Below are 72089 nucleotides of genomic sequence, written 5' to 3'. Positions count from 1 at the left end.
AAAAGAACTAGAAAAGCAAGAGAAAACACATTCAAAAGCTAGCAGAAGGCAAGAAATAACTAAAATCACAGCAAAACTAAAGGAAATAGAGACACAAAAAACCCTTCAAAAAATCGATGAATCCAGGAGCTGGTTTTTTGAAAACATCAACAAAATAGATAGACCACTAGCAAGACTAGTAAAGAAGAAAAGAGAAGAATCAAATAGACGCAATAAAAAATGATAAAGGGGATATCACCACCGATCCCACAGAAATACAAACTACCATCAGAGAATACTATAAACACCTCTATGCAAATAAACCAGAAAATCTAGAAGAAATGGATAAATTCCTGGACACATACACCCTCCCAAGACTAAACCAGGAAGAAGTTGAATCTCTGAACAGACCAATAACAGGCTCTGAAATTGTGGCAATAATTAATAGCTTACCAACCAAAAAAAAGTCCAGGACCAGATGGATTCATAGCCAAATACTACTAGAGGTACAAGGAGGAACTGGTACCATTCCTTCTGAAACTATTCTGATCAAGAGAAAAAGAGGGAATCCTCCCTAACTCATTTTATGAGGTCAGCATCATTCTGATACCAAAGCCTGGCAGAGACACAACCAAAAAAGAGAATTTTAGACCAGTATCCTTGACGAACATTGATGCAAAAATGCTCAATAAAATACCAGCAAACTGAATCCAGCAGCACATCAAAAAGCTTATCCACCATAATCAAGTGGGCTTCATCCCTGGGATGCAAGGCTGGTTCAACATACGCAAATGAATACACGTAATCCAGCATATAAACAGAACCAAAGACAAAAACCACATGATTATCTCAATAGATGCAGAAAAGGCCTTTGACAAAATTCAACAACCCTTCATGCTAAAAACTCTCAATACATTACGTATTAATGGGACATATCTCAAAATAATAAGAGCTATATATGACAAACCCACAGCCAATATCATACTGAATGGGCAAAAACTGGAAGCATTCTCTTTGAAAACTGGCACAAGACAGGGATGCCCTCTCTCACCACTCCTATTTAACATAGTGTTGGAAGTGCTGGCCAGGGCAATCAGGCAGGAGAAGGAAATAAAGGGTATTCAATTAGGAAAAGAGGAAGTCAAATTGTCCCTGTTTGCAGACGACATGATTGTATATCTAGAAAACCCCATCGTTTCAGCCCAAAATCCCCTTTAAGCTGATAAGCAACTTCAGCATAGTCTCAGGATACAAAATCAATGTACAAAAATCACAAGCATTCTTATACACCAATAACAGACAAACAGAGAGCCAAATCATGAGTGAACTCCCATTCACAATTGCTTCAAAGACAATAAAATACCTAGGAATCCAACTTACAAGGCATGTGAAGGACCTCTTCAAGGAGAACTACAAACCACTGCTCAGTGAAATAAAAGAGGATACAAACAAATGGAAGAACATTCCATGCTCATGGGTAGGAAGAATCAATATTGTGAAAATGGCCATACTGCCCAAGGGAATTTATAGATTCAATGCCATCCCCATCAAGCTACTGACTTTCTTCACAGAATTGGAAAAAACTACTTTAAAGTTCATATGGAACCAAAAAAGAGCCAGCATCGCCAAGTCAATCCTAAGCCAAAGAACAAAGCTGGAGGCATCACGCTACCTGACTTCAAACTATACTACAAGGCTACAGTAACCAAAACAGCATGGTACTGGTACCAAAACAGAGATAGAGATCAACGGAACAGAACAGAGCCCTCAGAAATAATGCCGCATATCCACAACCATCTGATCTTTGACAAATCTGACAAAAACAAGCAATGGGGAAAGGATTCCCTATTTAATAAATGGTGCTGGGAAAACTGGCTAGCCATATGTAGAAAGCTGAAACTGGATCCCTTTCTTACACCTTATACAGAAATTAATTCAAGATGGATTAAAGGCTTACATGTTAGACCTAAAACCATAAAAACCCTTGAAGAAAACCTACGCAATACCATTCAAGACATAGGCTTGGGCAAGGACTTGATGTCTAAAACACCAAAAGCAATGGCAACAAAAGCCAACATTGACAAATGGGATCCAATTAAACTAAAGAGCTTCTGCACAGCAAAAGAAACTACCATCAGAGTGAACAGGCAACCTACAGAATGGGAGAAAATTTTTGCAACCTACTCATCTGACAAAGGGCTAATATCCAGAATCTATAATGAACTCAAACAAATTTACAAGAAAAAAACAGACAACCCCATCAAAAAGTGGGCGAAGGATATGAACAGACACTTCTCAAAAGAAGACATTTATGCAGCCAAAAAACACATGAAAAAATGCTCATCATCACTGGCCATCAGAGAAATGCAAACCAAAACCACAATGAGATACCATCTCACACCAGTTAGAATGGCCATCATTAAAAAGTCAGGAAACAACAGGTGCTGGAGAGGATGTGGAGAAATAGGAACACTTTTACACTGTTGGTGGGACTGTAAACTAGTTCAACCATTGTGGAAGTCAGTGTGGCCATTCCTCAGGGATCTAGAACTAGACATACCATTTGACCCACCCATCCATTACTGGGTATATACCCAAAGGATTATAAATCATGCTGCTATAAAGACACATGCACAGGTATATTTATTGTGACACTATTCACAATAGCAAGGACTTGGAACCAACCCAAATGTCCAACAACGATAGACTGGATTAAGAAAATGTGGCACATATACACCATAGAATACTATGCAGCCATAAAAAATGATGAGTTCATGTCCTTTGTAGGGACATAGATGAAACTGGAAAACATCATTCTCAGCAAACTACCGCAAGGACAAAAAACCAAACACCACATGTTCTCACTCATAGGTGGGAATTGAACAATGAGAACTCATGGACACAGGAAGGGGAACATCACACATCGGGGACTGTTGTGGGGTGGGGCGAGGGGGAAGGGATAGCATTAGGAGATATACTAATGCTAAATGACGAGTTAATGGGTGCAGCACACCAACATGGCACATGTATACATATGTAACAAACCTGCACATTGTGCACATGTACCCTAAAACTTAAAGTATAATAATAAAATAAAATAAAATATATTGAAAAAATCCTGAAAAAGATGCAAGAGGAATCCACATTCTATTTGTGTACAAAAATATTCTTTTAAGTGTGTTTTATAGTCTGCCTGAGGAAAAATAAATAGCCCACACATTTCTCTTTGGATATATAAAGTATGCTTGTAGGACAGATCAGGTTTAAATGGCACCAGGATCCTGCAGTGCTATTATTTTTTTTAAATGTGCAATTACTCAGGAAAGAGTATCAAAGCAGAAAGTTATCTCTGAAGAAAGATAGCTTAATGGGATTTTGTGCAAGGATAACAAAGATTGTGCAGTATTTAAGGTGCTATGTAGTGCCATGTTGACACAAACTAAGATATGTTGCAGTCTTGTTTCTGCTGATTGAAAACTGTGCATGAATTGCCTATTTCTGATTATAATGGATTAGCTTATATCAGACCAAACTTCTTCCAAAAACGTCTATAGACTGTGAATAAAAGATGTAAAATCACTGTTTGAAGGAACTGATAAGACAGGGAGATGACAAACGCAGAGAGGTGAAACTAACATTTGAGGCAACTTTAACCAAAGGCCTTTACAGATTCTAAAATGGCTCTTGAGGAGTTTAGAAGTTGAGCAGAGAGCATTTAACAATCACAGAGGAGCAGGCGAACGAAAATTGGGGATCTAGGTATACCAAGAAGGAAACATTCTGATAAACAGAAGTCTTTCAGTAGGGATTCCCAAAGGGTTGCATGGTATTAATAGAAAGAAAAGCATATTGATATAAAATATTAGTACTCCAATATTAATTAAATAAATTTAATCCCTAATTCAAACCCTTCAAAAAGAAAACTTTTGGCCCAGACTGCTTTAGCAGTCATTTGTTCAAAACAGTTAATTCTCTGTCTTCATAGAATAGAAGGAAAAGCAACACTTTGTAATTGTTCACAATGCCAATGAAACCATAACACAAAAACTTTAAAAGAACAGAACAAGAAAGGAAAATTATAGGTCAATCTTTAACATAAACATAAGTGAAAAGAAATTCTACACACAATATCAGCCAACCAAATCTGGTGATAAAAATGATAAAACACATTCTGAATTGAGTTTTAAAAACAGAAAATATCATATGTTGGCAAGGCTGTAACACAACTAGAGATCCCATACACTGAAAGTGGGGGAGTAAATCAGCACAACTATGCTGGAAAGCTATTAGTATCAACTATGAAACCTTTATGACAATAGCAATTCCACTCCTGGGTATATAGTTAACACAAGTAAGAGCATATGTGCACTACAAGTGTTGTGTAAGATTGTTTTAACTGTCTACAACAGCTAAAAACTAGGAATAACTCGAATCCTTATCAACAGAAGACAGGACAATGTATCTTCATATAATAGGATATTATACATAAAAGAATGAATGAAATACATGGAAATACATGTGCAATACATGTGCATCTCACAGGCAACATATTGTGGCATGAGAAGCCAGGAAAATAAATTCAAATACTTTATAATTCCACTTATAAAAGATTCAAAAACAGGCAAAATTAATTTTTGATGTAAGAAGTCTGGAGTGTACACACTTGAGAAGGAGGCTGAATAGAAAATTGGGAGAGAAATAGAAGGACTGTGCAGTATTTAATAATTTGTTATGTTTTCTTTTATGATGATGATTTTTACCTAAATGGTGCTTATATAGTATATTAACTTTGGGGTAAGATAACAAGCTGTACCCAGACGATTTAAAATTTTTCTGTATTTTATGCTTCAATAAAAACATGTATTTAAAAAACTGTTGTTAAAAAAGGAAGAAAACTAATTTGTCATACTTCACAGAACTATAAAATCCATAGATGGAAGAGAATTTGAGGATTACTTAAACCCACCCTACAAGTTTATTTTACAAATGAAGACATAAGTTTCAAGTTAGGTAGTGAACATATGGGTATTTTCACTTTGAGAGAATTCATTAAGCTATCTATTATTACCATGTGCATTTTTTGTGTACACACCTTAATTTCAGAATTTATTTTTAAATTGAGGCACTAGAGAAGAGAGAAAAGTCCTATGATTTCAAAAAATATCTTTATTTTGTAGAGAGTACTTGAAATTAGCTAAATTTTGGCACAGATAAAACTCCTCCAATAGTGATAGGGTAATTAAGGTTGGCAGCAATGGAAAAGAACTACAAACAGCAAACTGATGGAAAATGTTATGTGTGAATTACGTACTAGATTTTTCATATTTGAACCACCAGAAGCATGAGAAATACATGTTTAAAATGTAAAGAAGGTATTAACAGTTAAATAATATTAGCTAAACATTATGCTTACTTAGCATTCATTGAAACTAATATTCATTAAATATTTTTAACTATTTTGATAAAGACATGTCTTAGAAAAGTATATTTTATTGAGTTATCTGTTAATTTTTAAAAAAGTTTTTGATAATCATGGCTGGTAAAATCTACTTCACCACCTTCACCACTCATAATTCTAGCACAATGCCTGAAGAAAAGTTAATTAACAGAAATAAGCAGGACATTATCAAATTAATAGTTTTAAAAGTAATTAAATGTCTTGTTTTGAGAAGTGTCTGTTCATGTCCTTTGCCCCCTTTTTGATGGGGTGCTTTGTTTTTTCTTGTAAATTTGTTTGAGTTCATTGTAGATTCTGGATATAGACATTTATGCAGCCAAAAAACACATGAAGAAATGCTCATCATCACTGGCCATCAGAGAAATGCAAATCAAAACCACAATGAGATACCATCTCACACCAGTTAGAATGGCCATCATTAAAAAATCAGGGAACAACAGGTGCTGGAGAGGATGTGGAGAAATAGGAACACTTTTACACTGTTGGTGGGACTGTAAACTAGTTCAACCATTGTGGAAGTCAGTGTGGCGATTCCTCAAGGATCTAGAACTAGAAATACCATTTGACCCAGCCATCCCATTACTGGGTATATACCCAAAGGACTATAAATCATGCTGCTATAAAGACACATGCACACATATGTTGATTGCGGCACTATTCACAATAGCAAAGAGTTGGAACCAACCCAAATGTCCAACAACGATAGACTGGATTAAGAAAATGTGGCACATATACACCATGGAATACTATGCAGCCATAAAAAATGATGGGTTCATGTCCTTTGTAGGGACATGGATGAAACTGGAAAACATCATTCTCAGTAAACTATCGCAAGGACAAAAAACCAAAGACTGCATGTTCTCACTCATAGCTGGGAATTGAACAATGAGAACTCATGGACACAGGAAGGGGAACATCACACTCCGGGGACTGTTGTGGGGTTGGGGGAGGGGGGAGGGACAGCATTAGGAGATATACCTAATGCTAAATGACAAGTTAATGGGTGCAGGAAATCAACATGGCACATGGATACATATGTAACAAACCTGCACATTGTGCACATGTACCCTAAAACCTAAAGTATAATAACAAAAAAAAGGTAATTAAAAATAATAGAACAACACATTTCCCACTGAAAAGATACAAACTACTGGATGCACAATGAATGCCTTCAAATTTAATGTCAAAGGCTTTTGACTAATGTTGTTATGACTTTGTAACACATTCCATAATTTTCTTCTATAGATTTCTAAAAAAGAACTATAATGCAGATCAATATTCAAGAGAAAATAGAAGCTAGATGGAAATCCTTTAATCAATGCTATTACATCTGAAAAGGTTATGTTGATATATAGGGAGATAAGCAAGTTGCTCAAGAATTGTTAAGTAAGATACATTATTGTTGAAGCAGCCATTCAAGAATCACTAAAGAAATGATTTATGAAATCTTAGATATTCCCAAATATGTGACCTTGGGCAAGATTTATTTTGGTTATTTACATATCTTTATTAGTGAGCAATTATCGTAAGAACTCTATGATATTTATATGAAGATTTTGAGAATTTTGCATAGATCTATTTTGTCACTTGCAGGCAATAAAATTTCTGTAATATCAAAAATTAAAAAGGAACAAAAATCAACCTCTTCATTTCATTTCACTTGTTTTTCTATGGAGATCATCACTCCTCTGGGAGGGGAGGAAGGTGGGAGGAGGGTCCTGTACATAATAAATATTTACACCATTATTGTTCCCACATTTCTGAATATAGGAAAGAAAAATATCCACACAGTCCAATATCCACACAGTCTAGCATCTTTCAAGAGAGAATTTTTCTAAGTTCCTAAAAATTAAGTCAAAGATAATTTATTCTTATCTAGTAAATATTAGATAAAATTATATTTGTTTTTTATCTACATGTTTCTCTCAAAGAGAGATAAAACTCAAAAATGAATTTCTTTCTAACTCAGATCTCATAGTGGCAACTCTAGAGAGCAGTATTACAAAATAGGTTTAAAAATTTACTGGTTTCAAATGTGACTGTTTCTCAAGTGTCCAGCAAAAATAAAGGAAATCTCCAAATTTAATGTAACAGTATGGATGTACTAACTAAACATTCCCTAAAATAAAAACTTGAACTCTCCAATAAACATATTATGCCTTTAAATATCTGAGGGCAAATTAAAATTTACTTTTGTAATATGAAAAGTATTAGTTTATTACAACCTTTATTCTTTCTATATGCAAAATATTCCCAGAATCATCCTCCAGACTAATATCTCCTCTTTATTGTTTTCCTAACTCTTGTTTGATATATCATTTTTAGGAAACCTGACCCATTTTGTATATATTTAATCAGAAATTCAAAAAAGTACATTCAAGACAGCTAGAGCAAAAGTCCAAATCTCTTTAAATTCTCTATTTCCCTTAGATAATTCCATAAGTAAATATTTTGAATTGTGATGGGTCATGGAGAATTCTGTTGGTCATGAAAATGGTTCAATATCAGATAATAATCTGCATTGTTGTAGAATAAAATCTTAGGGCTTAATGGATAAATGCCCGTGAGATAGACCCTGACGCTGAAGTTCAGGTTCCCATTTTAGATAAGTATCAGATCCACATCTTGTTCTAAAACGTACCAGTAGCAAGCTGAGAAAGATATTCAGAAAACAGGGCACTTCTATAAGCAGTCACTGAAAGAAAGTTGACCAGTATTGCTCTCTTATGCAGCACTTTATTCTTAATGAAGCAGAGTAAATAGTGGAGAAGGAGACACATTTTCCTCATTGGGCATCGCTACCTTGGTAGCTTTCTAGTCTATTCAACAAATATTAACAGGTCTAGTAATTACCCTTTAGCACTTTACCCTTGCCTTATTGGGGATGCCACATTTGAGAAGTGGCAGGACAGTGAGTAATCCAATCCATCAAGAATTTTCAGCCATTTCACTTCAAAAATTTCTTGAATCCACTCCTTTTACCCATTTTCACTAGCAATACCTTTTATATCAAGTTCCCATTATAGTCTTTCTAAGGCACCTGAAATAATCTGCTAATAAATTTTCTTAAATCTACTCTGGTTCCCCCAAACTGTTCCCTCTATTGCATCTAAAATCATGTATTAAAAATGAGATCTATACATATCATTGATGTTCTTAAAACCCTGAATTCGAATTCCATTGCTAGTATAATTATTCCAAAGCACTTAGCATGGCCTGACCTAGTGTTCCACCTGGTCTATCACCTGGGAAAGTCTCTAGGCTTTTCTTGTAATTAAAAATTCATGATGGCTCCTCAAGTGGGTCCCTGATCCCTGAGTAGCCTAACTGGGAGACACCCCCAGTAGGGGTGGACTGACACCTCACACGGCCGGGTACTCCTCTGAGACAAAACTTCCAGAGGAACAATCAGGCAGCAGCATTTGCGGGTCACCAACATCCACTGTTCTGCAGCCACTGCTGCTGATACCCAGGCAAACAGGGTCTGGAGTGGTCCTCTAGCAAACTCCAACAGACCTGCAGCTGAGGGTCCTGTCTGTTAGAAGGAAAACTAACAAACAGAAAGGACATCTACACCAAAAACCCATCGGTACGTCACCATCATCAAAGACCAAAGGTAGATAAAACCACAAAGATAGGAAAAAAACACAGCAGACAAACTGGAAACTCTAAAAATCAGAGCGCCTCTCCCCCTCCAAAGGAATGCAGCTCCTCACCATCAATGGAACAAAGCTGGACGGAGAATGACTTTGACAAGTTGAGAGAAGGCTTCAGACGATCGAACTACTCTGAGCTACAGAAGGAAATTCGAACCAATGGCAAAGAAGTTAAAACCTTTGAAAAAAAATTAGACAAACGGATAACTAGAATAACCAATGCAGAGAAGTCCTTAAAGGACCTGATAGAGCTGAAAACCAGGGCACAAGAGCTACGTGATGAATGCAGACGCCTCAGTAGACGATGTGATGACTGGAAGAAAGGGTAACAGTGATGGAAAATGAAATGAATGAAATGAAGCAAGAAGGGAAGTTTAGAGAAAAAAGAATAAAAAGAAATGAACAAAGCCTCCAAGAAATATGGGACTATGTGAAAAGACCAAATCTATGTCTGATTGGTGTACCTGAAAGTGACAGGGAGAATGGAACCAAGTTGGAAAACACTCTGCAGGATATTATCCAGGAGAACTTCCCCAATCTAGCAAGGCAGGCCAACATTCAAATTCAGGAAATACAGAGAATGCCACAAAGATACTCCTCGAGAAGAGCAATTCCAAGACACATAATTGTCAGATTCAACCAAAGTTGAAATGAAGGAAAAAATGTTAAGGGCAACTAGAGAGAAAGGTTGGGTTACCCACAAAGGGAAGTCCATCAGACTAACAGCTGATCTCTCAGCAGAAACTCTACAAGCCAGAAGAGAGTGGGGACCGATATTCAACATTCTTAAAGAAAAGAATTTTCAACCCAGAATTTCATATCCAGCCAAACTAAGTTTCATAAGTGAAGGAGAAATAAAATACTTTACAGACAAGCAAATGCTGAGAGATTATGTCACCACCAGGACTGCCCTAAAAGAGCTCCTGAAGGAAGCACTAAATATGGAAAGGAACAACTGGCACCAGCCACTGCAAAACATGCCAAATTGTAAAGACAATCAAGGCTAGGAAGAAACTGCATCAACTAACGAGCAAAATAACCAGCTAACATCATAAGGACAGGATCAAATTCACACATAACAAAATTAACTTTAAATGTAAATGGGCTAAATGCTCCAATTAAAAGACACAGACTGGAAAATTGGATAAAGAGTCAAGACCCATCAGTGTGCTGTATTCAGGAAACCCATCTCACGTGCAGAGACACACATAGGCTCAAAATAAAGGGATGGAGGAAGATTTACCAAGCAAATGGAAAACAAAAAAAGGCAGGGGTTGCAATCCTAGTCTCTGATAAAACAGACTTTAAACCAACAAAGATCAAAAGAGACAAAGAAGGCCATTACATAATGGTAAAAGGATCAATTCAACAAGAAGAGCTAACTATCCTAAATACATATGCACCCAATACAGGAGCACCCAGATTCATAAAGCAAGTCCTTAGTGACCTACAAAGAGACTTAGACTCCCACACAATAAAAATGGGAGACTTCAACACCCCACTGTCAACATTAGACAGATCAATGAGACAGACAGTTAACAAGCATACCCAGGAATTGAACTCAGCTCTGCACCAAGCAGACCTAAAAGATATCTACAGAACTCTCCACCCCAAATCAACAGAATATACATTCTTTTCAGCACCACACCACACGTACTCCAAAATTGACCACATAGTTGGAAGTAAAGCACTCCTCAGCAAATGTAAAAGAACAGAAATTATAACAAACTGTCTCTCAGACCACAGTGCAATCAAACTAGAACTCAGGATTAAGAAACTCACTCAAAACTGCACAACTACATGGAAACTGAACAACCTGCTCCTGAATGACTAGTGGGTAAATAATGAAATGAAGGCAGAAATAAAGATGTTCTTTGAAACCAATGAGAACAAAGACACAACATACCAGAATCTCTGGGACACATTCAAACCAGTGTGTAGAGGGAAATTTATAGCACTAAATGCTCATGAGAGAGCCGGAAAGATCTAAAATTGACATCCTAACATCACAATTAAAAGAACTAGAAAAGCAAGAGCAAACACATTCAAAAGCTAGCAGAAGGCAAGAAATAACTAAGATGAGAGCAGAACTGAAGGAGATAAAGACACAAAAAACCCTTCAAAAAATTAATGAATCCAGGAGCTGGTTTTTTGAAAAGATAAAGAAAATTGATAGACTGCTGGAAGGACTAATAAAGGAGACAAGAGAGAAGAATCAAATAGATGCAATAAAAAATGATAAAGGGGATATCACCACCAATCCCACAGAAATACAAACTACCATCAGAGAATACTACAAACACCTCTATGCAAATAAACTAGAAAGTCTAGAAGAAATGGATAAATTCCTTGGCACACACACCCTCCCAAGACTAAACCAGGAAGAAGTTGAATCTGAATAGACCAGTAACAGGCTCTGAAATTGTGGCAATAATCAATAAATAGCTTACCAACCAAAAAAAGTCCAGGACTACATGGATTCACAGCTGAATTCTACCGGAGGTACTAAGAGAAGCTGGTACCATTCCTTCTGAAACTATTCCAAACAAGAGAAAAAGAGGGAATCCTCCCTAACTCATTTTATGAGGCCAGCATCATCCTGATACCAAAGCCTGGCAGAGACTCAACCAAAAAAGAGAATTTTAGACCAATATCCTCGATGAACATCAATGCAAAAATCCTCGATAAAATACTGGTAAATCGAATCCAGCAGCACATCAAAAAGGTTCTCCACCATGATCAAGTGGGCTTCATCCCTGGGATGCAAGGCTGGTTCAACATATGAAAATCAATAAATGTAATCCAACATATAAACAGAACCAAAGACAAAAACCACGATTATCTCAATAGATGCAGAAAAGGCCTTTGACAAAATCCAAAAATGCTTCATGCTAAAAACTCTCAATAAATTACGTATTGATGGGACATATCTCAAAATAATACGAGCTATCTATGACAAACTCACAGCCAATATCATACTGAATGGGCAAAAACTAAAAGCATTCCCTTTGAAAACGGGCATAAGACAGGGATGCCCTCTCTCACCACTCCTATTCAACATAGTGTTGGAAGTGCTGGCCAGGGCAATCAGGCAGGAGAAGGAAATAAAGCATATTCAATTAGGAAAAGAGGAAGTCAAATTGTCCCTGTTTGCAGATGACATGATTGTATATCTAGAAAACCTCATTGTCTCAGCCCAAAATCTCATCAAGTTGATAGGCAACTTCAGCAAAGTCTCAGGATACAAAATCAGTGTGCAAAAATCACAAGCATTCTTATACACCAATAACAGACAAACAGAGAGCCAAATCATGAGTGAACTCCCATTCACAATTGCTTCAAAGAGAATAAAATACCTAGGAATCCAACTTACAAGGGATGTGAAAGACCTCTTCAAGGAGAACTACAAACCACTGCTCAATGAAATAAGAGAGGATACAAACAAATGGAAGAACATTCCATGCTCATGGGTAGGAAGAATCAATATCGTGAAAATGGCCATACTGCCCAAGGTAATTTATAGATTCAATGCCATCCCCATCAAGCTACCAATGACTTTCTTCACAGAATTGGAAAAAACTACTTTAAAGTTCATATGGAACCAAAAAAGAGCTCCCATCGCCAAGTCAATCCTACGCCAAAAGAAGAAAGCTAGAGGCATCACGCTACCTGACTTCAAACTATACTACAAGCCTACAGTAAACAAAGCAGTGTGGTACTGGTACCAAAACAGAGATATAGACCAATGGAACAGAACAGAGCCCTCAGAAATAATGCCACATATCTACAACTATCTGATCTTTGACAAACCTGACAAAAACAAGCAATGGGGAAAGGATTCCCTATTTAATAAATGGTGCTGGGAAAACTGGCTAGCCATATGGAGAAAGCTGAAACTGGATCCCTTCCTTACACCTTATACAAAAATTAATTCAAGATGGATTAAAGACTTACATGTTAGACATAAAAACATAAAAACCCTAGAAGAAAACCTAGCAATACCATTCGGGACATAGGCTTGGGCAAGGATTTCATGTCTAAAACACCAAAAGCAATGGCAACAAAAGCCAAAATTGACAAATGGGATCTAATTAAACTAGAGTTCTGCACAGCAAAAGAAACTACCATCAGAGTGAACAGGCAACCTACAAAATGGGAGAAAATTTTCACAACCTACTCATCTGACAAAGGGCTAATATCCAGAATCTACAATGAACTCAAACAAATTTACAAGAAAAAAACAAACAACCCCATCAACAAGTGGGCAAAGGACATGAACAGATACTTTTCAAAAGAAGACATTTATGCAGCCAAAAAACACATGAAAAAATGCTCATCATCACTGGCCATCAGAGAAATGCAAATCAAAACCATAATGAGATACCATCTCACACCAGTTAGAATGGCCATCATTAAAAAATCAGGAAACAGGTGCTGGAGAGGATGTGGAGAAATAGGAACACTTTTACACTGTTGGTGGGACTGTAAACTAGTTCAACCACTGTGTAAGTCAGTGTGGCGATTCCTCAGGGATCTAGAACTAGAAATACCATTTGACCCAGCCATCCCATTACTAGGTATATACCCAAAGGATTATAAATCATGCTGCTATAAAGACACATGCACACATATGTTTATAGCGTCACTATTCACAAAAGCAAAGACTTAGAAACAACCTAAATGTCAAACAACGATAGACTGGATTAAGAAAATGTTGCACATATACACCATGGAACACTATGCAGCCATAAAAAATGATGAGTTCATGTCCTTTGTAGGGACATGGATGAAACTGGAAACCATCATTCTCAGCAAACTATGGCAAGGACAAAAAACCAAACACCACATGTTCTCACTCATAGGTGGGAACTGAACAATGAGAACACATGGACACAGGAAGGGGAACATCACACACCGGGGACTGTTGTGGGGTGGGGGGAGGGGGGAGGGACAGGATTAGGAGATATATCTAATGCTAAATGACAAGTTAATGGGTGCAGCACACCAACATGTCACATGTATACATATGTAACAAACCTGCACGTTGTGCACATGTACCCTAAAACTTAAAGTATAATAATAATAAAATTTAAAAAATAATAAAAAATAATAAAAAATTTCCCAGATGTATTGATGTTAAGCAAGGGTCTAGGTTTGCTTCAAACTTTCAATAAGAGTACTCACTTCAAAGAAAGCCAATTCAAACGTTGCTTCTGCAAAGAATGTCTTTCTAGTAAAAATCAAAATAAATGAAAATGAGAAAAAATTCTTATCTTGATAAGAGTGTTAGTCTAGGTACTAGAAAGGAACGTCTGATAAAGTTTTTGACCTATTCACAAGATTTTAAGTTTGTAATACTCATACATGTATCAGCTTTGTAGGCTAAACTCTAACTTCACTGATTGGGATGTTAATCAGAAATATTACTAATTGATAAAGAATGATTCTTAAAGTATCAAAAAGTATTAATGTTTTGCTCAGGTTTGAGACATTTGTTTCTTTCTCACTACCTAAAATTTCTCCTATTAAACGGTGAGACATATATACTGAAATTAGAACATATATTGTCTATCATGAATACAGATAGTGACCGGAGCTTTCTGTGACTGATAAGAATTATTAGTAAAAGAGAAAAACAACAGTAAAAAAAAAATTAATGATGGCTGGGGCATAGTGGCTCATGCCTGTATGCTAGCACTTTGAAAGACCAAGGCAGGAGGACTGTTTGAGCCCAGGAATTTTAGACCAGCCTGAGCAACATAACAAGACCTCATCTCTAAAATAAGTAAATAAGCAGATTATAGTGGTGCTTGCCTGTAGTCCCCACTACTCGGGAGGCTGGGGCAGGAGGATGGCTTGAGTCCGGGAGTTCAAGACTGTAGTGAGCTATGATGGACCCACTGCTCTCCAGCCTGGGCAACATAGTGGCACTGTCTAAAAAAAAATTGATAAGCTAACTCTCTAGCTCAGGAAATTTAAAAAGAGAAAGAAAAAAAAGAATAAATTCAAATAAAATAGAGGGAGTAATGCAGGTATAAATAAAAATAAATCAAGTAGAAAAATAGAGTTTTAACAAAGGCAAACCTTGGTTATTTGATATAATTAATAAAAGCAATAAACCTTTCACAAGATTGAATAGGAAAAATAGTACAGTATATGCAAAGGTGGTTAGAACTACAAAATCAGCAGAAATGAAAAGCATAATAAAATTATAAGAAATATTTTATCTCGGTATATTTGAACACTTAGGTAAATGAGTAAGTTCTAGAAAAATAGAAAATCATAAAACTGTCTAGAAAACATTGAATCTAAATGCTTCCATATCATTATAAAAATTGAATCTGTAAGAGCACCACTCAATGCCCAAATAAAAACAAGTTCTGCCGGTTTTATTAGCATTCTTATCAAATATTCATGAAACCTGTAGTTTCCATTGAATATATTTTTTATTAGAGAAAAACAGGAAGGTAGTATAATTTTAACATCAGTGTCAAGAGAGAGAGTTTTCTGGGCAACCCCACTAATTAAAAGAGTTGCAATCCTCCAAAAGCTTTCTTTGTATTGAAGAATGAATTAAATGAATCATGACCAAGTTGTATATTTCAGGAATTCCATGTTACATCAAATTGGAACAATTAATGCATTGAGATAAAATGTGGAATCAACATAAAATCTTTTAAATTAGGGGTCCCAAGGCAGGGTGCAGTGGCTCACACCTGTAATCCCAGCACTTTGGGAGGCTGAGGCGGGCGGATCACGAGGTCAGGAGATCGAGACCACCCTGGCTAACAAGGTGAAACCCCATCTTTACTAAAAATACGAAAAAATTAGCTGGGCGTGCTGGCAGGCACCTGTAGTCCCAGCTACTCAGGAGGCTGAGGCAGGAGAATGACATGAACCTGGGAGGCAGAGCTTGCAGTGAGCCGAGATTGTGCCACTGTACGCCATCCTGGGTGACACAGTGAGACTCCATCTCACAAAAAAAAAAAAAAAAAAAAAAAAATGAAAGGATACCAATGGCCTTATATCTATTTTTAATGATTCATTGTTTTAAATATCTAAAGCAAGTATAACAAATTATCATTAAAGTTGTTTAGTATATACACAAGTGCTCATTACATTTATCTCTGAATTTATTTTTGAAAAAATATGACAAACTTATTTTAATGAATTAAGAGCTTCAAAAATTATAAAGACATATGTTTTAAAACATTTGAAAAAGATATACAGTAATAACAAAATTTATAATAATGAAAATGTATCTATTTCCTTTTTTCCAACACTCAGTTGTGCTCCCAAGAAAAGCCAATTTCAATTACATTAGCTGGATCTCCTATCTTGCTAAATAATATGCCTTCACAGTTATTTCTTGGTATATTGATTTTTAGAGTTTATCTGTTGATAATTATTTGACATCCTTCCAGATCACACACTTTAAGTCCAAGTATAATTATATCTTTATTTTAATACCCGTATTATTTATCTTTGAAGATTTTTACACACCTGTATTTTCTTGCCTCATCAACTATAGATAAAATCTTTCAACCACAGAACTTTTGTGAATGAAGATATTTGTATACCAACTCTTCCCTCAACTCCCTCCCAGCTGCTGTCTTATTCACGCCTACGTTGTCAGACTTTGTTAACTGAAACCAAATCTAACCCTTGCAGTGATACTTAAGGCCTCCATGATTTGCTTTAGGGTGCAGCCTAAACATAAAAAATCAGTCTCCAATATCTTTCTCACCATGATTAGTATACTTTGTGCTTTGCCTTAGGGTGGAGCCTAACAAGGGAAAATCAGTCTCCAATATCTTTATCATCATGAAATGCCCAAAGTGGCTCCCTGTCACCCATGTCTGGAGGCTGGGCTGGGAGAGTTTTAACAGATTGAGGAGGTCGATCATAGCTCTCTCTTCTTGTGTCCTCTCCATGTGGCTGGCTTAGGGTTCCTCACATATTGACCATCTTGGGATAGTCCTACTTATACTGCAGCTGTTGGATTCACCCCAAGTGAATGTTTCAAGAAAAGCTGAGGACTTATGATTTAGCTTCAGACGTCATGAAGCATCACTTCTGCCACAATCTATTAATAACACAGGGCCAGCTCAGATTCAAAGACTAGGAAGTGTAACTCATTTAGGGTTATCTTTGGATGAGTACACATCAGAACTCAGATAGGTTGACTCTATTTTTCTCTAGTATCCAATGATTTTATTTTTTTCCATTTTCTTTCAATAGGTTTTTAGGCAACAGGTGATGTTTAGTTACACGAATAAGTTATTTAGTGGTGATTTCTGAGATTTTGGTACACCCATCACCAAAGCAGTGTACACTATTAGTATCCAATGGTTTAAATACAATATATATTACTAGTCAGATTTCTTATTCCTTCATGAAAGACTCTTAAGGTTCAAGAATATTTTCTTTATATTTGTGTCCACACTGGCATATTAAAGGTACTCAAATATTTAATGTACAATTAAACCTGATTGCAAAACTTTGCTTTTGGTCCTCTTTATTTTAGCCTGGATTCTTAAAAAATGGACATTCTGATGTCTCAATAATAATATAACATAATTTTACTCTTTATTACATTAAGAGCCACGATATCTCAAACTCACCTGGTCTCTTGCTTGCTAATGAGGGTTAGCAATCTAGACTCGTGATAGCCTTTGGAGAGGCCCTGGTTTCCTTTTGTTCTTCCTTGGAGACAATTTCCTTTCTTGAAGTCAAATTTCTCTCTGGAAAAGACAAATAAGCAAACCAACAAATAACTCTCTTTTCTCTGTTGACATTTATACCGAGGCCTGGCATTACCACTGCATCAGCTGCTTTCAATTAAGTTTCTCAGGCTGTTGCTGGATAAATGAGTAAACATCTTGCTTTCCAAAATGGCCCCAAATGTTTTAAACATCAACCAACATTATGTAAACAATTTAATGCAACAATTATAGTTTAAACAGTTTTTTTCACTATATACACCTAGTAGCTTAACCTTCTTCTTACCCAGAACTCTCCCCGCCAAATTCAAGCTAATTACCCCAATTACATTTTTAATGTTTGCTTTGTTCAGCCTATTTCTGTAATAAACAAGATTTTTTGTATAATTTCAGGTGGTACTTTTCATATTAATATATTAGCAAATTTAGTTACCAACTACAGAACACTTAAGTAAGAAAAATCCCTGAAATAGATTTCTTTTTCATTTTGAAATGTATTTACTCATTGGGATGCAACATCTCATTTACAGGAGTGACCTGTGGTAACTCCCAGTGAGTGTTCGGGGGCTGATAAATTCATTCCAATAAATCTGCACTCAAATTAGCATAAAAAGGACAATTTCAGTCATTTACCAGAGAGCTTCTTTTGTGCATGAAAGCAACAGTAGTACTTATGTATTTGTGCAGCTCGATAATAACATTTGAAAATAACGGCCCTTGGTCTCTCTTTAAGGTCCAAGAGAAAAGCAGGCTGCCAAAAGAAATAAAAATTCCTTTAGGAGAGGAAATTAGACTTACAAGCTAAACAGATTTTAAAGAGATTTTGAACAATGCTGACTAAAGACAGGGGCATTAAGGAGATTAATTTTTAAAAATAAAGATAATTGGCTGGGCGCGGTGGCTCATGCCTGTAATCCCAGCACTTTGGGAGGCCCAGGCGGGCGGATCACGAAGTCAGGAGATCAAGACCATCCTGGCTAACACGGTGAAACCCCATCTCTTCTAAAAATACAAAAAAATTAGCCAGGCGTGGTGGCCAGTGCCTGTAGTCCCAGCTACCGGGGAGGCTGAGGCAAGAGAATGGCATGAACCCAGGAGGCGGAGCTTGCAGTGAGCCGAGATCGTGCCATTGCACTCCAGCCTGGGCGACAGAACGAGACTTCATCTAAAAATAAATAAATAAATAAATAAATAAATAAAATAAAATAAAAGTAAAATAAAGAGAATTAAAAATACATAGAAATATTCAAAATGAATTTCCTTATCTTTAAGATAAAGAGCTAGTCAAAGCCTTCAAGAAAGGAGAATACTGGACATTTGTTGGCTTCCATGATATTCCAAGAAGAGACAAGAGAAGACAACAGACAATAGAGAAGTATCACGAACACAGCATCTCCCCTAAGGGTGGGAAAACACCATGCCATCTATTACTGTGTCTATTTTTATATGCCAGAAGACTAAAGGCTCTGTCAAGGGTTTAGGCACAATATCTACAGTTACACAGTAAGCAAAGTATTATAACATTTACATTTTATCATTAAATAACAACAGTACACATCTAGAGGGGGAATAGAGTTTTGGTTGGGTTTTTGTTTTTTCCCTAGCTTAGAAAACAGAGTGAGCTAGGCCAATGTAGCATATATTGCCCAAAGTCACAAACCCTGTAAGCAGCAACATGAGGACATGGGTCCATGTCTTCAGATTAATTTCAGTTTTCTTAGTTTCTAGTTACATGTGATCCTCAGAAATGCATGCCTTGTCATATGCTATAACAGGTAATGGAGAAAAATCAGGTAATCTTCTCTGTTTAGTCATTGAGTCTGGGTAATGTGAAGCCTATGCCTCCTAGATGCATAGAGCATATCCATTTTTGACTAGAAGGATGAATTCTATTTCAAATCCACATTAGTTTCTCTGCATAGATTGTTAGTACTGGCAACAAGTTTCCTATTAATTGTCTGGCTTTCCTCAACAGAAAAACTGAGATCCAGGTAAAATAAATGGTCTGATACAGCAGATTAATGGCAAAGCCTGGACCATAATCCACCTCTCAGCTTTCTCTTTATTGCTCTACACTGTTTTATTGCTTTTGCTTCATTCAGAGAACTTCAGTTTAGACAGAAAAACTAAAATTTCATTTTAAAAAATAACTTTTCTCTTAAATGAGGAAGGCAAACTTTGTGACATTTTCATTTGTGTGAACAAAAATATATCAGGAAAATGTGTTCCAAATTCTATGCTTTACCCAAAGGAGTCAAACCTAGAAGCTTTATAATTCCAGAGTTATGATTATATGAGATAGATAATTACCTTCAAGAAATTAACTTTCCAGCCATCACTCAGCAACAATTAAACATATATTTTAATTGAGCTGATGTAGAAAAAAATAAAGGAAATGTTTAGAAGATAAAACTATATATTTTAAGAGCCATCTGTGACAAAACCACACCCAACACATACTGAATGAGTAAAAGCTCAAAGCATTCCCTTTGAAAACAAAAACAAGACAAAGATGCTCTCTCTCACCACAACTATTCAAAATATTACTGGAAGTCCTAGCCACACCAATCAGGCCAGATAAAAAAATCAAAGGCATCCAAATAGGAAAAGAGGAAATCAAACTATTTTTTTTGAAGATGATATGATTCTATACCTAGAAAACCCCATAGTCTCTGCCCAAATGTTCCCAGATCTGATAAATAGCTTCAGCAAAGTTTCGGGAAACAAAATCAATGTATGAAAACAAGTAGCATTTCTATACACCAACAACATACAAGTTGAAAGCCAAATCAACAATGCAGTTCCATTCACAATAGCCACAAAAAGAATAAAATACCTAGGAATACAGATAAACAGGAAGGTGAATGATCTCTACAAAGAGCATTACAAAACACTGCTAAAAGAAACCTGAGGTGACACAAACAAATGGAAAAGCATTCCATGCTCATGAATAGAAAGAATCAATATTGTTAAAATGGTCATATTACCCAAAGCAATTTACAGATTTAAGGCTGTTTCTATCAAACTAATGATGATATTCTTCACAGAATTAGAAAAAGAACTGTTTTAAAATTCATATGGAACCAAAAAAGAGCCCGAATAGCCAAGGCAATCCTAAGCAAAAAGAACAAAGCTGGAGGCATTACATTACCTGACTTCAAGCTATACTTCAAGGCTCCAGTAAACAAAATAGCATGGTACAGGTACAAAAATAGATACACAGACCAGTGGAACAGAATAGAGAACCCAGAAATAATGTTACACACCAACCACCATCTGACAAAGTTAACGAAAACAAGCAATGGGGAAAGGACTCCCTATTCAATAAGTGGTGCTGGGATACCTGGCTAACCATATGTAGAAGATTGAAACTGGTCCCCTTCCTTACACCATATACAAAAATCAACTCAAGATGGAGTAAAGACTTAAATGTAAAACCCAAAACTGTAAAAACCCTGGAGGATAACCTAGGAAATATTATTCTGGACATAGGATCTGGCAAAGATTTCATGATGAAGATGCCAAAAGCAATTGCAACATAAACAAAAATTGGGAAACGGGACCTAATTGGAGTAAAGAGCTTTTGCATAGCAAAAGAAACTATCAATAAACAGAAAACCTACAGAATGGGAGAATACATTTGCAAACTATGCATCTGACAAAGGTCTAATATCCAAAATCTATAACAAACTTAAGCAAATTAACAAGAAAAAGACAAACAACCCCATTAAAAAGTGGATATGAACAGATAATTTTCAAAATAAGATGTTCATGTAGCCAACAAATATATGAAAAAATGCTCAACATCACAAATCACTACAGAAATGCAAATCAAAACCACAGCAAGATGCCATCTCACACCAGTTAGAATGGATATGATTAAAAAATCAAAGAATAACAGATGCTGATGAGGTTGTAGAGAAAAGGGAGCAGTTGTACACTACTGGTAGGAATGTAAATTGTTTCAGCCTTTGTGGAAAGCAGCTTGGCAATTTCTCAAAGAACTTAAAACAGAATTACCAGTTGACCCAGCAATCCCGTTATTGGGTATACACCTAAAGGAATATAAATCATTCTAACATAAAGGCCCATGCACACATATGTTCATTCCAGCACTATTCACAATAACAAAGATGTGGAATCAACCTCAATGCCCATCAACAGTAGACTGGATAAAAAAGATGCAGTACATATACACCATATATGAAATACTATACAACCATAATAAAGAATGAAATCATATCCTTTGTGGCAGCATGAATGGAGCTAGAGACCATTATCCTAAGTGAACTAACACAGGAAAAGAAAAGAAAATACTGCATGTTCTCACTTATAAATGGGAGCTAAACATTGAGTACACACGGACACAAAGAAGGGAACAACAGACACTGGGGCCTACTTAAGGGTGAAGGACTGGAGGAGGGTGAGGATCAAAAAACTATCTGGTACTGTGCTTATTACCTGGGTTACAAAATAATCTGAACACCAAACAAACCCCTGTGACATGCAATTTACCTATAGAACAAACCTACACATGTACCCTTGAACATAAAAGTTTTAAAAACTATATAATTTAAACCATAGCTCTACAAATTATGTTATAACAGCATAAGTAAGACAATAAAACCTCACTTGAAAAACATTAATATGGCAGAAAATGCATGATATGATATTAATGGTGTGTACTTTCTATAGAAAAGAGATAATGGAGGGATAAAATGGAAGACAAAATGCTTGGGTTTCAAGAGGCCACATGGAAACATAGAGTATAACCTTTTGGCGGTAAATATGAATTGAAATAACTAGACAAAAATGCTCATGTTATATAAAGACAATTGAAAATCAGAATATTGATATCTGATTTAGAAGGACCACAAGTTATCATCTGGCTCAGCCCTTAGCCTTTGGATAACTCTATGTTCTAGAAAAAGCCATGGAGGTTAAACGATATTGTGAATATTAGCATATAGGAGATACTCAATATACACTTATAGATGAGTTTAAGTGAATTCTTCAAGGTATTTGTCAAAAAGAAAGACCTCTTGACTATGAAAAAGAATGAAAGATCTCTCCTATGCTTCAGGCAGAGCTCAAATTAGACCAATAGATCTATTTTTGAGTTTGACTTCTATGTGCCAACTTCACTCTCAGGCAGACCCCCTTCTGATGGCAACAGAGTGCAGTGGTCCTGTCTCACATCACCAGAGCTCCAAATCTAGAGGAAGAAAATATTTTCTTATAGCTCTGCCGGAAACCAAAGAAGTTTATGTTCACGAAAATCCCAGTAAGTTTCCTTGACTCTCATTGTATCTCACTGCATTAGGTTTTAAGCCCAGCCTTTCACAGTGGACATGGGATGGCTATATTAATTAGCTGAAACTAATGAGAATCTTTAATTGGAGACTGAGGTAGGGTCAGTTCTAAGAGATCATGTAGCCAAAAATGAAAATAGTTAAACTCATGTGGGAAGATGCGAATATTATTGGCAGTAAAAAGGGGAGAAAGAATGATGGGAATATGTTTTAGGTTAATACTAGTGGCTCTAACAAAGAAATACAAAAGTGCAAAATGATTCAAACTCCCTACGGTGAACAGAGAAAATGAAAAGCTCTCAGACACTAGGTCTGTGCAGCCTCTGCCATCTTCAACATATGCTTCCCGAGGTGTCCTTGAATATCTTCTTTATCACAGCCTTCCAAAGGGGAACGGATCATGGGGGAAAGGCTATGAAAGGATACTTTTCAACTTTCTCAACTGAAGTACATTATTAAAACAGAAAAGTTTATAAAGTGTAAGTATACTGCTTGCTGAATCATCACCCATATGACCCCCATTCAGGCCAAGAAATAGAAGACGCTCAGCATCAAGACGCTCCTTCACATCTTTGCCCAATCACCCCAACTGGTGACTTCTAACACAATAGATTACTTTTGTCTCTTTATGCACTTTAGATCAGTGGGCATGAGAGGATTTGATGGCCAGGTTTAAAGTGGCGTTTGTTACTTCTGCTAAAATTCCACTGGCCAGTAGTCAGTCACATAGACATGCCTGCCTGCAAGAAGAGTTGGAAAACATAGTCCACTCAGACTGTAGTGAACAGCTAGCTATGGGAGACAGTCAGCAAACATCTATTGTAGTCCTCGTGAGTATCTTCTAATTATCCTCACCTCCCAAGATCTTAGCACAATCAGGGTCCAGGAACAAAGCTGCAAGAACATACAGTCATCCATTCCAAAGCCAAGGAAGAGATAACTGTAAATACTAATGCTTAAATATTTTGTGCCTATCAAAACGGAGCTACTTTTAAGTAACTTTTAAACAGAATGGAGATTATCTCTATAAGATCACTGTCTTACATATATATATGTATATATACGTGTATACACACACACACACACACACACACATATATATGGTACAGAACCTTTATTTGAAGCAGTATGGATTTTTTATTTATATTTTATTTTTTATGTATATTTTATTTATATGCATGTAAGAGAATACACTACAGAATAAATTAACTTCATATATTAACTTCAAAATACATATGTATATTGAAATATATGTGTGTGTGTGTGTGTGTGTGTGTGTGTGTGTATTTGAAGTTAAAAGTAGAAAAAGAAAGGAGAAAGAAAGAAGTCAGCTAATCTTCCACGAATTTTCCAGGAGAAAGAGTCACATATATGAATATCTTGGTTATAGAAGTTTAGTGAGAAAAATGTGAACAGCAAATATTGCCTTGGCAAATTCCTTGATGATTTTGCTCTAATTCATCTCTCAAATGATACATTTTACGTTGTAATAGACTGAATTATGTTCCCCCCCAGTTCAGAGGTTAAAGCCCTAATGCCCAATGTGAATATATTTGGAGATAAGGCCTTTACTGAGGGAATTAAAGCAACAAGGTCAAAAGTGTAGGGTCCTAATCCAATAGGACTGGTGTCCATCTAAGAAGAGACACCAGGAGTGGGTGTGCACAATGCAAAGGCCATGTAAGAACTCAGAAATCCAAGCCAAGTACAGAGGTATCACCAGAAACCAACCCTGCCAGCACCCTAATCTTGGACTTCTAGCCTCCAGAACTGTGAGAAAATCAATTTCTGTATTTTAAGCCATCCAGTTTGTGGGATTATATTATGGTAGCCCTGGAGGATGTATATAACAGTCCTCTGGCAAACTGGGTAAAATCCCTTTTTTCTTTGACATGTTTCTCACCCTTCTTTGTCTAATTGGTATCCCCAGCCATAAGTCCCTTCACTTTTCCCTTTTCTTATAAATGTTTCACTCTGCCTAAGGCCTATCTGTGAAACTTCCTTAAACATTTCAGTTTGCCATAAAGTCACTCAACACCCCTGCTGTTTTATGATCTACATGAAACTAGCTATAATCCTATAATTCCCAGTGTCTACCTTTCTGCATATGAGCCCTATCTCTGTAGTCAGCTTAGCTTCATGAGTTCAAGGAATAGGTGTCAGTCAACTGAAAAACATTTGTACATTGAAACAGGTAGAACATATCCTCAGAGAGATTTCAGTTTAGGTGAGGAAGCAGTTGCATCTGACTTTGAAGGGGTAGATATTTCATAAACAGAGGCGCTTAATAATAACTCTTAGCCATACTACATTGTTGTCTCAGTTAAAGCTCAGAAACTTATAAGATAAATATTTCAGATATGAGAAAACATTTAAAATGGTTTATTATCTAAAATTGCATAACTTATTAATGGCATATTTTTCATGATGTTTAAACTATGGCACACTAGCCTCTCATATACCATACCATCTCTTTTTAAATGTTTGTAAGACAAAATTCTGGGCCTATCATTGCTTTCTTCTTCCTTTAAGGTCAAACTGACCTAAGATTAACCAATGAATTTATATATTTGGGTATCAGCATTCTAAAAACCTTAGGATCAGAGGATTTTAAATGGTGATTTCCTCAAGAATACAACAAAGTTATTCTTTAGTTCACTTGTTTGTCCTCCCTTGCTGGAGGTGTGTCACCATGTCACTGAGATACCTACAAATATCTTTGTAACCAGGACTTTCAAGTTCAAAAAAATGTAGTTGTTACCTAAAAATGTTCAAGGGAGACAGTCACATAGTAGAAAGGCTTCGATTAACACAGCTAAAAGCCTTTCTAACTATATTACAATGAAGCATGTACGTTCGGTTTTCAGTTTCAAGAGCACTTTCATTTTGAAAAAAATATGTATACAATATGGAGTCATAGACACAAACCCTGGGCTTAACTGAAGTCATATTTTATGTTTGTATTCAACCCAATTGATTTAGTTTACTACAGCAGAGAACTGTCAACTGCTTTGCCCTTCAGCCTAATTTTGGTAGTGTGAGCTACATAATTCTGTTAATTCAATTTACTGAATATCAACACTAGGATAAGGGGAAGTTTGGAGAATCACATATTTCTTATCTCACAAGTCCCCTACCTACAAATGATTTTTTGCTCAAAAAGACTCAAAGGCTCTTGATTATAAAGAATAATTCCTGTCGGGCTTCGTGGCTCACACCTGTCATCCCAATACTTTGAAAGGCCGAGGCGGTGGGTCACTTGAGGTCGGGATTTCAAGACCAGCCTAGCCAACATGGCAAAACCCTGTCTCTACTAAAAATACAAAAATTAGCCAGGCATGGCGGTGCATGTCGGTAATCCCAGCTACTCAGGAGGCTGAGAGAATAGCTTGAACCCAGAAGGTGGAGGTTGCAGTGAGCCAAAAGTGTGCCACTGCACTCCAGCCTGGGTGACAGAGTGAGACTCTTGTCTCAAAAAATATATATATAATAATAGTAACAATAACTTCCAAGAAAGAATAAAATAATGTTAAAGGTCTAGTCTGTATGCTTTGTGGCTAAATATTTACTGGGTTGTATGTTCCTGCATTTTGAGGTTGATGGAAAATATGGGGACAATAGTTGTCTTTTTCTTTTAAACTATGTTACAGCTTTAACAGTCATCTTGTTAATTTTTTTTATTTTATTATTATTATGCTTTCAGTTTTAGGGTACATGTGCACAATGTGCAGGTTTGTTACATATGTACACATGTGCAGTGTTGGTGTGCTGCACCCATTAACTCATCATTTGGCATTAGGTATATCTCCTAATGCTATCCCTCCCCCATCCCCCCACCCCACAACAGGCCCCAGTGTGTGATGTTCCCCTTCCTGTGTCCATGTGTTCTCACTGTTCAATTCCCACCTATGAGTGAGAACATGCGGTGTTTGGTTTTTTGTCCTTGCGATAATTTACTGAGAATGATGATTTAGACCAATTTCCTTGATGAACATTGATGCAAAAATCCTCAATAAAATACTGGCAAACCGAATCCAGCAGCACATCAAAAAGCTTATCCACCATGATCAAGTGGGCTTCATCCCTGGGATGCAAGGCTGGTTCAACATACACAAATCAATAAATGTAATCCAGCATATAAACAGAACCAAAGACAAAAATTACATGATTATCTCAATAGATGCAGAAAAGGTCTTTGACAAAATTCAACAACACTTCATCCTGAAAACTCTCAATAAATTAGGTATTGATGGGAAGTATCTCAAAATAATAAGAGCTATCTATGACAAACTCACAGCCAATATGATACTGAATGGGCAAAAACTGGAAGCATTCCCTTTGAAAACTGGCACAAGATAGGGATGCCCTCTCTCACCACTCCTATTCAACATAGTGCTGGAAGTTCTGGCCAGAGCAATCAGGCAGGAGAAGGAAATAAAAGATATTCAATTAGGAAAAGAGGAAGTCAAATTGTCCCTGTTTGCAGATGACATGATTGCATATCTAGAAAACCCCATCATCCCAGCCCAAAATCTCCTTAAGCTGATTAGCAACTTCAGCAAAGTCTCAGGATACAAAATCAATGTACAAAAATCACAGGCATTCTTATACACCAATAACAGACAAACAGAGAGCCAAATCATGAGTGAACTCCCATTCACAATTGCTTCAAAGAGAATAAAATACCTAGGAATCCAACTTACAAGGGACGTGAAGGACCTTTTCAAGGAGAACTACAAACCACTGCTCAATGAAATAAAAGAGGATACAAATGGAAGAACATTCCATGCTCATGCGTTGGAAGAATTAATATCGTGAAAATGGCCATACTGCCCAAGGTAATTGATAGATTCAATGCCATCCCCATCAAGCTACCAATGATTTTCTTCACAGAATTGGAAAAAACTACTTTAAAGTTCATATGGAACCAAAAAAGAGCCCGCATCGCCAAGTCAATCCTAAGTCAAAAGAACAAAGCTGGAGGCACCATGCTATCTGACTTCAAACTATACTACAAGGATACAGTAACCAAAACAGCATGGTACTGGTACCAAAACAGAGATAGAGATCAATGGAACAGAACAGAGCCCTCAGAAATAATGCCGCAAATCTACAACTATCTGATCTTTGACAAACCTGACAAAAACAAGAAAAGGGGAAAGGAGTCCCTATTTAATAAATGGTGCTGGGAAAACTGGCTAGCCATATGTAGAAAGCTGAAACTGGATCCCTTCCTTACACCTTATACAAAAATTAATTCAAGATGCATTAAAGACTTACATGTTAGACCTAAAACCATAAAAACCCTAGAAGAAAACCTAGGCAATACCATTCAGGACATAGGCTTGGGAAAGGACTTCATGTCTAAAACACCAAAAGCAATGGCAACAAAAGCCAACATTGACAAATGGGATCTAATTAAACTAAAGAGCTTCTGCACAGCAAAAGAAACTACCATCAGAGTGAACAGGCAACCTACAGAATGGGAGAAAATTTTTGCAACCTACTCATCTGACAAAGGGCTAACATCCAGAATCTACAATGAACTCAAACAAATTTACAAGAAAAAAAACAAACAACCCTATCAAAAAGTGGGCAAAGGACATGAAGAGACACTTCTCAAAAGAAGACATTTATGCAGCCAAAAGACACATGAAAAAATGCTTATCATCACTGGCCATCAGAGAAATACAAATCAAAACCACAATGAGATACCATCTCACACCAGTTAGAATGGCCATCATTAAAAAGTCAGGAAACAACAGGTGCTGGAGAGAATGTGGAAAAATAGGAATACTTTTACACTGTTGGTGGGACTGTAAACTAGTTCAAACATTGTGGAAGTCAGTGTGGTGATTCCTCAGGGATCTAGAACTAGAAATACCATTTAACCCAGACATCCCATTACTGGGTACATACCCAAAGGACCATAAATAATGCTGCTATAAAGACACATGCACAGGTATGTTTATTGCGGCACTATTCACAATAGCAAAGACTTGGAACCAACCCAAATGTCCAACAATGATAGACTGGATTAGGAAAATGTGGCACATATACACCATGGAATACTATGCAGCCATAAAAAATGATGAGTTCATGTCCTTTGTAGGGACATGAATGAAACTGGAAATCATCATTCTCAGTAAACCATCTTGTTAATTTGAAATCTGCCTGTAAAAATGTTTCCCAAATCAGAAGTCCTCTTGAAAACAATTCTGAAGTAAGTTAGAGCTTTAGCGGCCCATTAGTTCATAATTGTGCTATTTCCATTATGGCTAATGCTTTGGGTTTTCAAAATGTAGTGACTCCATTCTCTTCCCACACCCGCTCCTCCAATCTATTTGAAGGTTTGCTTTCAGGTAGTTTCTGCCAACAATATCAGTTATTATCAGACAGTTGCCATTCTTCTCTCTCTGACCCTCCTGATATTTGTTTATAAAAATCCAAATTACTTCAAATTACTTCAAATAAAAAATAGGTCCTGTGCCTTACAAACAAGCCTGAGTCTAACAATAATTCCAAATAGGTTCAAAGCTTCCATTTCACTTGGTTGCAGCATTAACATGCCCATAGATTGCCCCAGGCCTTCATATATGTTAGACACACATAATTGCAATGTATCCTGCAACATTAAATAGATAAATTGTTCAATATGTACCAATTCTAGTTTGGCACTTTTATTAGTAATAATTAACTCTGCTATGTTTGTGTGGACAAATTTATTCTTTCTCAGGGAAATTAGTTCATGTATTGCGCTCCTCTGAAACATACCTTGTCTTCTTAGTTTGGCCCTTGCTTGGTTACAACTAAGCAGCCTTTTCCTTCACAGCAAATAAGAGCCCTGTGTGCCCCAGCTGTTCCTAATTAGGTTACTCAGTGTCTCTCTGGGTGACTGACTAAACATGCTTCAGCTTTTTCCAAACTGATTTTCTTTTTAAAATAAGGGAACCAGGTCATTTTGTCAGAACCCCCAAATTATGCTTAGCAATTTTAAGTATACATCTGTTTAAGATAACTAAAGCAATTTCATTAATCAGTTTGATTGAAGAGTCTCCATTTACAAAATATAAGCACAAAACATTTTCAATTTTTTTCAGGAACTGCTACCAATAGTACTATGAGGACTTTATCTTTGTGCTTTGCTAGCAATAAGTTAGAGAACCCTTTCGTCACTTTTGGGGTTCTTTCAGTTATTAAAGCAGTTCAGTATAGGTAAGATTTTAATTTCATATGAGATGAAAACTCTCCTCATCTTTCACCCTAGTTAACCTTCTTACTCATGAAACTTGAGCTGAGATGGAGGTAAACATGGTAGGAATTTTGTTAAAGTTTCTCCCATATTGAGGAACCCTATCTTACAGAAGGAGGAACTGAGGTCAAAGGATATTACAAATACTAACACAAAAGAGATACTTTATATATACTTATGGATGAATAAATACTAAAGTTTAATCAAATCCATTAAGGTGTTTGCCAACATGAAAGGCCTCTTCACCATGAAAACAGAAGATCTCTCTTGTGATTCAGGCAGAGCTTAAATTAGATCTATCTTTGAGTTTGACTTCTATATGTCAACTTCACCCTCAGGAGTACTCCCTTCTGATGGCAGGAGGTAACAGTGGTTTCCTGGGCTTGCTTCTGGGATGTTATAGTAGGGATGGAGGGATGGGCCTTGTTAAGTTGGCTGTCCTTTCTTATAGTCATACCTGCTGTTTCCTTACATGAGCATCGTATGTGCATGGTGGTGAGGTTGTTTTCCCCTTTCCATTGGTTATCAGCACTTAATCTCATTATCTATAGGAGAACCAAATCCAAAGCATCTCTCAAATAAATTTTTGGTCCCACGTGAGATTCAACTTCATCTCCAGGGATCTTCCAACATGGTGCTAAATGTTCCTATCCTCAGAAGCAACCCATTTTTGATCATATTGTTGAGGGGGGGGTGTCCAGTAGCCTCCAAACTTCCCTATTTCTAAAGCACCAACTTTGGGGCTAAGAAAAAAATGTGCAGGGTCAATCTTCCATATTCTCAGCAACTAAGGGATTATAGAGGTGGTCTTCCTACCCTCACTATGTGGCCATATCTCACATGTATTCTGTACAGTGGTTCCGATAGCTGCCTAATAACTATCTCTAAACACCCAAAACAATAGGCGTTCATTATCACACAAAACTTTGGTCTGAATGTTGTTACCACTGTAATTTCTGCCCTATTCAGCAACTTCCAGTGATAAGAAATGATCTTGAACAGTATTTCACAACACAAACCGCAACGGTGGTTTCTCTAATTAGAACTCTTCCTCTAACAAAGTGATTTTTAATCAGAGTCTAAGTTTACTAGTGAGGCAGCTAAACGATAATTTAGTAAAGTTTCTCAAAGGAAAAGACTAATTTTGCATCATGTGACACAAAAGGGACTGTAAGCAAATACTTTAGGAATAAAGTTTATAGAATATTTCTCCTATGAAGATTCATAGATCACAAATACACATTTAGATCTTTGAGAAGTATTCTAGTGAAGACATATGGTTATACATGCCCAGCTGAATTTGTAGCACTGCCATTCACTACCTAGGTAGTGTCAAATTTCTTGACTTTCTTATGCTTCAAATTGTTATTATATGAAATAGGGCAATAATTGCTTTTGTCTCATAAAGAGATTTTAAGAATTAAATGATACAATATATAAAACTCTGAATCTGAACCCCATACATACACTTAGGGAATGCTCAATAAATGTGAAGTAATAGCATTATTAATATTTCCCAAACTTATGATCATGAAAACCCATTTTTAAAACTGTTGGACTAGGGATTATAATGAGAGGCAATTTTATGATCACTTTTCTTTGGCCCATTTGATGCTGGGCCTAAAATACACCACTCAATTTCTTGCCCTGAATTTGAGGACATAGATGAGATTGCTGAGAAGTCAAACATAATTTGTTTCACTTAAAAGCAATTTGTTTACATCAATGGAAACAGAATTTTGCCATAAGGATCTTAATAAATATTCTTACCTCACACTCTCACATGACCAATTGTTATATTAAGTGAGGATGACAGAAGGAAAGAAAAGAAGAAATTAATAGTCATGAAAACTGGGAGAGAATGCTGTAATTACAGTCATGAAAAGATGGTGGTCCTAGAAGCAGCTAAGGAGTAGTACTGAAATATGTTCATGAGAACTTATTAATAAGTTTATCTACTAGTAAGCAACATGTAAATTTATGGTTCTTTTCTCCCTTCTCTCTGTTTTACTCTCTGGGGAACAAAAGGCAGAGGAGAGGTCAGAGTAAGGATGTGAGGGTTCTGTCAATTATCCCTGAATAAATGTAACAGAAGCAGTGTTGGAATGAAGCTTAAAGTAACAAATCTAAATTACCTGCCAGAGAAAGAGCCCTCTCTCCAAAATCTCTGGCAGATGGTCGTTCAGCCTCTTGGGGGCCGGGTATGGTGGCTCATGCCTGTAATCCCAGCACTTTGGGAGGCTGAGGCGGACAGATCACAAGGTCAGGAGATTGAGACCATCCTGGCTAACACGGTGAAACCCCGTCCCTACTAAAAATACAAAAAAAAAAAAAAAAGAAATATTTTCAAAAATAGAAACTTACTGCTTGTCCAGACATGATACAATTTTTTATAATTTTATTTTTTATATTAAGCTGAATTCACCATCCAGTACCTTACCATCTTTATATGTAGTTCTACCCTCTGAAGCAAAGCAAGTCTCATTCTCCTTTCAGTTGGCAAACTTCATTCATTTGAAAACAGATATTATGGCTCTTGAGGCTTCCTTTCTTTAGGTTAAATATATCCAGTTCATGCAGAGTCTGCACAAGACTGACCTCTGGGCAAATCACCAACCTGAATTTCTTCTAGTGGATGCATTATCATTTTCAAGTATCTCATTTAAACTTGCATTTCAAGGATGAATCTAGAATTATGAATGTACTAATTGTTCTTGTTCTACATCCTATATTCTAATGAATTCTAAGTTTGTCTTCAGATGTGGATAACAGAAATTTATATCTAGGATTCCCTTGCTGGACTTGAGTCAAAAAATAATCTGAATATAATCCAGGGAATTCATATCGCATGATATACCTCTGCTGAATTTCAGATATGTACTACTGGGTCAATGGGAAACTAGATTTCCTGTCTGTTTACTTACAGAGTACATGACACACAGCCCAAAGAAGTGGGGAGTGGTTTGCCTACAGCTATGATGTGGAAATTTTTCTGACTTCCATTATATTGTTGAACTTTGACTTGATTAAGAAAATTGTTGTAATCTGAAGGACAAGATTTAAAAATCACAGCAGACAAGTATAGTTATTTACAAGGCAAAGAAACATACTTTCTAGTTGGTGATTAATAGTCTTTGATTCAAGGAAATAAGGACAAAGCAGGTCGAGTTGCCTTAATTCTTCTTACACAAAACATGTTGAGGACTTGATTCCTTATGTCCCAACAAACAAATATCAAAAGAAATAAGAGCAAGAATCTTTTGGATTTCAAGAGCAAATACTCAACTCTATCGTGACCACACCTTTGAAATTTTTTGTTTCTATTAGAAAGGGGACAAAAAACCAAAATTTTATTTTTAATTCAAGAACTCTATTGAAGGTATAGTGATGTGAACATGAATATTATAGATTTCAGATTTTTTCAGGAAAATCATTTTTCTTGATTATTTAATTGGAGTTTCAAAAAGTAACAATGACATATTTACACGTTGAATACTTTTGTCCTTCAATACAAAGTAAGTAAACACAGAAAATTCACTGATTACAAGAGGATAAAATTAATAGCATTGCCATATCTACCATGGTTACATTGAATTGTTGTCCTGCAGAACAAAAATATTAAAACTATCACGAAAATCAGGCTCAGTCCAGGATTCTGTAATCTGCAACACTTGAAAAACACTGCTTTTCATCTGTACTCTAAGCCTTGGTTGCACTCAAGGTAAGCACATTTCAAAGCTCTGCAAAGCACCTCACTATAGCCAAAAGATATATAAAGTAGACTAATGAAATGATCCTGCTTAACTGTGGTATCTTACTTTTATGCTACTATCAAAAATAAAGGAAATTAAATTTTAAGAACATATTTAAAAATGACCAAAAGTCTCATTGTTGAATCCCAACTAAGGAAATTACAATGAGACCACGGTTCACACAATGTCCTATCTTAGACCCTTATTTTATTGGCAGGCTACTGTTTTTCACAAGATTACAAAATTAATGAAAACTAAAGACAACACAAGAAGCCAAGAGCTAAAATTCTAAATGAGCTCAAAGTGAATAACACAGAAGGCTATGTTTATCTTAAAATCTTAAAGAGAGATACAGAGAAGACAAAGTAAACATATTTTATGATACAAAATCAAAATATAACAATGACCATAAAAATGGGGACTGTCTACTCAAGGAGGGCTTACGGCTTGACTGTCTACTCAAAGAGAGCTGACTTAAAAATACAGCATTTCCAACAACTCCCATATTTCTCTAGAATGCTGGTCTGTAAAACACTGCTGAATTTACACTTGGTTTATATTTGTAAAGAGGAAAGCTTTTCCAGGTACTATTCTAGAAAGCTGAAAGAAGATAAATTTTTCAGAGACCCCGGGGCATCGATTTTGCTTCCTTTTTTTGAATGAGTGTATGGCTTTATTCATCCTGAATGTGGTTCAGGAACTAAAATGGACTGAAGCTTGACAACATGCTCTTAAATTAAGGTGTAGTTTTTTTTTTTTTTTTTTTTTTTTTTTTTTTTTTTTAATGTTTTAAGTTTTTCCTGAATGGCAATGTAATTCTGTGTCTGTCCAGGTTAGGAAAGGTTCTTTCCGTACCAGCAGCCGTGTGTCCCCATAAGGAAGTAAAAGGCCATGGAAAAGCCCTCCGAGCATGTTCCAGTGGCTCCTTCTCTATGTTGCTACTTGTTTGTTTTTTTTTTTTTTTGGGACAGAGTCTCGCTCTGTCGCCCATGCTGGAGTGCAGTGGTGCCATCTCGGCTCACTGCAACCTCTGCCTCTCAGGTTCAAGCAATTCTCCTGCCTCAGCCTCTGGACTAGCTGGAACTACAAGCATGCCACCACACCCAGCTAATGTTTGTATTTTTAGTAGAGACGGGGTTTCACCATGTTGGTCAGGCTGGTTTCAAACTTTGACCTCAAGTGATCCACCTGCCTCAGCCTCCCAAAGTGCTGGGATTACAGGTGTGAGCCATCACGTCCGGATGCTTCTGTAGTGTTGAGAGGTGAAGCCAGCTGGACTTCCTGGGTCCAGTGGGGACTTGGAGAACTTTTCGGTCTTACAAGAGGATTGTAAAATGCACCAATCAGTGCTCTGTAGCTAGCAAGAGGATTGTAAAATTCACCAATCAGTGCTCTGTAAAAATGCACCAATCAGTGCTCTGTAGCTAGCAAGAGGATTGTAAAATGCACCAATCAGCACTCTGTAAAAACACACTAATCAGCACTCTGTAAAACGTACCAATCAGTGCTCTGTAAAATGCACCAATCAGCAGGAGTCTAAAAGTAGCCAGTTGCAGGGAGGATTGAAAAAAGGGCAATCTGATAGGGCAGAAATGGAACATGGGCAGGGACAAATAAGGGAATAAAAGCTGGCAACCCCAGCCAGCAGCAGTAACCCACTCAGGTCCCCTTCCACACTATGGAAGCTTTGTTCTTTTGCTCGTCACAATAAATCTTGCTGCTGCTCACTCTTTGGGTCCATGCCACCTTTAAGATCTGTAACACTCACCACAAAACTTTGTGGCCTGATTCTTGAAGTCAGCAAGACCACAAACCCACTGAAAGGAAACAGCTCTGGACACAGTGTCCCATATCCTTGATGAAGAAATGTAGAACTTTGTAGCAGATGTGTATATGTCCCCTTTCCTTTATATGCCTGCAATGCTGAAGAACTTTATAAGCAATTTTCTTTTCCTGTGATGAAGAGGTTAATACAAAGCATTGTTGACCCATTTATTAATACATTATTTGGAAGAAAGTGGGGAATCTTGGATACTTCTTGAACAATGCTATGAAAAATCACATACGAGAACTATAGAAACTGGATGCCATTCGGTAGACCAAGATGATGAAAAGAACAAAGTTGTGAAACAAAAAGTGACTGGTCTGACAAGAAGCATTGGAGATGTTTGCTTACCTATCTCAATGTAAAAACTACATAGAGAACATTACAAAGAAGATTCTTAGGTGAGAATTTTTTAATTCTCAAAGATTGAGAAAGTTTTCCATTCAGTTTTCATGAACTGAAAGACGAGTTTGTAATGCCTGAAGAGTAGAATTAAAAGGATCTTAAAGGGATTGCATCTAAAAATGTGTCCACTCAAAACTCTGAGTCATGCATAGTATGTTCTCATTGTTACTTTAATTTGCATTTTCTCATGCCCCAGGATATTAAGCATGTTTTCATATCAATATTGATACATACACATGTACATTAAAGCATGCCTACTTGGGAAAGGAAATTAAAAGGGAAAGATATTAAAACCTCCATCTATAATTTTGTATCTGCTTTTCCTCTGAGTTTTGTCAATCCTTATTCTATGTATTTTGAAGCTCTGTTATTAATAAATTTCATATATTTAATAAATGGACCCATTCGTCATTATGTAATGGCACACTTTGTCTTTCATAGTATTCCTTTTTATTAAGGCTACTTTGACTGATATTAATGTAGTCATACCACCTTTCCTAAGCTTAGTGTGTGCATGGATACCTTTGCTAATTCTTTTATTTTCTACTTGTCTGTGTATTTATATTTAATGTCAATCTTCTATAAATTGTATATAGTTGTAGCTTACTTTTCTATCCAATCTGACAATATCTGATTTTATTTGGATTTTTAATTCATTTATATTTAATATAATTACTTGTATGGATGTTTTAAAACTTACCATATTGTCATTTATTTTCTATTTTACCTCCCTTGGGGTCAGGGGGTGAAGAGGGACAAGGAAGGGCTTAACTGGGTTTTAAAAATATAGAATTCTAACTTGTAGATATACCATATTATATTATGTAAGAGATTAATACTCACCCTTAATTTTTAATAATCTATATATAATAGCATATCAATACATGTACAACACAAGAATCTTATACACAGTATAATTAAATGAATCCTTTCCTTTGTATTACATCTATCCCACCTTCAATTTAGTGTGCCATTTTTAAAAAACTATATATGCTATAAATCCCATGAAACATTATTTTTTATTAAAATAGTCAATTGATTTGTAAGATAACTTCAGAAAGAAAAATAGCTTTTTTATACTTACTACATATTTACCTTAGTCCCTATTCATTCCTTGCTACAGAAATTAATTTCCACCTGATGTGACTTTCCTTCTAAGAACTTACTTTGCCATTGGTATGTTTTCCAGTATAGGTCTAATGACAGCAAATGCTTTCAGATTTCATCTGAAGTTATGTTGATTTGACCTTCATTTTTAAGGCAATTTTCACTAGATATAGAAATCTAGGTAGAGACTTTTCCTCCAAACACTTTGAATATGCAATTCCATAATTTCTGTCCTTCATTATTTCTACTGAGAAGGCAACCATCATTCTTACAGCTGTTCTGCTGTATATAATGTGTCTTTTTTTCTCTGGTTGTTTTTATGATGTTCTCTTTCCTTTTTAGAATTCAGAAATCTTACAACATGGTACCTAGGTGTAATTTTCTTTGGATTTATCTTCCTTGGGATTCACTGACTTTCCAGGGCCTAAGGGTTTGTTTTGTTTGTTTTTAAAATCAAACTTGGAAGGATGATGGTCATTATTTCTTGATATTTTTTAGTCCTATTTCCTCTCTTTTATTTTTCTAAGACTCTGAGCAATAACCAAATGCTATTGCTACTGATATTGTCTGATAGGTCATTGAGACTCTATTCATTTTCTTTCATTTTTAAAAATTTTCTCTGTGCTTCAATTTGGACAATTCCGATTGATCTGTTTTCAAGTTCTCAGATTCTTCTATTGTGTTCATTATATGGTTAATAGCATCCCACGAATTTATTGATATCAGGTATATTTCAGTTCTAGAATTTCTATTTGACTGTTTATAAGTTTTCACATCTCTTTTTAAAATTTCTGATCCCTTTACCCATATTTCTACCTATTCCTGTTGTTTATTTTTAACACATTTATCCGATTAATTCAAACATGTCAGTATTCATTGGGCCTCTTTCTGCTATTTTTCTTATGACTGTGCTGGTACAGTAAATGTTATATTACACTGGACATTATGGATGATACATTATAGTCTATATTCTATCACCTTCATCTGAAAAGCATTGAGCTATTTTCTAGTGTGCAGTTAAATAACAGATACATTCCTTTCATCTCCTAGGGCTCAGTTTTGGGTTTTATTATAGTAGGTCTATTTCAGTTTGCCTTTATACATGAGGTGTAGCCATTGCAATGGGAAACAACCTTTCCTTCAAAGATGTGTTTCTTCTGCTATTTCAATGGAAAGCATGAAATGTTCTAGAAATCTCTCTAACTTAAGGGGAATTTAATTTCAACTTCCTCTTTGAGCAACAGGCAGCTATTAATTCTGCCTTCTTTCAGCCTTCTAGCTTTGTTTTACTGTGTTCCTGGGATTCTCATCCCACACTTACAGAGTTGAGAAATCATCATTCAAACAGTTTTAATTATATTTCTAGAATTTATTATCAGCAATAATTATCAATTATTATCAACAACAAACAATTGAGTATTACAAGTTCCTCTGCCATTATTGGAAACTGGAACTATGTTTTAGAAAACACATAATAATACAGATTATCAATTTAAAAAATTGAAAATCACCTAGACATTGCATAAAAACTAAAGAAATCAGGTCAGGTGCAATGGCTCACACCTGTAATCCCAGCAATTTGGGAGGCTGAGGCAGGCATATTACTTGCGGTCAGGAGTTCAACATCGGCCATGGTCAACATGGTGGAACACTGTCTCTACTAAAACTACAAAAATTAGCCGGGTGTGGTGGTGTGTGGTTATAATCCCAGCTGCTTGGGAAGGTGAGGCAGGAGAATTGCTTGAACCCAGACACAGAGGTTGCAGTGAGCTGAGATTGCGCCACTGCACTCCAGCCAGAGTAACAGAGTGAGACTCCGCTCAAAAAATGAAAAAAGTTAAAAAATTTGAAAAAAGAAATCTAAATTATGAACTTTGTTAATAATGTCTCAATATTGGTTCATTAATATTAGTGAATGCACCATAGCAATGTAAGATGTTAATAGGGGAAACTAGATGGGTATATTATAACTATAATATTTTTAAAATTTTTCTGTAAATCTAAAATTCCTCTAAAAAGTAAAGTCTGTTAAGCCATCTGTAGGGCAGGCCTGGTGGTGACAAAATCACTCAGCATTTGCTTGTCTGTAAAGTATTTTATTTCTCCTTCGCTTATGAAGCTTAGTTTGGCTGGATATGAAATTCTGGGTTGAAAATTCTTTTCTTTAAGAATGTTGAATATTGGCCCCCACTCTCTTCTGGCTTGTAGTTTCTGCTGAGAGATCAGCTGTTAGTCCGATGGGCTTCCCTTTGTGGGTAACCCGACCTTTCTCTCTGGCCACCCTTAATATTTTTTCCTTCATTTCAACTTTGGTGAATCTGACAATTATGTGTCTTGGAGTTGCTCTTCTCGAGGAGTATCTTTGTGGCGTTCTCTGTATTTCCTGAATCTGAATGTCGGCCTGCCTTGCTAGATCAGGGAAGTTCTCCTGGATAATATCTTGCAGAGTGTTTTCCAACTTGGTTCCATTCTCCCCGTCACTTTCAGGTACACCAATCAGATGTAGGTTTGGTCTTTTCACATAGTCCCATATTTCTTGGAGGCTTTGTTCGTTTCTTTTTATCCTTTTTTCTCTAAACTTCCCTTCTCGCTTCATTTCATTCATTTCATCTTCCATCACTGACACTCTTTCTTCCAGTTGATCACAATGGCTACTGAGGCTTCTGCATTCTTCACGTAGTTCTTGAAACTTGGCTTTCAGCTCCATCAGGTCCTTTAAGGACTTCTCTGCATTGGTTATTCTAGTTATCCATTCGTCTAATTTTTTTTCAAAGTTTTTAACTTCTTTGCCATTGGTTTGAATTTCCTCCTGTAGCTCAGAGTAGTTTGATCGTCTGAAGCCTTCTTCTCTCAACTTGTCAAAGTCATTCTCCGTCCAGCTTTGTTCCATTGCTGGTGAGGAACTGCGTTCCTTTGGAGGAGGAGAGGCACTCTGCTTTTTAGAGTTTCCAGTTTTTCTGCTCTGTTTTCTCCCCATCTTTGTAGTTTTTTCTACTTTTGGTCTTTGATGATGGTGATTGTACAGATGGGTTTTTGGTGTGGGTGTCCTTTCTGTTTGTTAGTTTTCCTTCTAATAGACACAACCCTCAGCTGTAGGTCTCTTGCAGTTTGCTGGAGGTCCAATCCAGACCCTGTTTGGCTGGATGTCAGCAGTGGTGGCTGCAGAACAGCGGATTTTTGTGAACCGCAAATTCAGCTGTCTGATCGTTCCTCTGCAATACTAAGCCAAAAGAACAAAGCTGGAGGCATCAGGCTACCTGACTTCAAACTATACTACAAGGCTACAATAACCAAAACAGCATGGTAGTGGTACCAAAACAGAGACATAGATCAACAGAACAGAACAGAGCCCTCAGAAATAATGCTGCATATCTACAACTATCTGATCTTTGACAAACCTGACAAAAACAAGCAATGGGGAAAAGATTCCCTATTTAATAAACGGTGCTGGGAAAACTGGCTAGCCATATGTAGAAAGCTGAAACTGGATCCCTACCTTACACCTTATACAAAAATTAATTCAAGATGGATTAAAGACTTACATGTTAGACCTAAAACCATAAAAACCCTAGAAGAAAACCCAGGCAATGCCATTCAGGACATAGGCATGGGCAAGGACTTCATGTCTAAAACACCAAAAGCAATGGCAACAAAAGTCAAAATTGACAAATGGGACCTAATTAAACTAAAGAGCTTCTGCACAGCAAAAGAAACTACCATCAGAGTGAATAGGCAACCTACAAAATGGGAGAAAATTTTTGCAACCTACTCATCTGACAAAGGGCTAATATCCAGAATCTATAATGAACTCAAACAAATTTACAAGAAAAAAACAAACAACCCCATCAAAAATTGAGCAAAGGACATGAACAGACACTTCTCAAAAGAAGACATTTATGCAGCCAAAAGACACATGAAAAAATGCTCATCATCACTGGCCATCAGAGAAATGCAAATCAAAACCACAATGAGATACCATCTCATACCAGTTAGAATGGCCATCATTAAAAAGTCAGGAAACAACAGGTGCTGGAGAGGATGTGGAGAAATAGGAATATTTTTACATTGTTGGTGGGACTGTAAACTAGTTCAACCATTGTGGAAGTCAGTGTGGCGATTCCTCAGGGATCTAGAACTAGAAATACCATTTGACCCAGCCATCCCATTACTGGGTATATACCCAAAGGATTATAAATCATGCTGCTATAAAGACACATGCACACGTATGTTTATTGCGGCACTATTCACCATAGCAAAGACTTGGAACCAACCCAAATGTCCAACAACGATAGATTGGATTAAGAAAATGTGGCACATATATACCATGGAATACTATGCAGCCATAAAAAATGATGAGTTCATGTCCTTTGTAGGGACATGGATGAAACTGGAAACTATCATTCTCAGTAAACTATCGCAAGGACAAAAAACCAAACACCACATGTTCTCACTCATAGGTGGGAATTGAACAATGAGAACACATGGACACAGGAAGGGGAACACCACACTCCAGGGACTGTTGTGGGGTGGGCTAGGGGGGAGGGAGAGCATTAGGAGATATACCTAATGCCAAATGATGAGTTAATGGGTGCAGCACACCAACATGGCACATGGATACATATGTAACATACCTGCACATTGTGCACATGTACCCTAAAACTTAAAGTATAATAATAAATAAAAAGCCATCTGTAATCTTCAGAATATAAAACTGTAGAATGACATTATATCATATAAATAGCTTGTAATTCACCTATTTTCTTGCTAAGCATACCTTAGGCAATTTCACATGCATTGAAATATTCTTCAAATATGTGCTTGAATAAATACATGTTATTATTCATCACTTGGATATGTAATGATTTTAAAACTATTATTTAGTTAGCTTTTGAGATTATTTTCCATGTTTCATGCTTATAATACTATAGTACACATGATGGGATGAATCCCTAGAATTATAATTACTAAGTCAAGGGTAAGAACATTTTTGTACTTTGGGAAGCTGAGGCAGGTGGATCACAAGGTCAGGAGATCAAGACCATCCTGGCTAACACGGTGAAACCCCATCAGTACTGAAAATACAAAAAATCAGCCGGGCGCGGTGGCAGGCCCCTGTAGTCCCAGCTACTCAGGAGGCTGAGGGTGGAGAATGGCGTGAACCTGGAAGGCAGAGCTTGCAGTGAGCCGAGATAGCGCCACCACACTCCAGCCTGGGCGAAACAGTGAGACTCCACCTCAAAAAAAAAAAAAAAAAAAAAAGAACATTTTTATACTATTAATACATAATTGCCAAATTGCTCTCCATATCATTTTGCAGTGTGCTTGTCTTCTCACTTATCAAAAGATCATCTTATTCATTAATAAGTCTTTATCACCTGTTATGCTCAATTTATTTGTTCAAATTCAGCCAAAGTGAGTAAGAATTTCTTTTGCCCCCTAAAACCTTGATATATAGTTGGTATTTCATTTTTTACCTTGCCAATGTGATAAATAAAATGCTTATCTTTATTTTGTACAAGTGAAGTTTGCTCTTTATTACATTATTTTGCATTAGCTACTTGCATTTCCTTCTTTTGATTAACTTTTAATAATGTTCATACATCTATTGAACACTAACTATGTACCAGACACTGGCTGGTGCAGTTGATACAATGGTGAGCAAAAGATACATCTCATGGAGCTGTTAGACCACTATGAGAGAGTGATGTTAACCAAATGTCTGCATAACCTACAAAATTGCAATTGTTATATAAATTGCTGTGAAACTTTCTATAAGAAAAGCCAAGAAAAAAATCCTAGCATTGTCTATGCATGTCTTATGCCAGTAATCCTATTAGTGTTTATTTTTGAAAAAAAATCATTTACTGTTTGTTGATTATTGTTTAATATTTTGTTTTGTTTTGCTTTGATATAATTATTCATTTTTATGGGAAAAAATAAGAGTCCAGACAGAAAGCCAAACTGCACGTGTATACCATAAATTACTGAACTGCTTCAAGCACTGTGCCCCTTTCAACAGGATGGCTGTAGATTGCAGAGTAATGAGAACAAAGTGCAACAATGGCTTTTCTCCATTTCGCTGACTCTTGCTCCAACCTGTGCCACAAATACAGTCTGCATGATTATTTAGGATCACATTGAAAGCTGCCCTGATATTCTATGTGCAGGATTTAAATATCTTATTGAAGAAGTGTATGGATTTATAATAAGAATAGTTAGCCAGTTTAGTTGCAGAAAATGAATGGCAATTTTTGGCATTCTACACTACCTAATCACCAGGTGACTAACCCTCATATAATAAGCTAATCTTCACTGTCTTCTCCATTTGCTCATTCCTTAAAGAAAATAAATATCAATAACCAAACCATATGTGATTGGCAGTTTTGCCACTTGAGATCATGTCAAAATCTGGGCAAAACCTATTACTATACATGTTTTCTAAGACAAACATTAATTATATGTGTAAGATCTTGCCACAAAAGAAACATAAAAATGAAGCATAAATGAGTTAAACTCAATATTGCTTGATAGAGACAAACAATAACACAGCTATTAAGAATAATTAGAATCATAACACAGCCTAAAGGGACAGCACTTGCATGTTAGATATGGAAAGAGCTATCATTTTCCAGAAATGTGGACTCACTGCAAATTAAAGGAGGGCTAGGGTGTCAGATGTGTGATAGAAATAGCCAGGTCCAATAGATTAAGCCCTATTAAAGCCTTTTGTCCACAGTGTTAAAATTTACTATGACATTTAATAACCATTTCATGAAGAAAGATTTTTTTTAATACAAAATAGTCCAGTTTAGAAAAAATAAACCATACCATTTAGGTAATGTTTTCATAAACTTTGCTCTGTCCTTATGCTTCCTTTCTAAAATGATAAAAATGTATACTAAGGGATGGTATCCAAAGATTCTAAACTCCTTAAGAAATCCTAGGCATTACCTCTTCATTTCATTCCCATGGTAGATAAAACCCTAAGATAGCTCTCAAGATTTCCCACTCCGTGGTGTACACATCCTGTATCATTCTTGGGACTCTGGGATAAATTTTACTCCATTATGAGATCATATAACATCACAAAGTTGAATTTAAGAAAGGGAGATTATCTAGGATGAGCCTAATCTAATCACAGAAGCTCTTTAAAACAGTTTTCTTTGGTGGGTGACAGAAAAGAAAAGTGCATATATAAAGCACGAGAAGGATTTGGCACACAGTTACTAGCTTGAAGACTGGCAGAACCATGTGGCAAATAATATGGGTAGCCTCTAGCAATTGAGAGTAGCCCCTGGCTGACAACCAGTAAGGAATTGGGAACATCAGCCCTACCTACAACTGTAAGGAACTGAATTGTGGACACAACAAGAATGAGCCTGAAAGTGATTTTTTTTTTTCCTGAGCCTCCAGACAATAGCTCAGCATAAACAACATCTTGATTTTAGCCTTAGAGACTCTAAGCAGAGAACCCATTTATACAGTACCCAGACTTTTAACCTACAGAACTTTGAGCTAATACATGGTTTGTCCTTTAAAGCACTGAGCTAGTTGTAATTTACTGCACAACAATAGAAATTAATATAATTCAGAAGGAGATCTGATATGCTTGTGGGACCTTCTTAGGAAGGTTGATCATTTTTAAACATCTATTGTTTAAACTTAGAAGTTGATCATTTTAAACATCTATTGCTTAAACTTAGAAGTTGATCATTTTAAACATCTATTGTTTAAACTTAGAAGTTGATCATTTTTAAACATCTACTGAAGAAAGTACTGAAAATCCTCTAAGACTTCCTAGACTCAATTCCAATTATCTCTAATGATTAAAAAGATCTGTCAGCAATGGTCAGATTCCAGTAGAAAAACTGTATCTGTTATTTTTTTAAAGACTTTATTTTTTTAGAGAAGTTTTAGCTTCACAATAAAACTGAGAGGAAGGCACAGATATTTCCAATATAACCCCTGCCTTCATGTGCATAGCTTCCCCCATCAACATCTCCTACCAGAGAGCTACATTTGTTAAAGACTGATGAATCAATCCTGAAAGATCATAATCGCCCAAAGTCCAGAGTTTACATTAGTGTTCACACTTGGTGTTACATTATATGGGTTCCAACAAATGTATAATGACATGTATCTGCCATTATAGCAACCACCATTTTCACGTCCCTAAAAATACTCTGTGTTCTGCCTATTCATCCTCAAGGCCCCTGTAACCTACTCATTTTTTAAATTGTCTCCATAGTCTTGCCTTTTCCAGAGTGACATATAGTTAGGATAATACAGCACATAGCCTTCTCAGGTTGTTTATTTCACTTAATAATATGCATTTAAAGTTCAGCCACACCTTTTCTGACTTGATTGCTCATTTCATTTTAGCACTAAATAATATTCCATTGGATGTACTACAGTTGATTTATACACTCACCTACTGAAGGTCATTATGACTGTTTCTGAAGTAATTATGAATAAAATTGATATAAACATCCATGTACAGGTTTTTGTGTGGACATAAGTTTTCAACTCCTTTGCATAGGTGCCATGGAGTGTGATTACTGAATCATATGACAAGACTATATATAGTTTTGTAAGAAACCACCAAACTTCCTCTAAAGTGGCTATACCATTTTGCATTTCCACCAGAAATGAATGCGAGTTCCCATTGGCCCACATCCTTGTCAGCATTTGGAATTATCAGAGTACTAGACTTTGGCCCTACTAATAGATGTGTGCAGTGGTATCTCATTGTTGTTTGGATTTGCATTTCTCTAATAACATATGATTTAGAATATCTTTTTATACGCCTACTTGCCATTTATTTTTAAATGTTTGGTAAGGTGTCTGTTAAGACTTTGGCCTATTTTTTAATCAGATTGTTCTTTTGGTCGACTTTTAAGAGTTCTTTGAATATTTTAAATAATAGCCATTTATCAGATGTATCTTTGGCATTTTTTTTTATCCTAGCCTGTAGCTTGCCTTTTCATTCTCTTGACGGTATCTTTGGCATAGCAGAAGTTGTTCATCTTAATGAAGTCCAGCTTATTAATTATTTCTTTCATGAATTCTGCCTTTGGTGTTACCACTAAGAGGTTATCGCCATACTCAATGTTATCTAAGTTTTCTCCTGTATTATCTTCCAGGATACTGATAGTTGTTCACTTTACATTTAGGTCTATAATTCATTTTGAGATAACTTTTGTAATGTATCCATATTTTAAGTCTTCAGAGAATCCTTGTTTTTTCAGTTTACATGGCTTTCCAAAGCCTCGCTTCAGCTAACTCTCCTGCTTTGCAACGCTTGCTTATATCTAGCCTGAAAAAGCTGAATTGTAGCCAACAGAGCTAAATGGCTAGTGGGCTGGCTGCCCTTAGAGATCCATCAGTGGTGATGTTTCTGAAGCCTGGATAGAAGGGCATGTGTCATGAGCAAGCTACTGGGAGCAGTGCTCTGGCTGATTACCAAGAGGCCTCATTACTTGATAACTCACCACATTCAGGATCTGACCCTATGCTTTCCGTTCTCAGGAAGTCAATGTCTATGGTACTCTGAGAGTTGAGCCATTATTCAAGAACAAATTCACATTACATAAAACTAAGGAAATAGATATGTACCTTCAAAGGCAGAGTAGAGTTGCCATATGATCAAAAAGAATTAAGTTCGGCTTAATGAGTGCATGGGCGTATCTAAATGCTAAGGTAATATTAATCAGAAAAATACTGTATAAATGTGGAATCAGAACCAAAAGAGTTAAGTCTAAGAGACAATGATAAATAGCATGAAACAAGAGTGGTATAGTGCTTAAGATCCTGAACTCTGAAACAAGACTGACCCAGTTTAAATCCTGGCTCTTCTACTAATTAGTTGTATGACTTTGATTATAAGCTATATGCCTCATTTTCCTTATTTGTAAAGTAGGTATGATAATTAAAAATATCTACTTCCCAGAGGTAGATAGTTATGAATAGTAACATTATAGCTCAAAACCAGAAAAAGAAGAATAAACTGAATACAAAATTACCAGAACAAAGGAAATCATAAAAACCAGAACGTGGCAGGCACAGTGGCTCACGCCTGCAATCCCAGCACTTTGGGAGGCCAAGGCAGGCGGATCACGAGGTCAGGAGATTGAGACCATCCTGGCTAACATGGTGAAACCCCGTCTCTACTAAAAATACAAAAAATTAGCCAGGCTTAATGGTGGGCCGCTGTAGTCCCAGCTACCGGGGAGGCTGAGGCAGGAGAATGGCGTGAACCCGGGAGGCAGGGCTTGCAGTGAGCCGAGATCACACCACTGCACTCCAGCCTGGGAGACAGAGCGAGACTCCACCACAAAAAAAAAAAAAAACAAAGTAGAAGTAAATCAAATAGAGAATGGAAAAATTATTGATAGAATCAATAAAACGAGCTGTTGTTTTGAAAAAACAAAATGGATAAACACCTAGGTAGTCTAAGAAAAAAAGATGGAAGACTCAAATAAGTAAAATTTAAAATGAAAGTGAAAAAAATGCAATAGACACCTCAGAAATAAAAGTAATTATAAGGGACTATTATGAACAATTATACTCAATTGTTCAATAAAAACTGCATTAAGATTTTTACATTTAAGTTTATAAATGAAAAATGATCACTATTTTCTACTCTAAGCTGATTTTGGCTTCAAAGATCCAAGAGCCATATAAATTGAATTGGGAACACTTCTTTATTTTTTTTTTGTCTCTAGCATGTATTATGTGGATTATTGCGTTCTTGAAGATTTGGAACAAACTGCTTAGAAAAACAAACAGGCTCATGATTTTTTGTATGAGTTAAATTTTAACTTCTTTAATTTTTTAATAAGTATGTCTATTAAAGTTTTCTATTATATTTACTGAAATTTGTATTATTTTGGTAAAAATTATCTTGTTAATATGTTTCAATTTAATAGCATAAAGTTGTTTACAGTGTTCCTTTTCTAATGCGTTTAAGTCTCTAATCTACTTTTTACTATTAACATTAAATATTTTGCCCTTTCCTTTTTCTTATTCACTATTACTAGAAATTCTTCTGTTTCAGAAGAAAATATTTTGATATACATGTGTTTTCTCCATTTTGTATATTATTGATTTGTGTTTTTGTTACTTCCTTTTTTCAGTATTTTGGGGGGAATTTATTCTGCTCTTTTTCTAATTGATTCAGTAAAATGCCAGAATCATTACTTTTCCATCTTTCTTTGTTTTCATATGAGAATTTTATGGCATATATTTTCCCATAAATGTTCTTTTCGTTGTAGTACACCAATTTTGATATGAAGAACTATCTGTATCCGTTGTCAGTAAATTCTAAACTATTTTCTATTTTCCATAATAGCCGTTTGAATTGTTTTTGGTTTTAATGCTTATAATCCCTATTTCCTTATTTTCAAGTTACATATTTGCGTCATTTTTTAAACCTACAGTTTGTGGCATTATCTAATGAGTTTTTGATGTGATCAATAACAATTTAACTGGTATCAATCACCTTCACACCTCCCTACCATTCTCTGTTTATGCAGCTTCAGATTTGCCAAATGCATTGGAGGAAAATCAGCCATATATTTGAGGTTCCTGAAGCCTCTCACTTATGAATCTGAATTTGCAGCCTCTTGTCCCAAATCAGCAAATGCTCCCACAGTAAAATCAGCTGCGGAATATCAGGTTACATCTTAGCAGTTCTCCTTTCTCTGGAATTTTGACCCCTCTGGTTATCATTAATGTGGCCACTCTCCAAAATCTTTAAATAGATTTTTTTAAAAGTTATCTGGCTTTTCTAGGTATTTTCATGGAAGCAATAATCTGATGCATACTAATCTATTACCTAGAAGGAAAAATGATCATTTCTATTCTCTGAATTATTTTTATTTCCTTCCGGTCAGTCTTTCTCTTTTGTTTACTTTTGGTTTCTTTTTATATTTTAAGATTTTATCAAATATCAAGTAACCTTTCTCTGTTTTAAATCCATATTTATCAATAGCTAACAGTATTGCATATATCACCAATTGGCAACCTTAATTTTAAAATTAGCAGGTAGGTGCTGATATGCTAGGGTCTGCACTTGCCAGTTGCAGAATGCAGAGGGCTTTATCTTCCATCATCGTCACTCGTACTAGCAATCCTTTTTTTCTAGGTATTTGTTTAACCTTGCAAATTAAAAAACTCTCCCTTTACCCACACTCACTAAGCCTAGTGGACATCCATTCTAGATGTAAAATAGGGAAGAGGTGAGATATGGAGGGGGTGAGTAAAGTGGTAAATGTCTTAGGTTTTGCTAGGCATGTAATAATCTCTGCTACAATTTACCCAGTTCTGCCCTTGTCATGACTAAGCGTCCATAAACAATATGTAAATGAATGAGGCATTAGGCAGCTGAGTGGATTTGGCCTGTGGGTCATAAATTGCCAACTCATGGCTCTGAAGAAATGATACATTTATGAGGACCTCTGGATACTTTATTCTGACTTGTCATTACTATTTATTTAAAAAATGTAAGAATTGGAGATAAGTAAATTATAGACATGATTCTAACTACATATCATCCCATACATATTTATAATTTTATCAGAGTGTAGATCTCAGGCTATTAAAGAATCTATACTTTTAAAAATGTATGCTTACTACAGTAAATATGGAAAATATAATGTCAGTGTCCACATTGAAACAGATGGAATAACCACAAAGTCTTCATTCATCCATGTCTGAAATAAAACATTTTAAAACAGAAACAAATTATCTCAATCAAACCTCTTGTCTATTCCGAAGCAAATCATCTTCTTAATATAGCATCAAAGTGATTGCTTTTCTTGGCCCTAAATAAGGTCAATTTAATTATTTTTCTTATTTTAGTGAAACAAGATTAAACTACAGCCATGCTTTTTTTTCAGACACTAGGATCTTAAACATTTAGGTGTTTTTTTTTTTTTTTTAAGGAGGAAAATACATTTATCCTTAGAAGTTTCCATTTGATATCAGAAATACAGAAACTTCTAAAGGACACAGCATGTTGCCTAGAATTTAATTGTTGGGGTGGCAAAGTGGGGACTACAACCATGCCATAGAGTACCTCTGTGGAAAAAAAACTAAGAAATCACTCCAAAGATTCCTACCAAGAGCAAATTTCATTGAAGTACAGTTTTAGTTTTCTAATTACAAAAAGTCAGAAAAACTTAACCTGAGTCTTCTTGCTAATTGCTAAGTGCCCATCACCCAGTACAAATCAAAACTAGAGTGAATTTTCCCCAAACAATAGAATCATATTTGATCATATATTTTCTTCGTTTATTCTATCTTTTCTAATTAATTTTGAAAGAAAATTGTTTTCTCTATGTGGCTATCTCCACATATTTTCCTATTTTCAAGAGCAATCACAAATGATACTAAATATTTTGAGCAAGAAAATTTTGTATATATCAGATCTACAGTTACCACTGGTTAGGAATTATGTTTCAAAGAAAAAAAAAAAAGACCATATCCACTGAACATATGTCCCAAGGAAGCTATCTATATTAGTCCGTTCTTACACTACTATAAACTTACTACCCAAGACTGGGCAATTTATAAAGGAGAGAGGTTAAACTGACTCACAGTTCTTCAGGCTTAACAGGAAGCATGATTAAGAGGCTGGCCTCAGGAAACCTGCAATCATGGCAGAAGGCGAAGGGGAAGCAAGCACGTCTTACGTGGTGGCAGGTGTGAGAAGAGAGTGAAGCGGAAAGAGCCCCCTATAAAACCATCAAATCTCATGAGAACTCACTGACTATCTTGAGAATAGCATGGGGGAAACGGCCCCCATGATCTAATCACCTTCCTCCCTTGACCTGTGGGGATTGCAGGTTCCTCCCTCGACATATGGAGATTAGAATTTGAGAAGAGATTGGGTGGGGACACAGAGCCAAACTATATTACTATCCTAACAATTTTACACATATTATCTCATGCAATCTTCTCTTCTATTAAGGAATTCAATGAGAGGTAAGAGAGGTTAAGCAACTTACATCAGATCAATCAGCTATAAAGTGGCAAAATCAAGATTTGCCTCCTGAGTGCAGTCTTTTGGGCATTTAAACTACTTCCCAGAATGACCAAGTGAACATAGTCTCCTGACTGTTGAGCTTATTCTTTTCCTCTCTATTCCCTTCAGTCTCAGGGCTGTAAATCATCACATTGGTGGCTTAAACCATATTATCTCGTAATACGTAAGTTTGGCCAGGAAATGAAACAAGTCACTTAGGTCTTAAAAAGGAACTTCAAAAACAAAATTCAAAGAGGAAACACCATCCTTTAATCAGTTTGCAATGTATTCTTTTAAAAAATCTTAAATTCTTGGAAACATGCAGGTATCTCATACTCAAAGACATTAAAAAAGAATGTTCTTTTACAATTTTTTTTGTTTTTTTGTTATATACTTAGTTCCAGGAACAGCGACTTTCATATAGAAGGCATTCAATGAATCTTTTGAATCAATACATTTTTTAATAAATTACCTTAAAACATACTGGTTGGCATTCACCACCAGTGATTTCCTGTGGTATAGTTCCCATTTTTCATTTACTTTTGGTTTTATTTCTCATTTGGTTAAATATGTCTTCAAGAATGGTGCCTCCAGAATGACTATACAGGAAGCATTAGGTATAGCAATCTAAAGGGGTTGGCGATGGGTGACAGGAAGGATGTTTTGGGACTCAAAACCATGGTTACACTGCAAGAATATATTTTTATTTATATTTTGTTTTCATTTAGAGTGTCTTGAGCAACTGATTGGAGACTATTGGAGTGGGGGAGGTTAAACTCCTCTAAGCATTCCTTCAATGCTACCAATTGCTATTGTGGGTAATTGTTTTTCCTTCTGCCTAAATGCTTGTAAGATTTTTTTTTTTTAATCTTGAGAGTAAATGCTCACCAGAATGTGAGCTAAAGTTACAACACTTTAGATAAAATGTTTTGCTTTCTTCCACTTAGGAAAATTATTATCTATGTTATGTGATTATTATTTCTGTTTCTTTTGTTTTCTCCCCTTCAGTAATAAAAACCATGAAAAAGTGAGTCTTTACTTTCTCTTCCGTATCTGAGATTTTCTCTCTCATTGTTTTAATCTAAATCCTCTCAAATACTGTGAAGGTTTTCTTTCACATTAAAAAATCATTTTCCTTTAGAGACATGTCTGTTCTTCGTTATCCTAAAGGTGGATTTTAATTTATTTGGAACAATTTTTACATATATTACCCATCTGACTTTAAATTTTATCCTAATGGGATCTATTTCCCTCAGGCCTTACTAATTTTCTGTTCTTTCTTAATGCATAAAGTCATGATTGCCAAATCTCCCAGAGACCACAGATGACAGTTTTCAGAACACTCTGTCTTTAGGCCTTGAAAATGCTGCTCTTTTTCTTTTAATTTGAAGTAATTTTAAAATAATCCTTTTCCCTTTTAAAATATCTTATTTTCCTCAACAGTGTATTTATATTAATTTGAGTCATTCTATAAGCCCACACTCATATAATCTCCTTTTCTCATCTTTAGGAAGATTAGTATGTTCAAACCCCAGTCCAATTTCCTGCTTCTGAAAGGCTTCACCTATGTTACCCCTGTTATATATGGGTGGCACCTCCCTCCTAGCCTATGAGATAGTTCTCTACTGTGATAATTTCCATGATGCTCTGTTTCCAGGGTCCCCACTTATATTCATAAACATCAATTATAAGTGGAACTGTCTTAAAATATACTTCCTCACTACTAGTCTCTATCACCTACTTCCTGTTTTGTGTTTTTGAGGTTAAAATTTTGGTCTGCATTTAGAAAGGAGAGAAAAAAACAGGAACAACATTCTGTGTGCTTTGGAGCGTAGAACTCAAGTGCTGTAGAGAGAGAACCCTAACTTCTCTGCCTAATACATACCCGAGGTCTGAGGGGACTGCATCTATTTGTTACTCATTTCAACTTCTTTTTGTTTTTGTTTTCCTGCTGAAGTCTGCTACACATGAAAATATATAAAACCATAAAATAATTGATCCCATAGTTGTTTAGAAATTAAGAGTAAAAAAAGTGAGACTAGAAAGAACTGAAGGAAGGTAGGCATGCAGAGACCTCTTAGAAAGTTTGGGCAATCTGAAAGGGGTTACTAAAAGGAAACTTGAATCTGCATTTTGGGAATATACTTCTGCTAACATAGAAAGGGTTAGTGGAGCATATGAGAACAGTTTGGTTGTTATCAGAATGGGAAGAAGAATAAATTATTGAACCAAAGGATCAGCATTATTTGTTGGCAAGGTCGAGACAGATGGAAAATATTTTCAAAGATGTAGTTTTCTGGAATTGAAAACCTCTGAACATGGCAATTGAAGGAGGAAGAGGAGTTAAAGAGACTCCCAGGTGTCCGCCTTGTCAATTACCAAAGAAAGAAAGTGGAGCTTCAGGGCAGGCTGAGGAGGGAATGTCATTTTTGGACACAACCACTTTAAGTTTATTTTGCTTTTGGAATATTTCAGATAAAGATGTGTAGTCATACATAAAATTCTGAAGCCCAAGAGAGAGATCTGAATTGAAAGTAAAGATTAATATGTCATCAGCCTTAACGTTGTAGCTAAGGTCACGCATATGATTGCTCAGGGAGAATTTGCTGAGTGAAAGATGAGCAGGCCAAAGACAGATCTCAAGGAAAAATGGATCTTGGCCTATTTGTGACTTCGTTACTCCGCATAGCTTCGTAGGCCTGTTTAAGCCTTGAGATTCAGCATTCAGCTTGTCTCAGGAACACTTTGATTGGATTAAGACAGTTGTTCCAGGGAATCAACTGAAGCTCAGACATCTCCTACCCAGCTCACCAGGCCTTGAGTTGTGGTGGCAATGTTGCCAGCTGAGACAGACAGAAGCAGGATGGAAACCTTTGCATGAGAGGAGAGGGCCAGGCTTAGGATACTGAAGGTATCAATGGGAAACAGAGTAAATTACTCTGAAAAAATAAAGGAATAGATGGGAAAGCAGAGTGGAGTAACAAAAAAGAAAAGCATAAATTGTGATATCATCCGTCAATTATCAGAGGTATTAAAAAGAAAAACAATATTAGTTATCTAAACCTAGGTCTACAATTTTTAAAGTGTGGCAGTAGACCAAAAACATGGCATACTCAAAACACTGGTGAAACAAAATGATCCCAGTGGCCTGTGATGGGTAATAAAGTTAAATTAGGATAGGCTGACTGGGAGAAAAAAAAATGTTGTCTAGCATTTCATATTTCGATGTGATTGAAAATTAGGTGTCATAAAATTAGAAAGATGAGACAGTTTATGATTTAAGTCAGAAGTGAGATATCAGTGTTCAAGATATTCAGATACAGTTGTCCCTTGGTATCAGCAGGGGATTGGTTCCAGGACCCCTCGTGCATACCAAAATCCACATATGCCCAAGTCTTTTCCATAAAATAGTGTAATAGTTGCATATAACCTAGGTACATTCTCCAGTATATGTTAGATCATCTCTAGATTACTTACAATACCTGATATAATGTGATATAATGTAAATGCTATGTAAATCATTCTATATTTTTTGTATTATTTTTATTGCTATATTTATATTTTCTGAGTATTTTTGATTTGTGGTGGTTGGTTGAATCCATGGATGCAGATCCCATGGATATGGAAAGCTGACTATATTCCATGTATTGATAAGTTTAGGAAACACATATGGAAGTAGGTTGTTAGAATAGTGTTGAAGGACATTGGAACGAAAGAAATCACATTACTTAGAATGTTAATAGGGTCATCCATATGGCAGTTGAAATCACTCAGGAGGATGTCAAAGAGGAAAACTGTGAAATAAGTAATCAATGAATTTAACAGAATGATAGAATATTCAATGGGTTAGAGCAAGGCCAGACTTTAGAGATATGCATATTTTTCATGAAGATTGGAAAAATTGTATCTAAAAGTAACAGAGGACAGTGAAGAAAATGATATCACAATGTCTGACACAAACTGACAGTTAATAAAATGTCTATTAAATGAATGAATTCATCCTGATTCCCAATTCCTTGGTAAGTTAAGTATGAAATAATAAAATTCCACTGGAAAAAGTGCCAGGAGAAGTAGTGGTATGGTAGAACCACCTCATACCAAATTGGAGGAACTAATTACAATTTTTTTCAGAAAATCTGCGGACTAGTTGTTAAAATAATTATTTAAAATTAAATTATGCGAACTTACAATTAAGGCAGTAATATTAAAATCAAAGGTAATAAAAACTGAAATTCATGATTTTCTAATGATTATACTATATTTTACTATTATTCATCCTCCTAGGGTTATTTATATCTATAGTTTCTGGATGATAGAAATAATTACATAATGATGTACTGCTAGATATCTCTTCCCAACTCCTCACTCAGTAACATCATATTGGTAGCTTGAAATTGGCTATGGTGGTTTTTATGCCATGGAAATAGGCAGATACTACAGATTAGGGCTTAATTATTATTTTTTTGTAAATTGTCTAGAAAAACATCTATTGCACAACTGCTGCCTGTTTTTCTAAATAAAGTTTTACTGGAATATGGCCAGTTCAGTGGTATTGTCTATAGCTCCAACATAATGGCAAAGTTCAGCACTTGCAACAGAGACCATATGGTCCTTAAGCCTAAAATATTTGCTGTCTAGTCCTTTAAGAAAAAGTTTGCCAACTCCTGGTCTAGACTTAAGAAAATAATGGAAAAATGTTAATAATGCAGATTAAACTTAAAAGTGTGTCATGTCTGTATCCATTTCGTTGTGAATAGTACGAAGAAAAAAATAAATAAAAAATACTCTTACAATAGTTGAAAAAACTATTTGGTTCACCAGTTACTCACGTTATTGAAAAATGAGTGTGATTCTGACATATGCCTTCATTGTTTCACTTTTAATTTACTCATTAATCCAAATGAAAATGCCAACCAGCATTCTACATTCATTTGCAACTGTTGTTTGGTTATGGATACAAGAGTTCAGTAAAAATCAGTAAAAGGGTTCTGTGCATATCAATTGGCTACAATGAATTCATAATTAGTATCATACATTATTATTTATAAACTGTATGCCACATTTTATATCAGTAAAATGTATTTTTTAAAACCCTGTGTATATATACACGTTTGTTTCAGAGAGTCCATTGGTAAATATTTGCCAGAATCCCACTGACTAATATGAAGATATTACAAATGCAGAAAGTTAATTCATAATTGAACATGTTTCCTACAGGTCGTTATGATTTCATTGCTACGGAAGATCAGTAGTAAAGGATGAAGGTTGGTAAGGATCATTAAACAGTACAGAGATTAAAGTACAAAAGTAAATGTGACCAAAATCAGAATTTTGATTTCTAAATACGGATGATCATCACTGAATTAGGAGGCAAAAATGGTTATTACTAGTCCTAACCCTTCAAAGGCAATTCTGGCATAGATCGTTTTGGTGTCAGAAGAAGGTGATGTCCTTAGGATATTGAGTGGCTTTTTATACCAGTAGTTTGCCTACTGTACTCAGGCATTCCAAACTGAACATTGATGAATGTTCACCTAGTCAGGTAGAGAGACAACACAAGAGACCCTCAGTACTTGCAGGAACCAAGTCAGCCTCTGTGTCTAGTGCACAGAAGATATTCCAGTCCATTACTTTGTATTGTGTAGGAATCCTGGATTCTGTTACCTTCTCTACCAGCCTATTTCACATGGTTCCAAATTCTCTATATTTCAAGTCTTTATCTACGAAGGATTGCTGCCACTCTACTCCTTCTATCTCCTAAGGCAGTTATGAATCTAAGTGAGAAAATATGGTGAGATCAGTGTAAGACACTTAAATGAAAGGCATAAGACTAGTTCAAAGCACTTTGCCTAGAGAAAGTATTCAGTGCTTTTACCTGAAAATAAAATATAGAAAGCTTTTGAGATAAAACTTAATTTTCTGTAGTTAACAGTGGGAAGTTAGTGTATCATTTATTGGTCCAGTATTAAGATTTAGGTGAATAAAAATCTAGGCCTATATACATGACCCTTTTCATATACCAAAAAGTAATAGAGTTTTTTTTTTTTTTTTTTTTTTGGAAATTGAGAGCTCTCAAATAGACTAATTGAAATTTGTAAACAAGGGCCACGGCAGCCTATGCACTCAGGTCACCCAGAGATTATGGAATTTATTAGACATCATTGGCATCTACAACACGGTGAAAGCTTTATTGTCCCTGGCACTCTCTGTGCAATTATTTTGATTTTTCTCTGAACTTTAAGGTATGAGCTTACACAACAGGGTATAATGTTCTAATCACAATGTTTGACCTCTCCCATATCTACCAGTCACTCCACAAATATTCCAATTGTCATTTGTTATGTCTAGCTGCTATTGGAGAAAGCTTCCTAATTACATTGTCTAATTATCTTAACAAAACGCAAGGAATGCCTTTTTCAAAGGAAGGGGAAAACCAGCAAAAATGAGAAAAGGACACTGATAGACATTTGTTAAAATGTTAACTCAGATGATAATTACAGAGACGTCTAGAAAGAGCTTTAAGAAGATAATCAAGACACAAGAGACAAAAATTATCAACCTCACTGACAACTGTTTGACTGTTAATATCATTTGCTAACAGGGAACAAGTAAAAATTTAGAAAATTCACCAACGTTCTATAACATGGAGGCCTTTAAATTCCCAACCTCACATAGCTGCATTTCTAGTAAAGCATTTTAAAAGTTAACTGAGGTCCTGGGTCACCAGATTGAAATCTTTCCTCTAAGATATGAGGTATTCCTTTTAAACTTCAGATTTAGCTGTGTCAGCGTGCAGGTGTGTGTATTAGGAAAGGATTAAACTAAATAATAAAGGCTTTGACCTGTGAGGCAAAGCCCTGATACTCTTGTATCAAGCTGTCTCTCTCTAGACAGTAGAGTTAATAACATTTGTTTCTCTTGTGACAAAGACTGGATTCCTTGATTAATCTGACAAGGTCAGAATAAATCACTGTACTAAGAAGATGGAGCAGGAAAAAGAAGGTGTGTTTTCCAGAGTCTGAAAGATAGTAGCTTTGGCAAAAAGCAAAAGTTATCTTTTTTTCTTCAAGTTTTAAACAAAGTCAATATATTGACGATCATTGTTTTAAAAATATATAAATAGGCATTGTAGCCCATGTATCTTCTATTTACCTAAAGGTCAGTTTTCCACAGGAGAAAAGTTGGGGGCAGAAATAAGAGTTCAGATTTCCATCTGCCTACTATGTATTTAGACAACTTTTCTGCCGAAGCTAGCTGAAGCAGCTGTCTTCTCTCTGAGTTTCTCAAGAAGACAAATCAAACAAGGAAGTAGAAATCCAGCCTAATTAAAGTCATGGCTGGAACTCGAAGAAGTACACTTGTGTACAGAATATAGGTTGGAACAAAGCTTTTATTTCATTCTCCGTACTACTAAATTTGAACCTCTCTTCTCAGAGCCTGACCTACTCCCCTTCAATATGACATAGTAAGGGTATTACAGACAGTGTTCACAAAAAGCAGTTTTTCAAGCAGCCTCTGGAGCCATTATCACTGCACTGCTCCGGACGAGTGAGAAGGTAGGCAGCAGCCTTTATGGTCTCAAGCCGTAGCAGTGTGGCTCTGCAAGCACAAGACCTTGATGTCCCTGTAGTAGCTTGTCATCTTTAACAAGGTTTGGCTGCACCTCTGTGGGTGAATCTCACACTGGACCCTTGGTACAAGTATCATAGTCAACAGCCAGTCTATAAAGCTCTCCAGTGTGGCCATCTGTTAGTCCTCAACAGAATAGGAAGAATGAATTTGAAGATGAAGTGCTTACCCAATTATCAATGGCATCATTTCCTTAAAGGTCTTTGCAGAGAAATAGCCCATATGGGCAGATAAATGTCCACATACCAGTGTCTATACTCTATTTCTTAACCTGCAGTTATAGGTTTCGATTTTGGAAAGGTTTTAAAAAGCAACACAGGCCCCTGGTTTCCTAGAGTAACTCGCCTGTTGTTTTCTTCTTACTGCAAGAAAATAACAATACTGTATACACTGGTGCCAAATCAACCCATAATACTGCAGATTACCTCCTTTCTTGAGAATAGCATTTGAAAGGCTGATAGCCAGCAATACATCCTCTCAAATCTCTGAGAACATTTCTCTGTGAGGTTTGGAGAGCAGGTACTTATTTATTCTCTTTCAAAGATACATACCCCCAAAGAGATGGCCTTAAGCCCGCTGAGCATGAATACTCACAATAGTTAACATATGGCACTCCATTAGGCTCTCATTTCAAAAATGCAATAATGGAATTATCTTCTTTGGAGGTGTGTCTTAAGTCGCTATATAAGAAATAGAGAGTGGATAGCTTCCATATTCCTCTCCAAAGCAATAGCTGCATCTCAGATGTGGCTGAAATAAGCAACTGATAATCTGCCACTTGCACTGCAACCAACATTTCCTGGGATATGAGACACCCACAGCAGTTGCTAAGGGGGAAATAACTCCACCATTCTGGCATAATAGTGGAGTTCAGGGTGCTAATCTGAGGCATATGTTTTCACCTGACAACAATAAGTACACCTTTGTGGGAAGAGTGTTCTGACCCCTAACGGGGATCTAGTTTGAGCTGAGGTAAAGTTGAGAAGACTCAAGAACACCTCTGAAGGAATCAAGGTACACTTTGTCACCTTCATTCCTGTGTCACCCTATGTGTTACCAAAGCCGCAGCAATTCTGCTTGAAGTTTACAACATGAAAATTCTCCCTGAGTTCCTAGGCTGCCGACCCACCTGTAGATTTCAGACTCAAACTGTTGCAACAGTGACTATTCCTGTACTTCCAGACTATACATTTCACACTCACTGACCCCACAATCACATGAGCCAAGTCCTTAAAATCTTTCTCTCTCTCTGGTTAGATAATAGATAGATAGATATTCCATTGGTTCTTTTTCTCTGGAGAACTCTAATACACATGAGACTATATCAATTCCTGTTTTGTTACATAGAGCTCTCATAATAAGCAAATGTAAACACGGAATGCAAATAAAAAAGAATGGCTTTTATTGGAGCATTAAAAAGTGCCTGATGCAGTACTTATATTTGACATAAGTTTTCTCACTGAAGTTAAAACGGCAGGTTTTCTCACTGAAGTTAAAACAGCCCCTGCTTTTATAAATAAGGAAAGAGATTAGAGAGTTTAAGTAACTTTCTAAAGGATATTCAATCTGGAACCTGGATCTAAGGTTTCTAAAGCTTGTGCTGTCTAAAACATTACATTTCTGTTAAACTTTAAAACATCTATATTCTCAATAAACCAACTTTCTTGTTTAAAAAGTGATGGAAATATTAAGAAAGCTTACAGAGAAAATAATAATCAAGAGAAAATAATTGGTAATTGTAAACCATTTTAACATGCAGGACATGATGAAAAGAATCAATACGAATAACTAATCATTCATCTCATTGCAATCTGAATCTACTCAAGGATCTGTACTGTATTATCTGTACCATATTAAACTTAGAAACACAGACCATCAGTGCTTTATATTCTGATTCTGTGCAATTATAATTGAGTCAGATTCACAACTTTAAAAAAGTCATCTAGAAGTTAATATTCTGAAATTAATGGTATCCTGCAGGATAAGATAACATGAATATTATCAGCTATTTATATTCAAGACAAAGTTTACAGTATACAATTATCCTTTGGTATACTCTGGGGATTGGTTCCAGGACCACCCTCACATACCAAAATCTTTACACACTCAAGTCCCAAAAATCAGCCCTGCAGAACTATATATAGGAAAAGGTGGCTCTCCTTATATGCAGGTTTTGCATCCAGCAAATATGCAAATACTGTATTTTGTTTCTTTTTTTAGACATGGGGTCTAAGAGATGGGGTCTCTTAGAGACAGGGTCTCATTCTGCTGCCCACGTTGGAGTGTAGTGGCCTGATCATAGCTCACTACAGCCTCAAATTTCTGGGCTTAAGGGATCTTCCTGCTTCAGCCTCCCAAGTAGCTGGGACTACAGTCATGCCATATGCAATGATCACCCCATACATTGCTAATTTTTACATTTTTTTGTGGCAGGGTCTTGCTATTTTGCCCAAGTTGGTCTTGAACTCCTGGGTTCAAGGGCTCCTCCCACTTTGGCTTCCCAAAGCACTGAGATTACAGGTATGAGCTACCAAGCCTGGCCCCAATACTGTATTTTCAATCGACTTTTGGTTATAGAAAATTCTGCTTTTATGTGGACCCACACAGTTCAGACCCATGCTGTTCAAGGGTCAACTGTAGAAGTTACTTTTGTCAGCTTAAATGCCAAGAGTGTTCCAGAATAGGGCTTCCTACTTCTACCTTCTCTATTTTTAAACTATTTCTAGTAGAAATGACCATTTCTAGCTTAGAAGTTGAAGGCATAATTGTAAGAGATGTCTTGCCAATTGTCTGTGTGATTTGGGGGACAGTTACTTAATTTTTCTATAGTTTTATCCTCTGTAAAGTTGGAATAAAAATAGCCCCTTAAGGGATTGTCATGAAAATTAAATGTAATAAACTATTGAAATCATGGAATTCAACAATTAACATAGAAAATAGTCAACCAATATTAGCTATTACTATTTAAAAAATAGCAGACACTTATGTGTAAGGAGTGTGCATATATTTATTAACTAATCTTCACAATAACTTGCTGAGGTTGGTAAGTGATGACAACCCCATTTCACTGACAACAAAACTGAGACATACAGAGGTTAAGTTTCCAAGGTCTTATAGCTAGTATCAAATAGAATGCTAAACCTATCAATCTGGCAGAAGTCCACCCTCTTCTCACTATAAGGTATAAGTAATATTTAACTTGTTCATTTATTTCTAAACACCCAGCACACATCTATGATCTTTGTGGAAACTCAATTTAGCTTCACTAATAAGTTACTTCAGCTTCAGGCTAGGCATACTTCTTCGATACATCAAGTCACACTATTTATTTTGACAATAACTTCTAAGGAATAATTCAGAATATGTAGTGTCATAAACAAGGTGTATTTGTAGCAATAGGAGACAATATCAGAAAGCCTTCCTGTAGCAGAAAATCCAGGACCCAGAGTTACTGAATCTGGAGGCTAGCAACTTGACTTTCCCCAGAGAAAGAGCCTTGGCTATCACCATTTACCCCCAAGTCCTGCTTTCCGTCATGAGCAGAGAAGGCAAATGATTTAACCACAGACAAGTCAAATTGTCATCGGGAGTTAGGATGACTCAAATTATGTTTTCTTATTTATTTAGAAGCCACGGAAATAAGGGTCACTGATCATGTTCAAGGGGATAACTTTTTGAGAGAACAATTAGCCTCAGATTCTACGCACTTTGAACCAAATACTTTTTTCTTCTTCTAATGAGAATATTCTGTTCTCAGCTATAGCTTACATGAACTAAAATGTTTAATTTTCTTGTCTGTAAATTGGATATAATAATATGCACCTTATTGTTTTGTGAGATAATTTTAAGGATCTAATTTGCATTTTTTGCAAACTCTTAAGTGTTCTACAATTGTCAGGAAGTATAATCAGAGTAAATGCTTATGAGATGCAATATTAAACTGAAATTAGAGACTTTCCAGATCATAATACTCTAAACCATGCTCCCCCTCATATTATTACAGATGCAAATACTAAGACTCAGTGAAGTAAACAAACAAAGTTCTTAGAGAGCCGTCACTGCCATGTAGAATTCCATAGAAGCCCATAAGCTCCACTAATTTAAATATTTAAGAAAGTCAATTTCCATTCTTTCTGAGATATTAAAGAAAGAAGGCAAAAATTAAAGTGATATTTTTAAGTTAGGTGTAATGGAGACTTGCCTTCCTTTAATAAAAAAAAAAACTGGCCATGCATTCTCAATGTGATTGCCATTCTATATGAAGGAGGTCCTTTCAATAAAAAGCATCAGAGAAATCATACTCAGGATACCTAGTGAAGCCATGGATGTATTTGAGCAAACAGGGCAATGCAGGAATGCGAGGGCTAATATCTGGCACTCACTTGTTAATAACCTTCCACACTGCGGAAAGAGCAGAGAGTTATGAAACTATCAAAACAATATGATTCATAAGTTAAGGAAGCCAATGCACATGCCATGGTATCTTTAAATGGAAAAGACAAAGGATTTTGGTGAAAAATAAAGATAAGCTGGCATAACTAAAGTTGAAGCTAACATATATATATATCCATCAAATTTGGGCAAACAATGTCAATAGAAATACTATGTGTGAAATTTGAGAGATAAATGTCTCTCTTCCATCTCAGGAAACATTTCAGAGATTAGTGCTATAGCTAACATACTTCAAAAAGTGGCACTTTATGATAAGGAAATTACAAAGGTTGTCATGCTTTTTCATCATAACAGATGAGTAAGAAATACTACTAAGCAGGTAAAACTTAGTGTGATAATAAGTATGTGACATGTGGCTGTGTGAAGCACAAAGGAGTATTTAATCTCCAATGACACTTTTCCTGATAGTGCCAAACAAGCTGCTGTCACTGAGACCAAAATAATAGTTTCAAATACCTCCAAAACTCTATTCTACAAATATCCATGAAACTTACATGAAAAATAATAAGTTTCAGAGAATAGGTGCAAAATGCAAAAGTTAACTAGACTTGCTTTGAGCTCCTGCCTGCTCATAGAGTGTGGGCAGGAAGACAAATTATGAATTGGTTGTGGGTTCTGGAGTACCAAGGGGTGATAACTAAAATTGCCATCACCTCCTCCATACCATCACCAATGTGCATTTTCTTCCTTGTGACTTCCAAAGCTTAGATAATGAGCTATGCTTAGAAATTCTGATTATGTATCATCAAAATAATAACAATAACACAGAGAAAACATTCATATGATGGAAAAATGAAGCTCTAATAGGAGTGATGAACTCATCACAGGCACTCTTCAAATGGCAGAAACTTGGAAGGGTACTCCTACTTGCAGCATCTTGACATTTATACTAGTCTATAAGCAATCAATGTAAATCCAATGTATTTTATATGCCCACCTCTGTGTCGACCACCGCAAGGCATAAAAAATACAATAGAGGACCCTTTACTTCAGCGAGTTTATAATTGTTTGGAAAGATCATGACTCACATCATGAAACAACAGAAAACAATGCAAGACACAATATTGTTAAAATGTGAGGATGTGTCTCAGACCGCAATGTGGGTGTTTCAGGGAGCTGGAAATCAGCAAGGGCTGGAGAAGTCAAAGAAGGAAACATATACGTCAGAAACTTGAGTCTACATAAAGAAAGGAAAAATAAAGGGATAAGTGAAGGTGAAATAAAATATTTTCTTTATCCTTAATTGACCTAAAATACAACTGTGTTTAAGACAATAGCAGTAGCACTGTATTGGGTGATCATTGCATATGGATAAGGAAAATGAATGACAACAATGGTGTAAAAGAGGAGAAGGAAGAATTGGGAATAATGTAAGTTTCCTGTACTGCATGTGAAGCAGTAGAGTGTTATTTGAAAGTAGATTTAAATTAGTTAAAATGTGTATTATAAACTCTAGAGTAACTACAACTTTTTTAAAAAGTGTAATTGATAGGTTTAGAAAAGAGAAAACGTGAAGATACAGAATGCACAATTAAAACCAGAAATGGTAGACAAATGGGAGAAAAAAAAGTACAAAAAAATTACTAATCAGGAGATGTGTGGTTTTTATGGCTTTTAGACATTACTTTAATAGTAGTTGGCAGAGTTTTTATGATTTCTCGGGGTAACCCTTAAACACCAGTATTTGGAATACTTTGCTTGGGAGTGACAATTCTCTCACTTATTTCTCTCTTGATCATCTGTTTAATTTCTTTAGTGAGAACAGCCTTCTTATCATGGGTAAACACTTATTCCCATCAAGCATTGGGAAAGGATAGAGAGCTTGACTTCCACATATAGACCTTTCATTAAACCTTAGGAGATAGCAGATTATGACTGTCTAAATCTGTTAGAACTTAAGCTCCATGTGGGTAGGAATCTTGTCTGTTTTGTTCAGTCATATATCCCCAGATCCTAGAAAGGTGCTCTCCATATATGTGTGTTAAATAAATGAATCTGAAGACATTCCAACAGGCCAAAAAAGCACTTTTTCCAATTACTTTCCCATCCTCCCTCTTGCTGCACATCCCATTCTCTACTCTCCAACTCATGCCCAGCTCCTTATAACTGGAGAGATAGAACTGATACTTCAAATAACAAAACTACTCTCCATTTTTAAATTCACTTATAGCATCAATAACTGTGTGAGATGCTTTACATGTGTACTATCTATTCCTTACCAAAAAAAAAAAAAAAACCCTGTGAGGTCCTTATTGTTATCTTAGGTTTAAAGTTGAGGATATGTGATGAGAGGTAAAATGAGTCACTTGCCCCTAGGCCACAGCTGGAAAGTTACAAACTAGATTTCTCTCTGCCCAGTACTAGTAGTTTCAGATATATGTATAAAATCAATGTATACAGATATATGATCATTATAAATTTTATATACACACGTATACATTAATGTATATATGTAAAAGGCTTTTTATATATGTGTATATATACATAAAGGTTTTACAGATAAAATGAATCTGAGAGTGGAGAGTAAGATTTCTGTAATATTTACAACAATAACAGAGTTTGGATACAGGTGTTAACAACAGTAGCAGCTGCCAGACTGTGAAGAAGAGGTAGCTGCTTGGGTGTCAATTGATGCAAATCACTGCAGCTGCTGGGACAGCTACAGCAATATCTCTGCAATGACTAAGCCAGGCTTGAAACAAGAAGGGAAAATAAAGAATGCAAATTAATCTGAATGGTTATTGATTCACAGGTTCTAATGATGATGAAGGATAAAAGAAAAGAATAATCTGTCAAATAAAAAAATTCGATATTTGCATGGGAAAAAAGGATCTATTTTCTCTTATTACAAAACAGCAAACTCTTTACTCCAGAAATTTAGTTACTCATCATTTCCATCAGGATTGTAAACAAATGGAGTATTGTTTAAATCATATAAACAAAAGCATATCTCTAGAATGACTAATGATGTTTGCAAGAGGAAAAGGACCAAAGTCTCCAGCCTGTAATATTTTTACTATAGTTCTCATCCTATTACCTAAATAAGGCCAGTTTACAGAACAGTCCTGAAGACCTCACATTATAAAATAGTACACACAATTCATGCTGCGAACTAAGACTGAATTGTAATTCAGGCCCACATTTCTCATTTGGCCTCAAAAGTGACCCAACAAATGATCTATCCCTGAGAATAATCCATGTGCTAAGGAAAAGAATGTGTATTCTGTACCTGTTAGATGAAATATTTTATAAATATCTATTAGATCCATTTGGCCTGTAGCACAGATTAAGTCTGATATTTCTTTGTTGATTTTCTGTCTGAAAGATTTATCCAGTGCTTGAAACTTGGGTGTTGAAGTCTCCAGCTATTATTCTACTAGGGCCTATCTCTCTCTTTAGCTCTAATAATATTTGCTTTATATATCTGGGTGCTCCAGCGTTGGGCACAAATATATTCACAATTATACCTTCTTGCTGAATTGACCCCTTTATCATTATACAGTGACCTTCTCTGTCTCTTCTCATAGTTTCGGTCTTGAAACCTATTTTGTCCGATATAAGTATAGTGACTCCTGCTCTTTTTTGGTTTCCATTAGCATGGAATATCTTTTTCCATCCCTTTATTTTCAGTCTATGTGTGTCTTTATAGGTGAAGTGTTTCTGGTAGGTAACAGATCAATAGGTCTTTGGATAGATTTTTTTTTCATCCATTCAGCCAGTCAATGTCTTTTGATTGGAGAGTTTATTCCATTTACATTCAATGTTATTATTGATAAGTAAGGACTGAACTTTGTCATTTTGTTATTTGTTTTTAGATGTTTTGTGATCTTCTCTTTCTTCTTTCTTTTCTTTCTTTAGTGATGGTGATTTTCTCTGGTGATATGATTTACTTTCTTGCTTTTTCCTTTTTGTGTATCCATTGTATGTTTTTTGGCTTGAGGTTACCATGAGGCCTGCAAATACTATCTTAGAACCCATTATTTTAGCCTGATAACTTAAAACTATTTGCATAAACAAACAAGCAACAAGATAGCTATTAAAAACTCTACACCTTAAATTTGTCCTCCTAACTTTTTGTGGTGTCTATTTATATCTTATTGTACTATGTCTTGAAAAGTTGTAGTAGTGGTTATTTTTGTTTGGTTCATCATTTAGTCTTTCTACTTAGGACAAGAGTAAATTATACACCACAGTTACAGTGTGTTTTTCTGTGTACTTACTATTACCTGTGAGTTTTATACTTTCAGGTGATTACTTACTGCTTACTAATGTCCCTTTCTTTCTGATTGAAGTATTCCCTTTAGAATTTCTTGTAGGACAGATATGGTGCTGATGGAATACCTCAGATATTGTCTAGTGTAGTCTTTATTTCTCCTTCAGGTTTGAAGGGTATTTTTGCCAGATATACTTTTCTAGAGTAAAAGAGTTTTTCCTTTCAGCACTTTAAATATGTCATGCCACTTTCTACTGGCCTGTAAGATTCTGCTGAAAAGTCTGCTGCCAGACATATGGGAGCTCCATTATATGTTGTTTCATTCTCTTGCTGCTTTTAGGATTATTTCTTTATCCTTGACTCCTGTGAGTTTCAATATTAAATGCCTTGATGTAGTCTTCTTTGGGTTAAATCTGCTTGGTGATCTATAATCTTCTTGTACTTGGATATTAATATCTTTCTGCAGGTTAGGGAAGTTCTCTCTTATTATTCCTTTGAATAAACTTTCTAGCCCTATCTCTTTTTCTACCTCCTCTTTAAGGCCAGTAACTCTTAAATTTGCCTTTTTGAGGCTATTTTCTAGATCCTTTAGGCACACTTCATTTTTTTTCTTTTGTCTCCTCTGAATGTATATTTTCAAATAATCTGTCTTCAAGCTCATTAATTCTTTCTTCTGCTTGGACAGTTCTGCTACAAAAGGACTCCAATGCATTCTTCATTATGCCTATTGTATTTTTAAACTCTAGAATTTCTGCAGGATTATTTTTAACTATTTCAATCTCTTTGTTAAATTTATGATAGAATTCTGGATTTGTGTGTTGTCTTGAATTTATTTGAGTTTCCTCAGTACAGCTATTTTGAATTCTGTCTAAAAGGTCACAAATCTCTGTATTTCCATAATTGGGCCCTGGTTTCTTATTTAGTTTATTTGGTGAAGTCATGTTTTCCTGGATAGTGTTGATGTTAGTAGATATTCTTCATGGTATGGGCATTGAAGAGTTAAATATTTATTGTAAACTTTACTGTCTGGGCTTATTTGTACCCATTCTTTTTGACCAGACTTTCCTGATATTTGAAAGGACTTGGGTGTTGTGATCTAAGCTGTATCTGCTTTAGGGGACACCCCAAGCCCAGTAACACTGTGGGTCTTATAGACTCATAGAGGTACCACGTTAACGGGTCTTGCAAAAGATCCAGAAAAATTCTCTGAACTACAAGGCAAAGACTCTTATTCTCTTTCCTTACTTTATTCTGAACAAACAGAGTCTCTCTCTGTTCTGAGCCCCCTAAAGCTGGGAATGGAGTGATACAAGCACCCCTGTGGCCACCATCATTATGACCATACTGGGTCAGACCTAAAGCCAGCACAACACTGGGTCCCACCCAAGGTCTGCGGTAACCACTCGCTGGCTACTGTCTATGTTAGCTCAAGGCCCTGGAGGTCTACAATCAGCAGGTGGCAAAGCCAGACAGGCCTGTGTTCTTTTCCTTCAGAGCAGAAAGATCTCCCATGTCTCAGATGAGTCCAGATGTGTCTTCCAGGAGTAAGGAACTAGAGTAAACAACCTTAGAAATCTACCTGGTATTCTATTGTACTGTGGCTGAGCTAGGACTCAAACTACAAGACACAGCCCTTCCCATTCTTCCCTCCCCTTTCCAAAGGCAGAGGAGCCTCACCCCATAGCCACCACCACCACAGACCAGAGGGAGTACTTCCAGACTGCTGTTGATGTTCCCTTAAGGCCCAAGGGCTCTTAAGTCAGCTTGTGGTGAATGCTGCCTGGCTTGGGACTCACCCTTAAGGGGAGTGGGCTCCCCTCTGGCTCAGGGCAGGTATAGAAAACTGTCCAAGAGTCAAGTCCTGGAATTAGGGACCTCAAGATTCCACTTTGTCTTCTAGCCCCTGTAGCCATGCTAGTACCTATGGTGCAAGACAAAGTTCCCTTTACTTTTCCCTCTGTTTGTCTCAAGCAGGAGTTTTCCCCTGTACCCACCATGGCTGGTAATGTACTGAGTTTCACTTGAAGCCAGCAAGTCTCAGAGGCTCACCCAAGGCCCTTAACATAGTATTGTTGCTGGTTATTCAGGGCCTAGCGGCTCTTCAGTTAGCAGATGATGAATGCTGCCAGGACTGGTTCTTTCCTTCAAATAAAAAGGTTTCCTTCTGGCCCAGAATGTGTCCAGAAATGTTGTCTGGGAGCTAGAGCCTGGAACAGGGGCCTAATGACTGACCAGTGTTCAATCCTGCTATGGCTGAGCTGGTATCCAAGATGCAGGACAAAGTGTTCCCCACTTTTTCCCTCTCCCATCTTCAAGTGGAAGGAAAGGCTCTCTTTTGGAGCCACGAGATATGCAGCCTGGGGTTAGGGGCAGGGAGATGTTAGCACTCCCTTAGCTGCCCTGGCTAGTGTCTCAGTAGCTCAGGTGCCCCTCTCCCCACAAGTCCAATGTCTCCGGGCCTAGTTTAGCACTAGGACTTGCTTAAGAGTTTCAGTCCTTATGGCCTGGACTGCCTTTCAAATTTACTGGGAGACACAGAGCACTGTAGCCCTTCGGTGGTGAGGTTTGTGGGAACTCAAGTTCTGACGTGCTGGCATCCTCAATTACCCTTCGGCTAGGGCTGGTTTATATGCTCCCTCTGTGGGTAGGTATCAGCTGAGCTTGGTCTGCTTTTTGTCTCTGCTCTAACAGGACAGAACTGAGTTCAATGCACCACACTTACTCTGCTCTCTCTCCCCCAGCACTCACAGACACTCTACATACCATGCTGCCAATACCAGAGGTTAGGGAGGGGTGATATTGGTGACTCAGGACTGCTTTTTCTATCTCTTCAGTGCCTCTTTCAGTGATATAAACTTAAAACTAGGTATATTTTAGGTTCTTATGAAGGTGTGTGTGTGTGTGTGTGTGTGTGTGTAGATAATAGTTGTTAACTTGATGCCCTTGTGGAGGGTGGGGACTATTGGCAGAGCCTTCTATTCCACCATCATGCTCCACCTCCTCTCCTCACCCATTTTTTTAAAAATTACTTCCTTACACCTTATAGAAAAATTAATTCAAGATGGATTAAAGACTTAAATGTTAGACCTAAAACCATAAAAACCCTAGAAGAAAACCTAGGCAATACCATTCAGGACATAGGCTTGGGCAAGGACTTCATGTCTAAAATACCAAAAGCAATAGCAACAAAAGCCAAAATTGACAAGTGGGATCTAATTAAACTCAAGAGCTTCTGCACAGCAAAAGAAACTACCATCAGAGTGAACAGACAACCTACAGAATGGGAGAAAATTTTTGCAATCTACTCATCTGACAAAGGGCTAATATCCAGAATCTACAATGAACTCAAACAAATTTGCAAGAAAAAAACAAACAACCCCATCAAAAAGTGGGCGAAGGATATGAACAGACACTTCTCAAAAGAAGACATTTATGCAGACAAAAGACACGTGAAAAAATGGTCATCATCACTGGCCATTAGAGAAATGCAAATCAAAACCACAGTGAGATACCATCTCACACCAGTTAGAATGGCCATCATTAAAAAGTCAGGAAATAACAGGTGCTGGAGAGGATGTGGAGAAATAGGAACAGTTTTATACTGTTGGTGGGACCGTAAACTAGTTCAACCATTGTGGAAGTCAGTGTGGTGATTCCTCAGGGATCTAGAACTAGAAATACCATTTGACCCAGCCATCCCATTACTGGGTATATACCCAAAAGATTATAAAACATGCTGCTATAAAGACACATGCACATGTATGTTTATTGCGGCATTATTCACAATAGCAAAGACTTGGAACTAACCCAAATGTTCAACAACGATAGACTGGATTAAGAAAATGTGGCACATATACACCATGGAATACTATGCAGCCATAAAAAATGATGCATTCATGTCCTTTGTATGGACATGGATGAAGCTGGAAACCATCATTCTCAGCAAACTGTCGCAAGGACAAAAAAACCAAACACCACATGTTCTCACTCATGGATGGGAATTGAACAATGAGAACACTTGGACACAGGAAGGGGAACATCACACACCGGGGCCTGTTGTGGGGTGGGGGGAGTGGGGAGGGACAGCATTAGGAGATATACCTAATGTTAAATGATGAGTTACTGGGTGTAGCACACCAACATGGCACATGGATACATATGTAACAAACCTGCACGTTGTGCACATGTACCCTAAAACTTAAGTTAAAAAAAAAAAAACTACTTCCTAACCGTGCTTGGAGGGAAATGGTAAAATGAATCATTAAGAGTTTTACTTTTTCTTTCTTCAGTTTCATACAGG

The sequence above is a fragment of the Symphalangus syndactylus genome, chromosome 18 (assembly GCF_028878055.3).
Source record: "Symphalangus syndactylus isolate Jambi chromosome 18, NHGRI_mSymSyn1-v2.1_pri, whole genome shotgun sequence".
Taxonomy (NCBI): Eukaryota; Metazoa; Chordata; class Mammalia; order Primates; family Hylobatidae; genus Symphalangus; species Symphalangus syndactylus.
This window is presented reverse-complemented; position numbering follows the sequence as displayed.